The 72089-nt window shown below is 39.2% G+C and overlaps 1 protein-coding gene across 1 annotated transcript; it reads left to right on the top strand.

Annotated features, from left to right (window-relative positions):
• Window positions 1–25334: 25334 nt before the first annotated feature.
• TMEM47 (transmembrane protein 47) lies at window positions 25335–48380 on the top strand. Its single transcript, XM_033052206.2, has 3 exons — window positions 25335–25858; window positions 38734–38874; window positions 44583–48380. Exons 1-3 carry the CDS (start codon window positions 25633–25635, stop codon window positions 44759–44761), a joined length of 546 nt encoding a protein of 181 aa, XP_032908097.1. The 5' UTR covers window positions 25335–25632; the 3' UTR covers window positions 44762–48380.
• Window positions 48381–72089: the final 23709 nt, after the last annotated feature.

The raw sequence follows: 72089 nt of genomic DNA, 5'->3' as shown, positions 1-72089 counted from the left end.
TAACAAGCATATTGTTCTCTAACACACTTAGTATGCAAGTTTAGTGAGAAGATCATGTTAGTTATTGTTGGTTGTAGCTAATGTATTTTTATTCATCTTGTTGTGGAAAGGGAAAGTCAAGACTTTTTAATCCTGTAACCACAAAACTATTTATGCCATGATGTCGTCTCTTGTACTGTGTCCTAATCCATTTCCACAGAGGTTTGAAGTGCTGCAGAATAATTTTGTTGGCTTATCTCCCTACTGGTTGTTCCATACTAGTATATATCTGCTAGAGTTAATATTTTTGAGAAAAAAATCCAGCTTATTATACAAAACATAGCAAAATCTCATATTCCTTTTTTTGTTTAAAATATGTTCAAGTTGACAGACAGTCACTTACAGGTACAGACTGTGAATATGTCCAGGCCAGGATATGCTCTGATCCATAAATATGAAATACTACAATAGTAATGAAGATAATTTGCAATAGTTTGTTTCTGTTGTTCAGTCTGAGGTGCTTGTTCAGGTCTCTAAGCTCATTTGTTTTTAATCAGCACCTGTAAAAACCTACAGTTTTAAGGGAGTCATTATTCATAGAGAAAGCTTTTCTTTTTTCTAGAAGCCTGAAAACTGAAACAGCAGCCATGCAGCTTTCAGCATGTACAAACCTGAAATATATTGTGTGTTTCTTGGTGAAGTACTGGGTTTGGAGGGTGGTTTTTGGTTTTTGTTTTCACACGAGTGCATGATATGCACAAGAGGTACCACTCCTGGAGGATGTATTCCTAAAAGAACTCTGAAAGCCAAGGGGCAGTAAGCATTTAGGCTCTGTCTATCAAGTCTGTTATTCTGACCACTGTAAATTGTAGTCTTCTACTTTTGGCACTATTTTCAATAATTTTTTAGAATTAATTCAGTGGATTTAGCATTCAAAAAACAGCTTCAAGGTAGGTGAAATCTAAGCTCTAAAGAATTACATATTGGTTGTTAAATAGTTTATTATGACATCTCAAAAGCTGTGTTTGAATGAACTTAGTGGAGCTATTAATTACTTTTTTTACTTATTACTATTAATATCATTTCTATAAGCCTTGGAATTAAAAATGTAAATAAGATATTAAATTGTATGAGTATTTAAAAGGTTTAAGGGAAAAAAGCCTTATTAGGCTGTTTAGTGTTTAAGTGACCTCCAAAGGACAGATAACAGAGTAGACCAGCAAATTCAGACATTCACTGAAAAATAAATTAACTTGTTATTATCACATATTAACACATTATATATCCCTCACTCTGCCAAATTATGATTACTCGTCTGGCAGCTGTAAAAATATAATTAATTTCTCCATATTTTTATTAGAATGCAAATATATCTACACAGAAGCAGGGAGATTTGTTGGTGGGTAGATACCTTGATTTCTTTTAGACTGCAGAGTAAAAGCACAATGAGAAAGACAGGAGACAGCACAAAAGAAGCTATGGATTTGGAAAGAGTGGACTGCATTAAGAAAAAACAGCTGAATCTACAAAAGCAAGCTTTGGTAAGGTCCACATCCCATTAGATTTTGTTTCCATCCTAGTATATTTTCCATACTGAATATATTTTTTAAATCTGTAGTTTTATTCTTAAATTAAGAGCTATAAGCTTCCATATAAACTGAAGCCATTCCTCTTGCAATGGCTGCACTTCAGAAACTGAAACCCCATCCCAAAACTGGAGGGAAGCATTGCATAGCCAGATTAAAGCAGACTAAAAGACATGCCTATTGGAAATAAAATTCAGGGTAGTTCAGTAACAGCTGCAGGAATCCCTGGATGAAAGATCATTTATGAAATCCCAGCTAATGGTGTGACATTGTGTCACATCCAGTCAGGACACTGGCACTGGCTCCTGCTCCTCTCAGGAATGTGCCACCTGCTCCCTGGCTTGTGTGCTCTCAGCACACTCCCAGCTCCCTGCAAAGGCTCCATGCAGGTCCCTTGGCACAGTCCTGGTGTGGGGTGGGGGCTAGGTGGCCCTTTCAGCCCTCAACTTGAGGAATGCTCATGTTGAGAGGGCATTGTGCAAAAGCTTACAGCCCTGCAGGGACCAGAATTCCTTGTCAGATAGCCAGTTCCTTCCATTTCACAAGCACTGGAATCTGTCTACAGTAGTTGTTACAGTCCTGTGGATGAATGCCTTGCTTACTTTAATTGAAAATTCTAGCAAACCACTCATTTTAAAAACCTCTTGCCTTTCCTTTTAAGCAGAAGGATGACAGTCTAATTCACATTTTTAATCTAAATGGAAAAGATTAGGAGATTTCACATATTGCTCAGATTTTCGATTTGCAAATCAAGTCTTATTCTATATGTTTAAATAAACAATTGTATAATAAGTTATTAAATTGCAATTTTAAATAGCTCTGGAATGCTTATTAATTGCCACACTTGCAGAATTTGAATTATTTTCATCTGTCAGCATATTAAGAGACAGGGAAACATTCAGAGGAAAAATGGAAATATTTTTCTGGGAATTATGTGCTTGTGTGGAGGAAATGCAATCTGAAAACAGAGAAGACCAGGGCTGAAGTGAATTCCCTGACAAAGACCTAAAGAACTCAGAGGCAATATGGTTATCTTTCATAAGGCAAAATAGAGCCCCTTATTGAATCTGATGCATAGTATAAAACCTAGAAGATTCCTCTAGTGCCTGGATGATTGCTGCTCTCAGCAGCCATAAGAGACACAGGTCTTTGTCTCTTGATCTCGTTAAGGACATCCCAGGTTTTGCTCAGCCCTTGAGAGAGGAAATGTTTTCAACTGCTCTGCAGTGATTGTTTTATTGCCTGCAAGGAAAGTTGTTTACTTGGGATTATATTTTATGCAATCATATAAGGACATGACATGAGATACAAAAAATGTTGGAGATTTGGAGCTAAAATCTGATCATGCAAACAAATTGAGGCATGTGGACAATTATGTGGGGAATGTTTCACATTTGGAAGACTCAGGCTTAGCTATTAATTTCTTTCATCTTTTTTTTTTTTAATTCGTTTTTATGTCAAACAGGCTTTTAAAACTCTTTTCATGTACTTCTTTGGTCCATAAATAACAACAAGTCTACATCAACCATCTGTTGCACATTAACAATTTTAATTTTAATGCATCCAGTGATGCCCTGTTTAATGGTCTTTTTGACTTGGTTGCCAATATCAGCAGGATGAGCTTGATAATTGACAAGGGCATGTAATTGATTGTCACAGGTGGAAATGCACCACTTATTACTGTGTACACTGAGAAAAGAGACTGCAGAGATGGTGGGGTTTGATCTCTAAAAATGTGAATCATTTTGGCTTTGAGGGATGAAATTTGGACTTTGAGGCACTGTCAAGGGCTAGCTGAAGGAGGGAAAAAAGGGTCCATTGAAGAAAATGAAATCTGAGCTGTAATCTAGCTATAAATTTCTGGGAAAGTATCTTTTCTGCAGACCCAGTTTTCAGCAGCAGCTTTGACAAAGGACAGTGAGCAGCAATGGAAACTCAAGAGCAGAGCAGGTGCCTCCCAGAGAGTGTCAGTGCCAGTGCTGTCATCTAAAAGCAGTAACCAGGATCTTGTGTCTGATCCTTTGAAATGGCAGCACGGGAAGGAAAAATCTTGTCAGCACTAGAATTACTTTTAAACATGATGTTTGGCTTGTTCCACAGGAACAAAGGGGAAATATGCATCATTGCTCATATCCCAAGCTGAACAGAAATGGGAAATTCTGCTACTTTTTGAAGGAAAAGTGTAGGCTTTCAACTCCAGTGCAGCAAAAAAAAAAAAGAATAACTGTGCACAAATGGAAACTTGAAAGAGCAATAAAATAGTTTTCTTATAAATAAATTGGCAAAAATTTTTACATCCACCTATTAAAATAGCTCTTTAATCTAAAAGAATCAGACATGTGCTAAGCTCTTTCATGTTCCATACACTTCAAAATGTTCAAATGGCTGAAGGGGACCCTGATCTTCCAGATTTTCACCACAGATGGTTCACCTGTGGAAAATATTTCTCATTACTACTTGAAATTTCCCCTCACATAGCAAGGTGATATCTTCACACTGGAATTCAGGAGCTACAAATTACAAGGGGAGACAGGAAATGTCCAAAGATGCCAAGGCAGCACTTGTTCTGAAGCTGGGAATAAGATATATGACCTTCCTGTCATCTTCAGGAATGATAGATAAGTGAAGTGGGCTAATGGAGCGACACAAAAGTGCAGTGTGAGCTATTCATCCAGAAAAATGTTATCTGCATTTTAATGTTATGGGTGGGAGCCACCTTTGAAGCTGGTTTAAGAAAATAACTTTTGGAAGTTTTGTTACTTCACTGTAATGGATGACTATGCAATAAAATCAGATCTGTTGCAATATTGGGTAGTGACACTTCCATGAAGTTGGGCCAATTCAGCTTGCAGGTTTCTCTGAGATTTTTCTTTTCCTTGAGTTTTTGTGACACTCTCTGGGTAATTATATATCCATGATAGGTTTCTTAACTGGGAGCTTGCTTCCCAGTGTAGCAGGTTTTGCTTTGGGTAAACATGGCATTTTTACTCTGCTCCATCCCCCCATTAGATTAACAAAGGAGAGAAAGCTGCCCCAAAGAGAACCCTGCAGTACACCCTGACTGTCATCATTAGTCTGGAAGTTCATTTCTCAGCTAAATATCTCAGTTGAAATAATATATTTTCCTCTCTTGAATACCACAAGATTGCAACTACCTTGCCACATTATGGTCAAAAACTTGACTAGTTTGACCCTACCTTGCTGAAATTGTTGAAAGTGAACTTTATGTTGGCATTAAAATCTGCAGGAAGCTCACAGAGCAAACAACACAGCAGCCCTTCTGGATCATTAATAAACCATGTATGAGCTTCCCTCCATTTCCATCCCTGCCGGGGTAAATGTCACCACCCAGACTGGAATTCCTTTTGCTGGGACACAAACATGAATGGGGGTCTGTGGGGCATTCCCAGGTGCCTGAACCAAGAGACATTTGTTGTGTGCTAAGTGCAAGAGAGCCCCAGAGCCGTGCAGAACTCTCACCATTCACAGAGCTCAAGCACAATTCCTTCAGACCATTGCCCTGGTGCAACTCTTGGTGTTTCTGTCCTACCCACGTGAGCTCTGCTTTGGTTTGTAGCACTTCTTACAATTCGTTGGCATCCTGTACTTTCAATTAATTAAATTAATTAATTGGCAATCCAATTAATTTTTTTCCTTGGGGCATCATTTGTGGCTGAAGCCTATGAATTTGTTTTTCTGAGCTTATTACATCACTGATTTATCTATATATACTTATTAATCTTAATCTGAATAATAATTTTAGAAAAAGTATTTTCTTCCTACTGGAACTGGCCTCCAACAATTACTTTTATCTGAAAATGTTTTGAACGGTGGAAAAAGGAAAAATTCTTTCTTTTAAACTGTAAAATGCCATAAGTGGCCTCATTTTTATAAAAGCTGTCAAAGTTCTGTGAATCATGAAGAAATTAGTAAGACTGCAACCTGTTTGTAGTTATCTTGTATGGATCATTGCATACATTATTTTTAATGGCCAAATTTAACACTGCCAGCTCAAACAACACAACAATATATTTCTGAAAGCTAAGACAACTTGGACATATTTTCCAAATTTCTTTCCAACACATTGGAAGCAAAGCAAACTAGTGTGTTTACTGCAGAGGACAGCTTTCCTGTGAGAATTTATTTTTATTCCTCTTCTTACCCAGTTACAGGGAAAGATCCTATAATTATAGACTATCTTTTAGTGGTGATTTACTTGGCAAAGATTGATTAGCATAATCAGTCACTCTGAAGCAATTTTCATCACCAAATATTAGATGGCTTCTTCTCCTGCTTGATTAGCAGTCCTGCTGCAGGTTACATTGTAGATGTAATTCTATAAACATGGCTTGCAAAGTCTTGTTATGTGAAAAATCCTCACCGAAATATAAAAATTCTTAAATATTTATAGGTACTAATTGTGTGCATGCACATGTGTACACATGACTGTGTATCTGTATATAGCCATATGAAGAAAATCTGAAAACGTTGATTCTATTCTAAATACGGAGCTAAAGATTTGTATTCAGAGATTAATCTTCCACATGTGTGTATGAATGGTATTTTTGTTTGATCTTACCATCCTGTCTCAGCATAATCTGGGTAAAAGAAATTAAAAAATCCTTATATGTGCTTAGCAGAAAATAATTCAGATTTGTCCTCAAAAAACACAGCTAGCTTAATGCATTTTGGTTCAGGAAATGTGTTGTGCTGCTTTTGGTTGGAGTAAAGTTCTTCACCCCTTATTCTGTACCATTTATGTCATGCTCGCATCCTACACTATCCAACAATTTAAAGGCATATCCAATACAATCCCCACCCCTGATCATTTTGGGCTAGGCTGTAGGATTTAACATTACAATTAACTCCTCCCCTTGCTCTTAGCCTTCCTGCTATAGCAATTTTGTAACACTCCACTCAAAGCAAGAATTATTTTCACATAGGTTTCATGTAAAACCAGCCAAAACCAGCCCATATTGTTCAGACTGATTTGGTTTCTTATGATTTTTGGTTTTGCTTTTTATTTGGAATGTTTGCTTGTTGAGCTATTCTGTTGTTAGCTCCCAGCTTTAAAGGCTGCACAGTTTGTGTCTGTTTTCCAGGGCTTACTTGGTGAACTGCTACTCCAGCTGAAGAAATAATTCCTATCCTAAAGTCTTCCTCAGACTGAAAAGAAAGCAGAAACAACTTTGCTCAAGTACAGATTCAGCAGAGCTGCTAAAGTGTCTGCAACTCCAGGTATTGCAAGGCAATGTGCATGGCATAGATCAAATAATGCAGCTCACTCTCAGAGCCATGTAAATAATACATTTGCCTATAAAAATGTTACATGTGCATCAACAAGAAGCCACATTTTATGAGCAACTGAACAACATTGATTTTGTGTTTGGCTGCAGTTTCCTCTGGTGTGCAAACAGAAGGGCAGGTGAACTGCAGGTGCCTGCACAGGAGGCACAGAATACCTGTCCATGGTGGGCTTCATTGCCTTGAGCAACTTCTTAACCTGGGGCTGATCTAGAAAAAGGAAAGAGACTTTTACTGCCAGACCATGGCCTGGGGCAGCAGCCTTCCCTCACAAGGAGCCAAGGCTGAGAAAGGAGAGGCTGGATGTGGAGACAGTGCAGGGATGCAGGACTTGGGAGAGGGGTGAGTTCCACGGTAGCTGCAGCTCCCACCTGTGCTGGCATGAGGAGCTTCCCAGTCTCCTTTGGTTCCTGAGATCAAATTATTTCCTGATTTCCTCAGAACTGATTTTTCTGCTCAGTAAATTCAGTATTTCACTTTGTCTTGACTTTCTGTTCAGTTCTGTTGGAACTGGCTACTCAGTTCCAGCAGTGGATACAGGATTTCAGACCAAACATTTTTTATGAAACAGAAATGAAAGCTTTTTGAAGCTTCAGTGCACTTTCTCAATTTTCAGATTGGACAAGTCTTCCAAGTCCATAGTTATGCAGAAGTGAAAATATATGTATCTATATCTATCTCTCAATATATTCTTCTCTCCTATAGTTCACAAAGGCAGATGAATCCAGAAAGAGAATCTTTCATTTAAAAATTAAAACTGAGGAAGGGTTTTTTCCTTGAATTGCTAAATTTATAGCCCTGTTTTCACTGAAAACTTAGCACTATTTATATCTCTTGTTTTTCTGTGTACTCATGTTGTATCTAATGTAAGAATTAATGGAGTGGTAACTTACCACATACAACAAGTGAACATGAGAAAATTAGGTTTTCATACAAAATCACATAATTGATGTTATAAAATACTGAAAAAAAGTTCATATTTTTTTGCAAATACATCTAGATTTATATAAAAACCCAACACTAGAGGAAAATGTGTAACAATTATTCTGTCTGATCCAAGAACAAAAACTGCATGTTCTCATAGGAGTCCAAGTTTGAATTCTTTCTTACAAAGTAACAAAAAGAATAAGTAACCAGACTAGTACACACAGTTCATTTTTCTAAGCATGGTACCTTGCTTTAAAATTATAAATACAAAAGACTGAGGAAAGAAAAGCAGGTATGTAACATTTTGGAAATGTAACTCCGTTTTATTACTGTAACATAAAAAAACCAAAACCCAGTGACAGAATTATCACAAAGAAATGTTATTATTCTATGTTTACTTCTTTCACTCTTCCTGACAGGCTTTAAGGCACTAGTGTAGAACATAAGTTAACAAAAAGAGTCTCCAATACTTCATTTTTTCAAATTCTAAATGCACAGGATATTAGGAAATATCACTTTTATAATGTACTTTTTACAGTGTAGGAGAATCAGTGACAGAAATTGTCAGCTGTCATGGTTTAAGCCCCACTGGAAACTAAACTACACTCAGCTGCTTGCTCAACCACCATCTCTTGCCCTGAGCCCACTGGAATGGGAAGGACAATCAAGGCAGAACTTTTACCTTGAGATAAGAAGAGTTTAATAATCAGAAACAAAGTAAAATACAGAAGTAATGGTAAATGATAATAAGAATGATGAAAAAAGGGAAAGATAAGTGATGCACAATACAGCTCCTCACCACTTGCTGACCAATGCCAGACCCCTCTTGTGAACAGAGATCAGGTCCCACATTTTACACTGATCCTAATGTCACACAGTCTGGAATATCCCTCTGATAAGTTGGGTCACCTGTCCCAGCTGTGACTCCTCCCAAATTCCCATTCACCCCCAACTTCCTCACCAGTGTCACAGCATGGAAAGCTGCAAAGGTCTTGGCTCTGTGTAAGCCCTGCTCAGCAATAACAAAAACGTCTCCACACTATCAATGCTGTGTTCAGCACAAATGCAAGCCACTGCCCTATACCAGCCACTGGGAAAAAAAATTCACTCTACCCCAGCCAAAATCAGCACAGTAGCATATTAAGTTTCAACTGTAACCTCTAGGCAAACTTTTCTTTTTTTGCAAACTCTCACCACTGGAAATAGTGATGGCAGCAGGCAGCATGCAGCGTGGTGAGGGTTTTCATGTTAGGCTTTATTCCATTTCTGAATCAGCTAATCAGCTCTGTACCATTAGTACTGTACACATACCACAGGTTATGATCCCTCAATTTGCGTCAGGAATTTATCTGAAAGCAGTGAACTAACATAGAAGGACTGCTAAAGTTTTAAATTAGCCAAATAAGAGATGCTAAGATTATTTCAAGTAGTGTTTGCGGCAAATCACTATATTCCAGTTGAACAAAAATGAAGAAAACTCACTGATCTGTAATGATTCCTGTCTCCTGCAAGAGCTTTGATTATTGAGCTGGAGAAGATCTCTCAGATCATGCGCTACGACCTCCTGTGTGGAGCAAAATGTTCCTGTACAGAAAGACAACAAGAAATGCACCTAACTTATTTCTGAACACCATTAGTGAAAGTGACTCAGGCTCATCAGTAGAAAGCATTTTTCCATCAACTAATTGCTTGTCTGCTAAGAAATGTTTCCTTTTATCTAATTCTGACCTTTTATTTTTAAACAGTTAATTCCAATTTGATTTCTAAAAAGAAAGCAAGCAGTTATTCCTTTAGCTTTCTCCTCAGATGTAAGGAACTGGTAAATAGCTTCAAAGACTATTAAGTAATGCCCACTTAGTGCTACAGATCCATGATATAGGATAATCACCTCTGCCATGGCTGAGATTTAATAGAGCCAGGGAAAAAAAAAAAAAAAAAGCAGTCTGGGTAGGTATTTGCTTTAAAAAAAAGATCTCCCAAGTAGTCAAAATGAAAATATTAGACATAGGAACCAAGCCCAACCTTTTATAAATAATGCATTTTCTGCTGAAGTGAGGGAGACATACAGTTTTTCTTATATCTGAGTGGGTACTTTCAAAATACTACAGCAGACCAAACATGGGAAATCTCAATTATGTATTTGCACTGAAGAACATACTAAATTAGATTTATTAGCACAAAATCCTGTGATAAATAATCAAATTCATTTGAATTCTCCCTGTAACTATCAGCATTCAGAAAAGCAGGAATTAGACAATGCATAACCAACATCTAATTCAAGTCCTGAGCCATCTTTGAAATGTGTGTTTTAAGTTGCAAATTAAAGATTATATCAAATCAGGAAATAATAAGTATCTTTTATGACTGGTTTTCATTGTGAAACAACTTTTGCAGGAAACCTTTAAAATGATAGGCAGCAAATGAAGGTTTTCTGCTGTAGAGCACTACAAATTCCCATCTCAGTGAGTGATTACAAGCATTGCCTGATGTCAGCTGCCAGTGTGGTTGTTTATACTCTGCTCAGCTCTCCTTTTAGGTTCCAGGTTTATATCACACTATTTTCTCTAAACTCATTATAGTTAGGACTAAAATGTGCCTATAAGTCACATCATTTTCCTAGAGACCATCTGGTGTCCAAAGTCATGGGAATGTTGGCTGCTCTGCCTGACCTAACAGGCTGTTAATCTTAAGTGCATTGCTTGAGAAAATGAAGTCAAGAATGTCTCCTTTGGTTTCAAAGAACAAAAGTGTTTTTATAAAAAGGAAACACTTTAAATAGATGTCAGAAAACTTAGTGATAATATCTAATCCTGTGGAGCTGAGGTTGAGAGCTTAAGAAGCTTGTTTCTAATTTTCAGATGAAGGATAATTATTACACAGCAAAAAAGAAAAAAAAACCCCACATGGTAAATGCTTCAACATGAGAACTGAGACAACAGACAAGTGATTACAGAGAAACAGCCCTTTTGTTTTGGTCACAGTTGGATTTAGAAAAGATTTCCAAGGAGTGAAAGTCCTGCCTGCTGCTGTGAGGGCTTCAATCCTGCACCCCAGGTGCTCCTGGATGCTGGATCCCAGAGCTGCCTTCCCAGAACTGGGCTGTGTTTGCCTGAGAGCCCCGGGCTGGAGCTGGTTCATTAGGGGCACCTCTCTGAGGATATGTGCTGCTGGATTCCTGCTGTGCCAAAATGCTCTGTGCCTCCAACAAATTATTTTTTTGCTGTATTCTAAACCCCCAAATTCAAAACCCTTCACCATGTGAAATTACACACTTCTAATCAAACTGCACACTCAAATTTGGAATTGAAATTTGGAAGCCTTCTTCAAGGCCTCAAGTCAAAAGCAGTGCTCTTTTGAGGGTCAGTGCCAGAAAGCACAAAGAGTTTAAAACTGCCAGGCTTCAGGGTTCCAACACACAAAGAGCTGTCACCAGCAAGTGCAAAGTGGATTTCTGCTTCTTTCACACGTGTGAGCCTCACCAGGGGCTGCAGCCACAGCCACCAGCTCCGGATCCAGCATCTGCATCTCCTCCTCTCTGCATGCCTGGGTGGGGATGTCTTCACCCAGTGGTACTTTGGGGCCAGTTTTCCCCTTTTCCTTCAACACAAACCTGACCCATAATTTTAAAGCTGCCCAGAGGGTTGGTAGAGAATTGTTTCTTGCACTCTTTAAGGAGAATCCCAATGTGCAGATGATGCTCAGAGCAAATTCTTTCTATTCTCATTCTATGGGGAACTACAGCACTTGCCTGACAGATTCACATAATCAGGCTTTTACTTTCTCTGTATTTGCTTTTATACAGTGAAAAAAACCCATTCTTTTTCCAAAAGAAATTGTTTTATTTTAGTTTGTTGTTGCTGTTGTTGTTGTTACTTTGTCTTTTGGGTTTTTTGAGAGAAAGTATCATATCTTAAATTGGAGGATGTACATTCAAAGACATTATAACACTGGAAATAATACAGCAACCACTAATCCAGCAAGAAGTCTGGGGATTGTTCTCAAAGACAAATAAAACCCTGTTTTACTGGTGATGATGCCAGCTCTTGACAGACAGTGACAGCTGAGCATCAGTGATGGATGAAGCAATTTCATACATAAGCTGTAGTAAAATCACCAGGACCTGGTATTCTTTCCAGTGATTTTAATTGGGGTTTTGCCATTAAAATTACCAGACTCAGACCCCTAATGATGATGAGGCTGATTGTACACATCTACAACAAAGTATTTTAAAAAATAATATTCTTAGGCCTCTTCAGCTATATAAATATCTAACCCCCAAACAAATGTTTTTAAAGTGAGATACCCAGAGACCTTCCAAGCTTCTGCTAAGTGGTTCTTTTTAATTAACTAGAAGATGTGTGAAGCTGCAAAAATATTCAGAACATTAAAATCTTGGAAAGACATGCATTAATGAGCCTATCATTGGTAGTATGTATGACTCCACTGGTACATAAGAATATATGCATATTCCCTTACCTGCTCAAAATTACTGCCATTAAAAAAAAAAACAGTCCTAATGCACTAATGATGTGGCTCTCTTTACCTGTGATCAAAGTACTTTTTTGTTATATCTCTGGCATCCTGGATTCTAGCATGGGGAAAAACACTTAGAAAGGACTCTGATCTAAGAGCCAGAACTGTTTTAGAGACTGAAGCTTAGCAGAAATGATGATTAATTTTTGCCTCACCAAGTATCATAGCTAAGCACTGCAATCTATTTCTTCATTGTAACCATTTGATAGCAATCTATGCACAATGTTCAGGTCTAAAATTATTAGTTCAACTATTATAAAAGAACTTTGGCTGACAGACAAAGTCTGATAGAAGATAACAATACCAGGATCCCTGCTAATAGTTGTACTTCCTGTGCTAAACTTATCTGAGTGGGACTAGAGTACTAAGGTGGTCACAGAAGATATATTAACGATTCATTTCAGGGACTGAAGTTCCTCTCAGTTTGTTCCATGGGATGTGCTTTCCATCCCACACCTTTAAAATGTACAAGGATAGTAGCTACTCAATGATAATCCCACTTTCAAGAAAACTAAAGTTTACTTTCATTCCGAGTGAGCTTTTTTAGAGAGCCTAAGATATCTGATTGTGTTTTAGGAGTTCCATGAAAATGCACGAAGTTACAAAATTAATAGTCAATTGTGAAAATTTCTGCCGTTTATATACAGGCCCATATCTCTTGATTTGTTTATCTTGAACTATGTCAAGGTTAATGGAATTATTCTAATCTCATTTCCTATGAATGCAATTACCAAAAAATTGACATGTAGTTAAACAGGAACCCTTAGCAGGTCCTGCTGCTGGGTACACATTGCTCTATTAGAACCTCCTTGCTGAAGTGCAGACATTCCTTTTTACCAATTAAATCAAATGTTGCATTCTGAACCACAATGAAGTAAATTGAAAGGAATAGTAGGCATCAATGCTATTTAAATTATTTCTAATTATGCATATATCTGTGGCTTTAACCAAGACAGAAGAACAGGAATTTCTGACTCTTTTCTTCCTGCACTGAAAATGTGTGGTATACATACGTATTTATAGGCAGTTTATAAGCATATTACATACATGCTGTATTTTATATCCATGTGCCTACATAATTAAAAAGTAAAGCAAAACCATTAAATATGAAATTTTCCATTTATTTACACTGTTTTTCATAACAATAAGTATGTGAAAAGGTGATTAAAAATCCCACTGTGATTTAAAATAAATTATAAGGCAGTTCCCTCATCTAAATGAATATGTGTGTTGCTGGAAAAAAATAGATTGCCTTTTTAAAAGGATGAAGGTACCTTCTGCTGTGACTAATCTTATCCAACCATCTGAGAAAGGCATAGCAGGAAGGAATTTATTGAGTGTAATTATTCAGTATGCAGGTAGCAGTAAATAGCAAACAGAATAGAAGAAATACTTATTTACTGTGGGCTTTTGCAAATCTGTTTTCAGAGCAGAGTCAACATTCAGCTCTTAGAAAAGGCACATCATTATCTGCTGTAGAAAGACTCTGGACTAACAAATTAGCATTGGTTTTTGTCCCTGTACCACTCTTAAATGTAGCAGAATATGGATAATATAGAGGACTCATTTTATGAAATATAAGAACCTATAGTTTCTTAAACAAGTGGTTCATGCAATAAAACCAATTCTAATTAAAAGCTCCTGCTGCATTATCCTCCTCTCTGGCTGTATAGGATGTATATAATTTCAATTACAATATTTTCAATTCTATCAATTCATCATCTTCTAGATGGCTATTGTCAGAAGCTTTATGACCTAGAGATATAGAATGGCTAAAAATGTCATTTAGACTTCATAGTCCCTCTGAAAGGAAATCAAGTATTCATTACATCGATCTCTTCAGCATATAGAAGGGGAGCCTGAATGTGCCTTCCAGAAATTTGGCATATGCAGCTTATAGTAATTTTCGTCCCTTCCTATTGTTCTGCTCCTTTTTACTCTTCTTAGGCTGCTTCAAGCAGAGAGATGAGTCTTCTGGTAAGAGGCTAGTCCTTATTTCTTGGCCTCATTCTTGTAAGATAAAAAATTACTGGAAATAGTCTGTTCCCCTTGTTCCCCTGAGAAAGAAACTTCCTATTTTTAAAAAAGGTTCCTTCCTGTCCCTCACTCTATCAATGTCTATCAATCCTAAATCATCTTCCAGGGACTTGAAGACCCTTTAATTTTATAATTCTATTTTAATTCTACAAACATTTTTACCTTTTCTTTTAGTTCCTCATTTATGCAAATGGAATAAAAGAATTTTCAATTTTAAATAATTTAATTAAAAAATTAAAGTATATTTTATTTACTAGTACTAAAATGCTATTCTAAGCACTTTTATTATAGAAATCAAGGAAGCTTAAAGTAAAGGCAGTGCTGATCGCATCACCTTTCTCTTTTCACTTCTTTCAAACCCTTGAAAGATTTGTACATACATCACTTGGATATTTTACTTTATACTGTCTTGTAGATACTTCAAGGGATATGTGAAGAATTTATATAGCTGATAATCTTATAGACAATGCCCCATTGCCTAGTATTCTGAAAGCTTGACAAAAAAAATTAATTTGTTAATGGGCTAGTGAATAGTCACACTGGGGTTTTACATATTTTCTTCCTTGTGTGCTGGTATTTTTGGTAGTGATTAACAGCTGTTCAGATTGAAATTTTATCTTTTAAATCAAATTGAATCACCTTTACCTAAATGCAGATTCATTTTTGTCATTCTTCTTCATTGCTAGTACCATGTAAAGAAATAAGGAATAATCCCCCAGTAACAGCATTTAATTCATGACTGTTCCGTGGGTTTCTAGGTGACCCGGATGTGTTATTGCACAATATTTCATCTCCTTCATTCTGCCTCTTTTGCATGACATAACCATTATTTAAAATATAGGCTGGTGTCTTCCCATATCTTTTGCAGTTTTCAATGTCTTTCCTCCCATAAATATTCTTTGCCCTCCCACTTTATGGCTTTTCATTGCCATGATATGAGCTCAGTCCCATTGCTTTTCTCAGTTCTGTCGTGCTCATATTTACAGCCTTGCTGTTATCAGATATGGTATCTCCTCTGATGGTCCCATATACAATCCAGTGCAGCATTTTTATGTTGTTTTGGTTTTATTTTATACTTTCAATTGAATTACAGCTTTCACTAGTATTAGACTTTGACAACTTGGGATGCCTTTCATCTATTATCTATCCTAGCCCATATTCTTCTTAAAGCCCTACACTCACAGTGTGAACCGTGAACTGCATTAAAAAAAAAATCCATGTGTTTATTTTCTCATTCCATTCTCATTTGAGCATTACATCTTTGATATGATATGCCTATTAAATGAGCACTAATTTTTGCACCTTAATGAGTAATCCATATTTTCCATGTCAGTGATAGATAGAGACCATACAGACTATCACATACAGACTGTCCAAACCTTTGAATTCAGCAACATCTGTGTGTATCTGAGTTCCCACAACTGACTACTTTTACCATTGTGATAGGGATTACAAATCCCATTGTACTGCAGTGACATTTCTGCAGTTTCATGTTAGCACTTCAACCTTGCTGCCACTTCTTGCACAGTCTGAATACCTCCTTGAACATAATAATTCTTTTCATCATTTTCAAGGTACTCGTGGTGTTCTATTTTTTTTTTTTTATTTTTTACTATTTCTGCCCAGTATCCTTGACATTTAGACCCCACCCATCTTCAGCTAATACTCCAGCCTTCTTAACTTTTCATTGCCTCCCCAACATTTCATCAGCTTTCTTCATAGCTAGCAGTGCAAAGGGATTTGGAAGGCTGTTATATTTTCTTTTAATTTCTCTGTAGTCTCTTTCCAAAGAAAAAACATATAATTCTGAAGCATGGAAAAAAGGCAGAGTTCCCAGACACCTGAGTAGGAAAGGTCAGCCTGATCCAGGAGCTTTCATAAAATCTTATTAAACTCCTGCTACACATTAGGTTGTTTTTTAAAATTCCCAAATGTAAATATAACAGCTACCAAAACCAAGAACAAATCCATATGGCTCATTAGTACAAAAAATAAACCCATTCCTAGAGTTAAAGTCAGAGTCATCATTTCAAAGGCATGTGAGATAGGAAGACTCTTGAATATTGGACAGAAATTATTGTCTCCAAATTACGTATCTATTTCTAATTTTCACAACAGTCCTTTGTGTCTTCCCCAAACTGGAAAGTATTTTTCCTGACATAGAATTAATCAGTTTTAATTAAGTAGTCAATTTGTAAAAAACAACACATTTTGCTACTACATTTTGAAATTCACATTCTTTTTGCTTCTTTCTAGGAGTGGGAAGAAGAGAAAAATTCACTATGACAAACTCAAATTTGCATATTTTTGAAGCCAGGGACATGGAGTCACTCCAAGTCATTATGGAGGTGCTAGTTTATCATGTCCACATGCACTTGTTCATACACAGCACCATCTGATGCTTTTGTGCAAAACAGAAATATTGGCGTTGAGTTAAAGTTGACACAAAATTCAGCAAGTTTTTGAAAATAATTATGGCACAGACAGTTTGGATCTGATCCCAGCCTTCAAGAATGTCACACAATTTCCATAAAGCTGAAACTTATTTTTAAAAGGAAAAAAAAAAAACCAAAAAAACAACCCCATAAATTTAAAACCTTGTGTGGTCATACACAACAAAACAACGTAGCTTGCTTAAAATAGCAAAGAATGGAGATTTATGGGAAATACTTTGAAATTAATTTCTGTTTTCTTTGGTAATAGTCAGGCCCAAATCTGCAGCATTTAAAAGTTTCTGCTCTGCGCTAGCTTTCTTCTGGCAGCCTGTGAGACTGGTTCCAGCCCTGCTCTCCTGGCAGATGGAGCACAAGGAGGGAAACATCTGCCTCCGTCTGCCAGGGCACTGAAGGCACGTCTAACCTAAAGTATGTGAGTACTCCTTCCAGAGTGGGAATTGGTGCTATAAAGCACAGAAAGAGGCTAGGCAGTATTTTCTTGTCTAGAAAAACAAAGTGAATTGCTATAGATGAGAGGGTGACCCAACACTGATGTAAACTCATTGGCATTCCCACAGAGAATTCCCTGTCAGGCACGCTATTTCAGGGGGAGGCAGGGTAGTGGGATGTAGGCTCAAATGAAGATCTAACTCTTCCAACCAACTCTCATCTCACACCCTTACTTCACAGTGGTGAGAATCAATTTGCTTTCAGTATCGTGTTCTTGTTTCTAGTCAGTTTTTGGATCCCAAATGCCATTTTTAGAGAGCCAGACATGCGATGTTACAAGGCCATGGAGTCTTTTCTTCTCAGCCCCCAGTTCTGCACTGCCAACCTGCAGCTGCCTTCAGGCAGAGGCAAGCCCTCAGCTCTTGGCTCCCTGGCTTCCTCATGCTCCTTGAACATTCAGGCTGCATCCGTTTGTGAATCAATCCCTTCATTCTTCACACCAATGGGGCTCTTCAGACAGATGAATCCCACTCAAAGCAGAGAGGCAATTTCCAACCCACATTTTGGAGGTGAGGGGATGAGCAGTGTGAAAGGTCTATAATGGTTCATCTCCAAATGAGCAGCGTGCCACAGACATCTGTTCTGTGTGTGCCTGTGCAGCACTGCTCACAGCCAAGGCTCAAGGCTCCAGCAGTAGGGCAGCACCAGCCACGCTGCTGCCAGCAGCTGGCTGCCATCCCACTCTGGTCCCGTAAGGACAGAAAGCTGTGGGGATTATGTAATGTTTCTGTAAGTGATAAATGAAAAGGGAAAACCTCAGTGCAACCCTGAACTCCTAAAACTGAAAAGGAATTTGAATTTTTAAAAATTTATCGATTTATAAAAAACAGCACCAAAACACAAATGTTTCCCCCTGTGGCAAGAGAGAGCAGAAAGGGAAATGAACGGATACTGCAAAGGGTATGGGTTATTTATTACCAGTGCTTGTTCTAAACTAGTGTGCATTCCTAATGTATTCATCTACTCAACTCTGTAAGAGATTGGGGTATGCAAAGAATCTGGGACTGAGTTTAATTTTCATGCTAGTCAAAGTGATTTTTCTTCAATCTATCATATACTGTATTTGACATATGGCTTTTTCCTTAATCAGTAATTGACTGGTACATGCTTTGTGCTCCAGTGAAGGTAGATTTAATATACTGGACATCAGAATGAGCTATTTTTGTCTTTTGAATGACAAATTTAATTTTTGTAAGATGTAATGTACTATTGTTTCTGCTAATTTCACATTCTTCACCAGCTCTTCGGTCCATCATTTCATAACTAATGTTTTACTTCAAGTGAACATGGATCCTGAAAACATCAAAGATGCCTTGACATCTCTCAATAGATCATGACAGCCTCTTTCATTTTCCATATTTCTTAATGTGGAGGCATCCAAAGGAAGAAACACAGAACTGTGGTAAACAGACTTAGGAAAAGTGAGTCACTGTTTTTTCAGTGATTTTAAGAGTGGAATTTCACTGTCCAGATTAAGTGGACTAGGGGATTCAGCTATTTACCTGGCCAGCTAGTGGAGAGATGCACATGTTAAAGGAAAATATAAGTCACCTTCCATGAGAGAAGGTTTAATTTATTTTCTTTGTCTGAAACTGATTTTTGAGTCAAAATAATTTTTCTGGTTTCATTCTAAATGTAGGTTTCGTGTGTGTTTTTTTCCTTATGAAAACAAAGCATTTTGGTGAAAAAACCACTCAACAGATGATCTAGAAAAAAGCCCTAATAAATATCCATTATTTTCTCAATCTCCTAAAAATTGACACCTTATTTGCTTTGCATTCAATTCTGTTAAGAAATTAAGTTTTTGAGTCTTCTCAACGCAAAACTTTCTTGGCTGTATTTCTGATTGCAAGCTTCCCTTCACTTTTATTTTCACTACTTCTTGTATGATTGACAGAAGCCAGATGAAACTCTTTTGCTGGCAGTCTTAATATGAATAACAAAGCAACTGGAGTTGTGAAGCACCACTTTTGGCTAAAAACAAGTGGTGAGTGTGCAGCGTGGAGGAGGGAGCAGGAGGAAAGGGAACTGCTAGGTCTCAATTTTCTTTTTCTTAAATGCTAAACATGCTTGAAGCTAGTCTGACAGAAGAGGAGATTACAAGAAACGGGTGTAAAACAGTTTCTATAGATTCTCAAGGTATGCAAAAAAAAAAAAAAAAAAAAAGCCAGACAGTGTTTAAAAAAACCCAGCTAGGTGACTGCCCTTTCCCTCATTTAGAAGAAAGATCTGAACAATTTACTTGAAGGCAGCACAAATACTATGACAAATTCTGATATATTATCATAACACAACAGCCTTGCTAGATTAGTAATAGGATTGTCCTCAACAATCATCCTTCCCCTTCCTCATCAGCATTTCTACTAAGCACAATACAGAAGGAGAGGAAATGCAAGGAGACAAAAGGGCTGGAGTTTATGGAGAGGGAACTGCAGGACTGCTGGACTGCTGCTGGAGGACAGGTCTGGTGCCTTTGTCAAATGCCAAATGGAACACAAGAAGGTAAAAAAATGCCAGAGGGAACATAGAACTGGGATGGGTCCCACCTGGAATAGCAGCAAAACTTCCAGGCTTGGCTCTCCTTCCCACTAGCTAGAGAGCTAGAAACACAGGATGGATGCTGGGGAGGAATGGTTTTTGAGGTGACCTTCATGTTAACCAAAGTAATCAAAGAGCACAGCAATATATCCCTTTTTTCAAATGCTGTGTTTTGTCATTAATTTTAATTAGATTAGGTCTAACATTAAAGTTAGAAGCATTCTCTTAATACAGCAGAATAAAATGAACCAGCTTGCTCTCTTTAAATACTTTGTCATTTAAAGTGGAGTACTAGGGAAAAAAACCCAAAAACATAACACAAAACAAAACAAAAACGAATGTCACATTACAAATGCAATGAAAAAACAGCAACATCAATTCAGCCAATGAAAAATACATTTCTGTTGATGCTCGAGGGCATATGAAAAGTGTTAAAATATATGAGTGAGGAAATGCACTCAGTCAGATGTACAAATGACAACAATTTGGGGAAAGATTCAAAACATTGTGAAAGAAATTCCAACAGGCATCAACAAGCAGAACAAATACACTTTCCCAGATATGATGTTTGGGAGGTTGCACAGTAGCTCATTTGGCCATATGAGGTGGCAATGTATCAGGAGATAATGTTCCTACAATCTCAGCCTCTGCAGAATATAAAAAATAAGAAAAAAATCTAAAAAAGAAAAAAAATGAAAAGGATATTAAAATTTGTAGGAATGATGCACCTCTTCTTAGTTTTAGATGAATCAGTCACATTGAATTTTCTGTTTGTCACTAGCTTAACCATATATTTCCCCTTGGTATGAGTATACACCTGATGCAAAGAGTAGTTTCTACTCTCCTTTTTTATTTTCTTTGATATGTCATATTCTGTTTCATCACAGTTTTCAAAACACATTTTGTTTTCTTGCATGGACATAACACTATTTTCCATTCCTACTGAGAAACTTTTCACATGCTTTTTCAGTATGTGCCTCGTCTTTTTCATAGTGACTGTGCACTTTGTGTCACAGCCAGTACTGAACCACCCAAGGTTTTCTTCTGCTGAGTAGTGACAGTTTCACTGTGGCTAAGGGAAATGCAGCAGCTCTTAGGCAGTGCTGTACTTCCCAGTTTGGGTGCTATTTGGCTTTAGAGTCTAATTTAAAACCAGGCATGTTAGCAGCAGTGACCTCAGCCCATACATAATTCAGACCCTACCCCACTTCAGAGAAAAATAACTGAACTGCTGCCTCACTCCTCCTGATATTATCACAGGGTCCTGAATCCCTCAGTTTTCCTTATGCAGTGTCCATCACATTCAGGCCAATTCCTTCAGCCCTTTGACTTGGAAGGACCCTTGACAAGGTAGGCGGTTGTTGCAGCTGTGACAGGACAGCATGAAGAGCAACTCTGCACAAATTTGCAGGTGGCACTGAGCTGGAGGAGGAGCAGCCAATGCACTGGAGGGCAGGACTGGGATTCTGAAGGAGCTGCTCAAGCTGCAGTTATGGTCTGGCAGGAACCTCACAAAGATCAAACCTTGCACCGTGGAGGGGGTTAGCCCACACACCAGTACAGACTGGGGTGTGAAGCAGCTCCAAACAAAAATGACCTGCTGATCAAGACGGGCAGTGAGGTGAACAAGCACCACCAAGGTGCCTTTGGTGTGAAGGCCAACAGCATCCTAGGTTGCCTTTGTAAAAACGCAACCAGCAGGTCCAGAAGGGTGATTCACCACTTCTATTCAGGATTTGTAAGACCGTTTCTGGAGTGCTCTGTCCAGAATTTTGGCTTGCCAGTCCAGGAAAGGTACAGTCATGCTGAGTCCTGTAGATGGCAGAGCATTCTATATAAGAGAAGCTGAGAGAGGTGGGATTGTTGAGCCTGGAGAAGTAAAGGCTCTAGAAGATCTTACTATTTCCTGACCTGAAGACATAAAAATGGTGGTACCAGATATACGCACTAGTACAACAGTAGTAGTAGTAGTAGTAGCAGTAGTAGTAGTAGCTCACTTTTATAACATCTTCATGTATCTTGGAAAAATAGCAGTCACTGGAAATGCTTTAAATTAGAATTGTTCCATTTCAAGTTACATGCAGAATAATATATTGTACTTCCAAAGATACTGTTGCTCCAAAGTGTGGCATTTAGAAGTGTGGGAATGACAAGATTTAGACGGATTTAATTCAGCTATTTCTACATGTGCTCTGACGAACGTAAATGGTGGCTAATAGCATGAGCTATGTTTCCTGAGGATCCTTGCCTCTCCAAGGAAATGAAGCAGACAGACAGTAGGTCTTAGAACCTTTGCAATTTACTCATTGCATTTTATCTCTACTGACTTTTTATTGAATACAACAGTATTAATTCTCTTGAAGTACTTTAATGGTCTTTGTGACTTTAGCATATGGCTTCTCATAAACACTAATGAACATCTCTGTTAGATTTAGAGATGGAGTATTTTTCCCTGTTTCCGGAGAGAGATTTCATGTATAGATTTACTGAGATTCATTGGAGCTGCCCACTGATGGTAAGAGTGGGCAGTGCTTTGCACCTGGTATTTGGAAATACTCAACAAGCTTTTAATATCTTACATGTTAGAAACATCCTTGCAATTGATTTCATTTTCCAGTTTGAGCTTCAAACATGAAACCAGATAAGTCATTCAGACATTTCAAAAGATTACTTATTTGTACAGATGAAAGGCACACTGTGTGAAATTGCACTGAACCACAACTTACGCCATCAGCAAAGGTCAGGTCTTCCTGGGGACACAGAGGAGATCCTTATCACTTGAACTAATAGCTTCAGTGGCTGTTCCTTCTCTGGACTGACTGCCCAGGGAGGGAGGACAGACTTTTGCAGTTGATTTCACATCCATTCACCACAGGAAAGGAGACAGCCACAATACTTAAGTCAAAGAGAAATTTCTGAGGCAATGCTGCTTCTTACTTTGTTATGAACTCTGCTACTTCAGCTTTCTCGCTGTCTTTTCCCATTTTGCCTCTATCCACTTAATCTTCCTACATTTATACTGTCTCTGCCTTCTTTCTAGCCCTCCTTGCCCTGTGGAAGCCCAGGCTTTCCTAACCCTTGAACCCCCAGTGTTGGATGGTGCCTTAGGACAAGTAGTCCCACCATGTGGGCTGACATGTCCCTGTCCCTTTTCCCTCCCAGTGACTCCAGCAGCCTCTCTGAGGTACACTGGAACAGTGGGTGGCCAGAAGGTGGAGGCTGGAGCCTGCCCAAGCATCCACTTGGTGATACATTGTTCATTCAGAGAAGCTGTAAATGGATGCAACACACTCCCCGAGATGAATTCTTTGGAGACTGTAAGATACCAAAGCATCTCTTTCGAGTACAGCACACTGTACCGAGGTGTGCAGGCTGTGCTTGGGTTTGTTTCTGGGGAGGTTGTATGTCAGCCTTCTGCTTCTGAGTAAAATGTTGACGTCTTTGGGATTTTTTTTTTTTTTGTAGATGGTGAAAATATCTGTTTTTTAGACTACATATGACTGAACTTTAGCTGCAACTCTTAAATAAAAAAAATCAACCTGAGGCAGGTGTCTTGTAGAGGCAACTCCAGCCCAGACAGCAAAGGTTTAATAAAGGAAAAACTGAGCTTTTGCTGCCAGAAAGTACTGGCAACATTAACTACAGGTGCCAGTGTTATTTCTGTATATAATATCACAAATTTCACATATTCTGGCAAACTGTTTACTTTTTCTCTCCCTTTTATTTTAAATACTAGATCAGAACCATGATTCTGCACTTCATGTGGTTTTGAAGTCTTTAGCTTGGCACATCTACATTCTTTATCAATTATTAACTCCTTTCTCTTTTTTTCAAAAATGATTTTTGCTATGTTCTCCTAATGCTTAACACTTTATGTTTGGGAGGCAATAGAAACATGACTCAAACAAACAAACTGGTTAACATATTAGTGTCTGGTACATACCTACTGAAGTAAGACCACACATTAAAAAAAACCAAACCAAAAAACAACAAACTCCACAAAATTCCACCCCCAAATTACTAATTTCTTTCCACATTCTAGCAGCAACAGCTCAAGGAAACGCATTTCTTTTTCAGGATTAGTGACAGACTGGTGGTAGTTGGATTCCTTTGGCCAAGAGCCCATTAGAAATACACTTCTGCTAACATCATAGTCCTTACATGCACTGTGATACACCTGCCATGGCACCAGGGTACTGAGCTTTGGTGCTTGTGCTTCTAGGAGAGCAGACATCTAATTGAAAAGGAGAAATTGCTGCAATATGCTGTGAGTGTTCTCTAACATAACACCACTGGGAAACCAGGACTAGACCTCATATGCTAACTCCTACGAGCAGCTGTAAGAGCAAAGCTGTTTGTGCTCCGAGAAGTTTGTCATGTAAATAATATTTTTTCTTTCTGTTTCAGCCTTAAACTGTGAACAGAATGAAATTAAACTTGGATGGAAGTTGTGCAAACCCTAAGGTTTAATTCTGCACCTTTTGAAATTAATGTGAACATTCCTATAGTTAGAAGATTAAAAAAAAAAACCCTCTAAATACTGTTAATAGGGATATAATACTTGGCACTTATAGACAAGATTTTCCCTGTTTCTTCACTAGATAATGGCTTTCCTGGCTAAATTTTTGTCTTTTCACTCTAGTTCTCCCCCAAATGTAAAGAGCAACATTCACTTCAAAATTTGCACGTTGAATCTTCCTGCTCTTCTCCTTTTAATAATCCTTCATGGACATTACACTCCACCTTCGCGCCTGTGTGTTTTCGTATCTTAAGGAAGAGCTGCTTCAGACAGTGAATTATACTAGTACCTTGTTTAATAACTAACCTAAACATTTGCCCTTGACACTCTCAGCACCTCAGTGCTAATTAAACAAAATAAACAGAGACTAAATGAAAACCGGGCAAAGTACTTATCCTTCCTCAAAGATTTAATTTGGGATCAGCAAGGCCTCGGACTGGAGAGGGAAGTGCGAACTGCAGGTAAGTACACACACGAATAATGAAACGCTGAATTATTTTTTTAAACCCTCCACTAATAACTTGTGATTTAAAGGTCACTCCAGAAGAATCAAGGTCAGGCATGGCTAATCCTGCATCCTTTAGGGGCCTTTCCTTTCGCTCGGTTCCTGTCGGTAGTGATGGCGGGGGCAAGGCTGGGCCCCCCTCACAGCCCGGGCACACCCGGGGGATTGGGGAGCGATGGCAGGGGCAGGGCCGGGCCCCCTCACAGCCCGGGCACACCCGGGGATTGGGGAGCGATGGCGGGGCCGGGGGCAGGGCCGGTGCCTCTCCCGCTCCCGGCGCGGCCAAGCCCCCCAAGGGAGCCGGGGAGGCCGCTCGGGGACAGCGAGAACCGAGGCGAGGCGAGCGGCTCCGGGCGCCGCCTGCGGCCGCTGAAAGTTGCCCAAAGTCGGGCCCGGCGGGGCGGAGCGGGGCCGGCAGGGGCCGCGCCCCCGGCCCTTCCCCGCGGAGCGCGGCCCTGCCTCCCCCGGCAGGGGCGGGCACGGGGAGGAGCGCGGGGCCGCGCCGGGCCGGGCCGGGCCGGGCGGCGCCGGAGGGCCGGGGGAGCTGCTGCACCTGATACACCGGGGCGGGAGCGCGGCGGAGAGGGGCGGGAGGGAGCGGCGCTGCCGCCGCCTGCGAACGCCTCTCGCCGCCGTTAGACAGCGCTGGTCTCGCCGCTTCTCCCTCCGCCCGCCCCTTCTGCGCGGAGCTGGGCTCTCGCTCCTGTTCCCCTCGGGGCCGGCGGCAGTGCGTCCTCCTCCTCGTCTCCCCTGAGCCCCATGGCTTCGGCCGCCAGCGGCATGGAGGAGGTGCGCGTCTCGGTGCTGACCCCGCTGAAGCTGGTGGGGCTGGTGTGCATCTTTCTGGCGCTGTGCCTGGACCTGGGAGCCGTGCTGAGCCCCGCCTGGGTGACGGCGGACCACCAGTACTACCTGTCCCTCTGGGAGTCCTGCCGCAAGCCCGGCAACTTGGACAGCTGGCTCTGCGAGTCGACGCTGCACAGCGGTGAGATTGGGCTGCCCCGCTGCCCCCGGCCCCGCTCCGCCGCCGTGCCCTGGCTGCTCTCCCCTCCTCGTCCGCCTCCCGCTCCCTTGGCCGCACCCCGGGCTCTGAGAATTCCTTCCCTTCGCCGTGCCCTGGCTGACCCACCAACATACCTCGAGCTGCCTCTCCTTCACCCTTGTCTCCTTCGGGACTGTACCCCTCCCCTTCCCGGGTCAGTCCCCCCACCCCGGACCGGAGCAGTGCCCGGGGCCGTGCCCCGCTGCCCCCGCTGGTTCCCCGCCTCTCCCGCTGCCGCCCCTGGTCCCCGCCCGGCTCCCTGTGCCGGCCGCCGCTGCCGCCGGGAGAGTCCCCTGCACCTTTGTCCGTCCGCCCTCCGCACCCCTTCCCTTCCCTTCCCTTCCCTTCCCTTCCCTTCCCTTCCCTTCCCTTCCCTCTCCTTCACCCGTCCCCGGCCCCCCGAGCCCGCGTCTCGCCGGCGGTCGGGCTGGGGCGGAGGCGGCGGCGCTCCGAGCGAGCGGCGTGTGCGGGGATCGTGCTCAGGGTGCGGGAGGTGTGAGGCTTCAGTGGGCGAAAGGGGTGACTGGCTCCGTATGTGCCGTGGTATTGTCACAAAAGATTCCGAGTTTGAACTAGTTTTGATTTTTTTTTTTTTTTTCCGTGCGGCTGCTTCCCAGTACAGTGAGAAACTGTTTGGTATCCAGTATCTTATAATTCCCCTCCGCCCCCATCTGAGAAGTCTCTGGTTTTGGAAAGTTGGGGCTTCCTCGAAACCAAAACCGGTTGCTACTGTGTCCAGAGTGGGGACGGCTGGGCTCGGACTCTCCATCACTCCGGGTGTGCTTGCTTGTGTGTGTCTTTTCTCTAGCACGTACTGATCTCCCCATCGTCTTTCACGCTCCTTTGCCTTCATGCCACACTCCCCGTTGTGGTTTCTTGATGCTCGTTCGTTCTTCACCTTTTTAGGTCTTTGATCACAGATTGTTATTTTTTTAACGTCATTTCACTATTGCTTGGAGTAGTTAAAAAACGGGTTGTGAGTGATAAAAACAAGCTGCCTGTTGAATATTTTTCAGTGAATTCTTTTGTAGTGCGATAATTGTTTTGGTTTTCCATGGGTGGTTTTATTTACTTTATGCCTGATAGCAACTTCTGGAGCCCCAACAGAAACACTAAAAAATGCAGCCAGCCTCCCCCTACATCGTTTTCAGCCCCATTCTTGTCCCCACACACACACACATTTGCATTGGTAAATCATCTGTTTGGATTGCTGTGCTCTTTGGTTGGGTAAATGCAGGGGCAGGACGTGTGTTTTGGGAGGGAAAGCAAAGGACTGACTATATTCTCGGTGTGTTTTATTTTCCTCTGTTCTCTGAAGTTCTTGTATACATTCTGAGAAATAACTGATCTCAGTTTGAGTTGGAATTACACAGGTTCCTTTGCTGCTGTGTTTTTTTGTCTTTTTGTTTCTCTCATGTGCAGTACTATTTGAGGGTTTAAATGTTGGTTGGGATTTTGTTTTAAATAACATAAAAAAAATTGTAAAGAAATGCCGGTTTCAGTCAGTTACCAGGGTATCTGCACAAAGTTTGGAGTGCTTTCTTTCCCTTCCCTGGTATAAATGGAAATTTATGTAGGAATGTCAGCTTCTACGTGTCTCCTTAGCAATGTGAATCCTTTGCCCCTTCTCCCTGTCTCCTGAAATAGTATCCCCTTGATTACAGAAAGACTTTTCAGATGGCTTGAATGAGAACCTGCTTCAAATCCCCCAGCTGCACACACTTTTCTGGGCTCCCCCCTTGATGGGTCTCCCCGTCACGCATGCGTCTGTACACACACATGCACACAAAAGTGGGACGGGAAGAGAAGCAGGACAGCTTATGGCACAGCATAAAAGGACTCTAATCTCTCTTGTTCCTCTGCTGGTCACCTGTCTGTCTGTGGGGATGTGGAAGATGAATGGGTGAGGATGGATAGGAATGAGATGTAGTTCTCATTGGATGCTGTGTGTTGAAAATCTGATCTGTCCTCTGCTGGTGCTTTCTTCTATCATGTGCACAAATTCCTGCCTATCCAGTTTTATTCAGTTTCCTTGAATGAGCTTTACCCATTTTCCTCACATGCTTTCCAGTCTAGTAGAGCCAAGTTTCACAAGCTACTGTGGAAGAAGTGAACGATTGTTTTACTCGAGGTGACTGGGATAAACCATTCCCTTTCCTCATGTTCAGCACAGAGTACTGCATTCTGACCAGACCTGAAATATGAGAAACTGCACTGTTTCCCTGTTGCCTTCTGCTAGTGTGATACAATTGCCATTAAAGCCAGTAGGAAGGCTCCCACTAAGTTCACAGAGTTGGACTGGGCTCATATTTAAGACCATTTTGTGTGCTGGCATTAATATTTTAAGCGTACTTTCCTCCTACATTGTGAATCCAGCAAGCAGTTTTTTGGAGATAGTGGAGAGCTCCCACAGGGAAAGCTCTTTTAGCTTGATACCAGTGCAGGCAGCTTTGCAGCTAGCTGTGAGAAGCAGCAGCACACATAGGAAGAATGGTATCTTCACCCATGGTTTTAAGAGATTTACTTCATCATTCCTTGAAGGAGAGCACCTCAAGTGGCATCATCAAGGGCAAGCTCATACTAGAAGCTGTTAAAGCATATACGAGGTTTAATTAAAAACTTTTGTTGTAATTAGATGTAGGACCCCTGACTGCTGTCAGAAGGGCAGCTTGGTAGTGGAGAGCAGAAGGAAATGCCCAGAGCATGGTTGCATTGGCTGTTGTAGCAGGGAATAATCTAATTTTTCCTTGAGCTTTGCTAGTGCTTGGAGCATGTGTTCACATTCATTCTTTCACTGTTCCAATGGCTTTTTTCTAACTTGCAAGCTATTGTTTGCTCACGTACTGCTTTTAAACTTGTGTAAGAACTTCACAATAATTATGGTTCAAGTATGTATAACAGTGAGTCAAATTAATTTTTTGACATCTAAAAATTATAAAATACCTCATCTTAGTTTGCTTTTCTGTTTTTTTTTTTTTGAGTCTTTAGGATCTGTGTAAATCTCCCATTAGCAGCAACTTCAGGAGATGAAAACCTAACAAAGTTACCAGTGTGGAAAGCTTCATTATAAAATCTTGAAATTCAGAAATGCAGTTGTAAAGCTCTGAAGTTTCACCAACTGTCTGGGCATATAACTATTTTCTGTACTCAAAGCTTACCTTGGCTAATGCACAAGTTCTCTTTAGATCAACTGTATTTTAAACTTGTGTGTCTTTAAACAAATTAATTTTTTATAGACCTTATGTGAAATGCATTATGTCTAGTTTGTTCATTTACAGATTTATCAAGAGTTATATATGAATATTTATTCTTGTCATAGCATTAAAATTAAATGCATCCTGTGTAAAACTGCCTGGTGTATCTCTACCTGCACAGGTACTTGTCTTCTTCCTGCAGTTTAATAATAGGAAATTTGAATTTGTGCAGTAGACTGCAGCCATTATAGCTCTTTAAATCAAAGATACACAAATGTAATGTAGAAGAAATAAAGAGTCCATAGAATCTGACCTACAGGTGTACATTGTCTATTTTGACTTAAATACATGCATATGCTATTCATAGAAAATAATGGCTCCTTTGCAGGTTATTGTGAAGACAGCATATATAAAAATACATTTGAATGGTTTTGATTAACTGCATTCATTCTAATGAATGTGGGAGTATATGGCTTTGTTACTTTACAACTTGTGGATTTCTTTATGCAGCATTCAGTTTTCTCCAAGAATATTATGCTCTTTTAGAACTGTCCATGAATGTTTGAAAGACAAAACATTCTCCAGGAAATAGATGCAACAGAGTCTCTGAATGTGTATTATACTTTGTGATGAGCAAACAATGAAGGTAAGCTTAGCCTATAGCATGGTACAGTAAACAACTGGAGTCTAGTTTTATGCTTGTAATTTTGTTCTAATTTGTTCTTAAAATTAAAACAACATCAGAGGCTGTTCATTCAGCAGCACTTCAAGGGGCTTAACCTTAATTACACATTAGATGCAGATATCTGAATTGACATGCCAGAATAGTCTTGGATGGTATCTCCTTGTTCAGAATCTAAAGAGCTGTTCCAAGGAGAAATTGCCACCTCAAAAGCAGCTTCCTCGTTAGAAGATCTGGATCGTTGCACAGATTTGATGTTGACATGTATTTGTAAAAAGCTCAGCAAGGCTGGTAGTTTGCTGTGAAATAACAGAAGAATGAAGGTAATTTTACTAACATGAAAAAAATGGCTCATGCAATCTAAGGAGGAATTAATAACATTCCTTCTGGTTTTGAATATTGTAGTCCGTCATTTTGTGTATTAACTCTAATAATCATCCCCAGCACTTTATCTGAAGATGGATGTAAAATGAAAGCCCATACTACTTCAAACTCAGTGTCAGACTCTGGGCAGGCTGATCTAACTTTGAGTCTGACTTGAAGGTTGGCCCTACTTTCCATGGGGAGCTGAACTAAGTGATTTCCAGAGGTTCTTCTCAACCTTTTGATTCTGTGATGACTGATATTCTGTTTATGCCTGATGTCTATTCTGGCATCTTCAAACTGTGCAGAATGCCTTGAATTGGCTTAGCTACCCCTCACAGCAGCCCCTGAGAGAATATTTTAAGGTATGCTCCTTCTCTTACAAATGGACCAGTAATTTTAGACTTCCCAAGGCCATGGAAGCAGCAGATCCTGTTCAGCAGTCCAGACCTTTTAGTGTGGTGGAGGCTGCCATTGCAGCCAGCTTTCTCCAAACAGTGAGAGGCATGGTTAGAGCACATATGTGATGTTGTGTGAGTTCATCTGATCAGGGCAAGAACACCATACACCTTATCAGTGATAATACTCTTTAAAAAAAAGAAAAAAAAAAAGGCTTGTAGCTATAGTGGATTATTGCTACTGCTGTTCATTGCAATTCTAAAATCAGTAATGTACTCCATTGCTTTAAATTTTGTTTAATAAATATGATGTCCCTGGAGTTAGGGAGAATGCAAGAATTTTCAATATTTGATTAGATTTGTATATTTAGAATTGCATAGAGAGTGGCCTTGCCTCTGCTACCAATTTGTGGCCCGAGATGACCACATAAGATTCAGGGTAACAGGAGGAGTGGTAAAGTCCATCCAGCTGTATTACTTTATGTGTTTCACTTGTTCCACTTAAAACCATTGTTCTGATGGGAAGTACACCTCAAACTCTTTTAAATGCTAATTGTTTTTCTCAAGGAACGAGTTTTGAAAGTTGCAGAAGATTTCCAGTTTTCTGGAAGAACATTGATAGCTGTGGAAAATAGTTACATTTCAGTTCCAATGCAAACTATAGTACTTGAGATTACTAAAAAGTAGTAGCTTTTATAGAAGAGGTCAGAAATAGTGATCTTATTGTGAAAAGCTTGTATAACACATCTCCCACACTTCTTTCCTAATGGCAGAGTTCTAAGAGTTCCAGGTTTTTGTGAAGTTCTCAAAATTGTGGGTGTGTGCAGTTGTTTGAGGGTTTTTTATTATTTTTATTGAATGAATGAATATCCAATAATTAAAATGACATAGTAGCAAGCTAATCTCAGAAGAATGCTGTGTATCCAATAGAGGAAATGCCTGAGTACATGCTGTACTATTCTGTGAATGAATTATAGATTACATGATTTTCTGTAATGCTGTGCTTGTCTTGAAGTCCTGTGTTGGCAAAAGCGATGTGCAATGCATGTTGCTTATAAATAGTAAAATAAAGATACTTGTAATGGCACCACTTAATTCTTTATTTGCAGTTGTGCAGTGTTTAGAGGACTTTGTGATTTTAGAAATAAAAGCAGGCTACAGAGCAGACATACAACATACCTCACCCCAACCCACACCTCTGCAAAGTGTATATATTTCATATAAATAAGGAATGCAAGCTTTATTCTTCAGGAGAGGTGTGTGTCCGTGGGCAGATGAGCAAGCACCTGCTGCATTTCAAGTTGCTCATGCATCTGCAGCCCCCCAGGCATTTAGACCATTTTGTTGTCTTGCTGGCTCTTTCACACAGCAGTAGAGTTGCTTACCACATTTTCACATACATAACCAAGTTGTCCTCTGCACTCCCAGTGGTATCTTTGGGTGGAAGGTGGGGGGCACTGCTTTCCATGGTGATGTGAGCAGTCTGTCTAGTGCCTGCCTAGTTACTCCCCCGGACTATCAAGCACGTCCTTCCCAGGCTGAGAAGGGTAGTTGGGAGAGCACCTTCTGCCTGGAGCATCCTGCCAATGGGCTGTTACCTTTGCCTGTAATAGTAAACCTCTTTCATCTCAGTTATCTTGCTCTTGGAGAAGAGGAAAGCCATAGGAGGAGCCCAAGGGAGAGTGTTACAGCTCTGTAGGGGGCTGCTACGGCATTTTCCCCTCAGAGGTGGGAGAGCCCTGAGTCTGGGCTGCCATCCAGTTATGGTCAGCATTCTTGTGCATCGGGGGAAAGATGCATAAACAGCAACAGAGCATTGGAAGGGACCACTTACCTAACTGGCTCTCTGAAGCAAGACTCAGATTTGGATTCCCTTGTACCTATTTGTTCATGGACCTCATAAATCTTTTTGCAGCTTGGGTCTGGCAGATGGAGGAGGGCAGTTACAACCTACCCTAGCAGTCAAGAAATCCCACTGGGAAAAAGGAGCAGAGGTGTGAGGTTAGAGTCTGGAGCCAGAGCTGGGAAGCAAAGACCTTGCAGCCTCTAAGAAGCTCTCTAGCCCCTGGTATATGGCAGCTAAGGAGGCATCTGCCTTTTCTCCTTCACTGGTTGGCTGCCCTTGTGATCCATTAGCATTCTGCATCTCTGTAAGACACAGGGTCTGCACCAGAAAGCTGTTTGTTGGATGTCTCCCTGCTTGTTCTCTTTTTCTTTGACTGATTCTAAGTGACTCTCCACTTGGCATCAGGAGCACTAAATCATCCTACAAGCCTCTTGTACAGTAAATGCAAAATGACTGATGCCTTATGTGGAGCCTTTGAATTATCCTTAGGAGGCACTTAGGCACCCAGCATAAAATACCTAAATTTCTCTTTGGGTGTTGTTAGTGTCCTGGTGAATGTCTATGGGTAAAGTCTTCCTGTTAATCCCATGGGTGTTGTGCAGCACTTGGGTTGTCAAGGTCTTTGTCCTGTGTGCTGCTGTGTGTGGGTGAAGACAGATTTCTTAGGGAAAATGTCATGTCCACAAACAGCTTCTTTTTAGCATATCCGTGACTTAACATAGCTATTTCATTTGTTTAAATTTATGGCTTTTAGAAGAAAGCCTTGGTGTGAAGTGAGTTCTCTCTTAAGGAAATTATGCTTTCAGCCAGAGCTGGCTGGTTCCTGTAGCTCTGGTAATACTTTTTAAGTGTCTGAGTGACTTGAGTAGCCACAAGCACAAGTAATTTTCCTACTTCAGAAAAATCTTATTCTCAATCCGTAAAATAAAAAGAACATAGAAAAACCAGAATATGTCTGTGAAGCAGCCAGCACCTAGTAAACATATTATACTAATCAGTGAGCAGAAAAAAAATATTGTCATTTTTGTACAAGGCTCCTCTGTGAAAAGCTCTGGCTAGAGCAATTTATGGAGGTTTGCTATGGATCTTACCAGAAAGCACTTCTGCCTGCAGAGTGCAGAAGGTCCATTGTCCAAAGGACTGTACTTGCAGGTTGGCTGTACAGGAGCAGAGGAGTGTGGACCCAGTAATTTACAGGCACTGGGCTTCCCAGCTTTAGCCAATATCTCCTTCACCCAGGGCAGAATTCTGATGAGCAGCTCTTTGAAAACCATCATTCTGCCTCAGGTCGAGGCTCCAAAGGTGACCTCTGTGGAATAATTTGATGTGAGAACTTAATGGCCCCTGCTGTTCCTCAGCTTTTCCACAGAATTCAGTGGACCTTTGCCTTCCACAGAGGCCTCTGCTCACGATCCTGCTGAAGAAAGAAGAAATTCATTGATCATGCGACCAAAGAACTTTTGAGTTTGCTTTTATGGGTTTTTTTATATATGCACTACACTTCTTAAACTTTTGTTGGCTATTTGATACTGAAGTTTGAATATGAGGCAATTAGGAATATCTCTAACTATCTTATTTATTTAAGTTGATTTTTATGATACTCAGTGGGTTATATTTAATTCTTAGGTTTCTCAAGTTTCTCTGCTTCACACCTTCTTTCAAAATCATTATTCTAGATTTTAAATGCTATATTGCAATTTCTTATTTATTGTCTGAGAGCAGGTACTTGATAAGTGGAAGCTTTGCAATGAATCAGAAAAACTTAACTTGAGTGTTGTGTTTTTGTTTCTACAAAGATTTTGTTTAGTGCTAGAAGGTCAGACATTGCCTTCATCTTATTACAACTGCATGCATTTTGGTACTTCAGCCTTTATGAGCAGACTTGGTGAAGAGCCATTGTATGGAAGAAAGGAATATTTGATTGCTTTTTAAGAAATTATTTCAGTTCACATGCATTGTCTGAAAGAGCCCTATACACAAATGCTTCACATATTCCTTAGTATTTTTCTATGCCCACCACTTCTTCTACTTATTTTGCATGGTAGAATACTATGTTGAAAAAAAATTTAATTATGAGGTACCTTACTGAAAACATGACATCTCTACCAACCTCTTGCATTGATCTTTCTTGTGTTAGAAAAAGGACCTAGTTATTAAAATACACGTTTCAGGACTTTGATGTGTTTTCTTCTTTTATGGCTTTCCCTGATTTTCTTCTAGTAGTGAAGTATTATTTTGTCCAAGAAATTGAGGAACTAGCACTGCTCTTAATTAAAAATTACAGCTTAAAGCCTTGGGTCATTTCTTTTGGGGAAGGAAGGGAGGAGAGTTAGAAATGTCAATGTACAGTTGAACTGTGCCTCTGGGTCACTAAGAAGCAGGCAGGATTTCCAAATAGCAAGGTAACCAAGCTGTCCCTCAGAAATGCACTGACTGTTGGGTGATGAGCTAACTGAAAAGAAACAGTATCATCTTGGCTTGGGGGCTTTTTTTCTTTTTTAACTGATGATGGTAATTTTAATAAATCTTTAACCAAATACATATTGAAAATACGTGTTAAGTGCCTATGTTCATATTTATACATATATATATATATACCCAAATACTGAAGCCCACGTCCCCAAATTAATGGGCAGATTGTTATAGTTAAAAATATGCAAACACTGTAATCACTGTCAGAACTGCAGAATATATTTCTTATGGTTATAGACATTGGGATGCTTCTTGGGGATTTTCAGACCTAAAAATAAGATACATTCAATGAGCCTGTTCTTAAGAAATCTCTCAAGTTGCTTAACAATTGTCAAAAATGTCTTAATTCTAGTTTGAATGGGATAGGTGGCAACATTAGTGTAGTTCTTAATGTATTGCTAAAATGGTGGAACACTGAAAAAAATCTAGAGTTATCTAAACCAGCAAAGGAAATCTTATTTGGGCATGACATTAGGTCACAGTGCTTTTTAAAGTCTAAAAGTTTATTAATATTTCTGTGAGTTTTATTAGTTTTTTTTCCCAACTCTTAATATTTTTCTTAGATAATGGATATGTTGTTTAAAAAACTGTAGTGGTGTACGCTTCAAGTGTAACCAATTGTGTTTTGAATGCAGAAAAGTAATAATTACCATCTATAAGGCCCCATTTTACTTGTGTTTTTGCATATTTCTCTCTCTGTGAGAAGAAGCAGTTCCACTGAACTGCTGAGGCTCCTGAACTTACAGTTCTTACTAGTAACTTATTTGCAAGATTGGTGCATGCCTAGAAGAGGTACAAGCATATTTTGGATACTCTAAAGTAGGTTTATGATGTTTATGTTCTGTGTTCCAGTAGCACTGTGTAACAGAACAATCTCCTGATCCCATTTTAGTGCTGTGTGCTGTAAATCATTCTTGGGTAGTCTGAGAAACACTGCAGATCTTTATTGTAAAAAGGCTGTGCTTGCTGTATGTGTTTATATTGTAGCTATCTGATTTACAAGGTGCTCTGCCTTTGGAGGTAATGGTTCTTTGGATCTTTCTTTTATTTTGTGTAAAGTCCAGTGGCCTGGATTAAAAAAAAAAAAATTAAATTGCTGTTAAATAGAAGACCCATGCAGAATATTTTGCTTTCTTAATCCACCATAAGCTTTATTTTGTCACCAGATCAAATGGCTTTCAGAATTGAAAGTTAACATTTTTCCAAGATGACAAGGAGATTTAAGCATGTAGTTACTATGGTAGCCAGTATAGGAAAGTTTAGCTCTGTATTCTTTGTACACTAATGTCTGACCTTCATGATGTTCTTCAGCCAAAGTCTCTCCAGCTCAAGACAAAGGCTGGTAGCGTTGTATGCTCCTGTGAAAGGGACTAAAAAAATAGACAAGTCCAGATGTGGCCCAGAGCACAGCATTCAATACCTGGTCCCCAGCTGGTAGTGAGGAACAGTTTGGTTCTTGGTTTTGTCCTGCTGTCAGCATCACTGAGTAGGTTGTCTTACTCAAGAAATTAATTTTGTTTATTCAAGTCAGTTCTTTTTTAGTTGGGAGTGTAGGTGTCGCCCAACACTCATTTGTCCTTTTGCCTCCCACATCAGTACTATAGTAAGGTAGTTTGTTTATTTTTTAACCTTTCTAAAATCTGTGTATGTATATTTGTTCTGGAAGTTAAAGTATATTCTAACCCTACACTTATATCATCTTTACCTAATTTATTATCAGTTGTTTGGTGGTTTTTCCAGTGTGGTTTTGGAAAGCAATAGGAAGCTCAACCTTTTTTCCCATTTAGCTGCTACTCCAGTGTTGTACACATTCCTTTTGCATTAGAGTTTGGCACCTGATCAATGCAAAGATAATATTTAATATTTTATTATTTGTGGTGACTTTCAAAAACTTTTAGTTTCTGAGTTTTCCTTTCTGGCCTTTTGATTTATTTCATCTATTTTATGTGTCTTAACTTTGGTGTGATATGGATTTATGTGACTAGTCTTTGTATTTGTGTCATTTTCTAGCACAAGGATTCCTTACATATTGCTCCAAAGTGGTCCATTCTGTTTATTTATTTTTGTTTTTTTTAAATCTGTAATGCACTCTGATATTGGAAAAATCGTTTCTAAATCATCAGTACATTAACCTCTTGGTCTTTCTGAAGGCTCATGTTAATATTAAAAACCACTCACCAAAACATCTCTGTCCAGTACTAAAATCCTATTTCCATCCCAATAATGATAGTGTAGGAGTGGGACACACAGCAAACTGACATTAGAGATTGAATGCTGATGATAGAATGAAAGATTGCTCCCAGCCTTGGGGTTTAGTCCAGTAAGAAAACATAGAGTAAAATAGCTTGGAAGGTTGAGTACATAGTAATTAAATTATTAGTAAAGGACATGCCTGGATTTCTGCAACAAATGAAAATAAATGTGTGTACTTGCACAAACACACCTTTAAAATCACTTTCTTTTCAAGCAATGCTTTTAAAGCTCTTCTACTCACTTTCTTCTTTTAATCTCCTTCATCCTTTTTCATGTAATATGTGAAGGCTTTTTGGTGGTAATAGCTGCCAGCATTCCATTCCCAAACTCCACAGCTGCACTGTCTGTATCTACAGATTAGATTCTTCTTGAAACTGGATCCAGTGTTTATTTAAAACAGTGCTTTTTACTCACTCCCAAAAGAGTGTGTTCATTGTTGTTGTTGTTTTAGTAACCTTAAGATATCTAAATTAAATTTGGAAATAATAATCTTATTTACTTTGAACTAATGCATTTGGACATTTTATTCTGAGTATCACATGACTGCTGTTATTTTCAAAGTAGTGAGATGCAAAGGATCCATAGGTACTTTTCCCATGAGCTGAATTTATATCATCTTCCTTGAACTAGTAAATAGTAGCAGTATAGATAAGCAGTAAATAGTGATCTGATTCTTTTTCTTGATGCCTGCTCTGGAGAGAGGAAAGGTCTTAGATACTCTTTTGGGAAAAGAGAGAGCCCAAAGCCTGTGCTTTTCTAAAAGCTCACAGAAGCTCTTAAGTTAGATCTTGGATGTTGCATGCATGCATCATGGCCATCAGCTTACAAATGGATTCTGATTGAGGTGATTTAAGACTGCAAATATTTTTTTTGTAACTGTATCAATTATGTATGAGAATAACTGGAAAAGACCCTGGGCCAAGTGCATACAGAGGTTGCTTTTGGGAGAGGAAAAACTGACACTTGAGGATAGCTGACATTTAAAAATGGGCTTGAGATGTGACTGGGTCTGCAGCTCATAGTTGTTACTGCCTTTAGAAAGTCTTAATTTCCAGCTATCTTTTAGTGTTCAAGAAAAAAAAAAATATATTAAACATTTGAGCAACTCCTCAGTTTTGTTACTCATATTGTGTGGCCTTGGTACTCCCCAAGAGACAGGTGTGTATCAGGCTCCGCGCATTTCCCTTGCTGTGTCATCCCGATCAGCTCAAGCAGAGGTTTGACTTTCATTCTCCTTTGTGAGAAAGTTACAGCAGGGTCAGCTAACACAACCCCAGCTAATCCCCAGCCAGCCTCAATTTCTCATTCTAAATTGGATAAAAACCAGGGGACCAAATTACTCAGTTTTACTTGAGACAAAATCCCAATGAGGCCAACTAAGGCTTCAGTAAGCGTGGGAGGTTGTGGCACATTGCTTCTGAGTTACATCTGTTTCATGAAGGTGATTCACTAATTAGGGGAAAAGAGAATCATGGCACAGTGTTTATTTACCCAAGCCTTGATGCAGCCCCTGTGTTCCTCACATTCTGTTGTTTCTGTCAGGCCTATGGGCTTGTTTTACTGAAATGGTATTATTTTTTTTTCCCCTCTTTGTTTTTTCCCTCCCCTAGACTGGCAGATAGCTACTCTGGCTCTGCTGCTGGGTGGTGCTGCCATTATTCTCATAGCTTTCCTGGTTGGGCTGATCTCCATCTGCGTGGGATCTCGGAGGCGGTTCTACAGACCAGTTGCAGTCATGCTCTTTGCTGCAGGTAAGCACTGCCATCATTAAAAAGATTTCCTGAGAGCAGCTGAACTTTCATGGAGGGAGATATGCCTCGTTCTGCATACTAATTCAGAGGTGTTTGGTTACTTCTGTGTTAACTCCACTGAGGTTTCTCAGGCTGTAAGTTCTGCACATCATTAATCATTTTTGCAGTTGCACTATTATTAGTTCATAAACAATTATTTATTTGCATTATATTTATTGTTTTGTGAAGTAAATGCAGCAGGTGAAACTACAGAGGCTAAATCTCAAAATACCATTTTTAATCTGTGACTTTGTGCTGCTTGATGTCCCCATTTTTATTCTTCATGCAAAGCCATTTTTATTTTAATGTTCTCTCTTTTGCAATTTTAAAACAGGGAAATTAATACCCAAAGGTGAACCCTGGAAGCTCTACATGTGAAAATAAATAGGATTATCTTGCAAGGTGTTTATATATGCCCCTGTGCTATAAGGAATTAATTTTGTTGTGTCATCTCGCTTGGTTATTAATTTAACAACCTGTCACAGTGTAGTCCCTGTTTGGTTTTAAAAACGCAAAAATGGAACAGTTTATATAAACTATCACAAAATCTTAGGGGAGACCTCAGAATCTGAATTGTCTGTAAGACTGGTCCAGTGAGGTACAATTACAATATCAAATCATCTCCTTTTATATATTCTGGTGCTTTGGGGCTTCGTCAGCATGGATGTTTCAGATTCTCCTGAGACTCAGCAGCCGTGGTTTGCCTTCATCCTGTCACTCACATCTGCATTGGAGCCAGCAGCTTAAGCCCCTTCTGATAGCCCATAATGAAGAGGATGACAGCACCTCGGGATGTATTAAAAAAAGCCACTTAGGAGGATATGAGAGGATAAGAGCATGGAATTGGAGGGAGTTTGGGATGAAGCACAGCTCCGGGAAGGCTCCTGCTGCCCCCTGCTGATAACTTTGCCTTGATGGAACCAAGTCCTTAAAGATAGCCCTTTTATGTGCTCAAGACACATTCCTAGAAAACATTTCATTTGCTTTTAGGAAGTTAAAGCAACCTAGGATCAGATTCCTTGAGTGGAAGTTATCTGCTTTTGTTCTATATGTCGCATTGCTTGCTTGGTTAAATAAATAAAGGTACTGGTGCCATTATGTTAACATTTAGTGTTAATTCTGAGGTTTATAAGGTATGCTGAGCAGTTAACTTTGAAGGAAATGGGGTTATTTAATTTTTCTGGTGGTGTCTTGTTTGGCTTTTGGCTTCATTTCTCATAACGTTGTGGAGTAACTCGATAATTATTCAACCATACATGCCTGTCTTGCCTGTCTTGCTCATTTAGTAATTTAGTTTGTACTAAAAAAAGAAATGCCTTTCCACAAGAAAAGATTTCCTCATTCCTACTGTTTGTCTTCTTGTGCTCTCCTCTGCATAAAATTGCTTCCAGTCTTTACTACAAAAGGTTGATGGTGAGGAGGTTACTGCTTACTTGAATCTAAGAGGAAATTGAATTGCTTCTTTAGCTTGTGTTCACATCTTCCCTTTGCCTCTGTGTGTGTGCATGTGCATGTGCATTTTGGGCAGCCATAACCTGAAGCATATGAGAAGAGAGATGGTGAGGCCAAGACAACCTGCCCCATTCTTCTTCATTATCTGGAAAATCTGAGGAGAATCCTTTCAGGATTTGACACTTATATTGTTAAAAGACATTTCCTGCTGGTTTTATCTTTGATGTCAGCAATTTGTAGAGATGAATATGGATGATGTATCTTGAAAGAATTGTGGAAAGAATCCCCCACTGAAGAGGCGAAATTTGAGATTGTAGCAGTATGGGCCTTATGCAGCTTTCCATGGATTCAAGCCTTCCATCTGTGGATTTCACAAATCTTTCAGGATAAACACCACTCTGACCTGTGAATGTGTTGGCAAGACCAAATATTCTGTGTAACTGTGGTTGGGAGTCTATCAGCTGCCTCTGGAAAAAGGGCACTATGCATTGCCCAGAGACATTTAATGATGTGTGGGTGTTGGGTAGAAAAAGTCTCTATGTGGAAGAAAGGACAAAATGGAAAAGTTATTTCCAGGTGCTTTATAGAGTCTAAACAGTTGGCTCCAGGCTACTTTTTTTCCTTCAAGTTTTGATTTTTTTTTTCTCATCTTCAAGTTTCAGTTAGCAACTCTGTAGGTGAGGGGGAAGGTTGACTGACTAGAACTGGAAGACATGAGAAAGAAAGGGACCAAAAAAACCAAAATTCAACCTAGATGCTGAGACTAAGCCAGCAAGTAATGCAAAGATGTGAATGTGTTTCCATAGAGCTGACAGTATTTATTTTAATGTTGAGAGGTAGAGGAACGCCTCAAGTAATGGAAAAATGGAGCAGACAGGGAGGCAGTTGCAGGAAATCTTGCATGGAGCCACCTTGGCTCATGTGGCTCTTTGGTCTAGTGGAGGTCTCCAGCTCATAGTCCTGCTGGGGTATCTTAGAACTCATGAACCAATCTGGCCCTGAAAACTGCACCCTCAAAGTGCAGGCTCACAAACTTGTCATGTTACTGTTTAACTAAGTGCTAACCAAGTCCAATTTAGGGGCAGAAAGAGAAAGTGTGCTTGCTGAAAGTCGTAAAAGAAACAAAAGAAAAAATAAAGATGCTTTCCTTTTGCTGTTGTGTTTTAACAAAGTTTGGAAGAATAACCTGTTGATGTTAGCAAGCTTTTAACACGTTGCACAAGATGCTCTTACATGCAAACTAGGAAAATTGGTGGCTAAATGAAAATACTATAGGTAAGAGAGTTATATAAAATGGTGGCAGATAATAATTGGATAATACTTAAGGAGGTGTCTTTTAATGCTGGCAGAGAGAGCACAGTCCAGCTGGACTGCATCCTTAGTTCTGTGCTATTACATATTTTCATTTCATTTCGTATTTCATGATGTGGAAGATAGAATGAAAGTTTACTTGTCACATTTTACAATGGAAGTAGAAAAAATTGCAGTTTTATTGAAAGGCAGAATTTGCTTTTGTGAAGTTGATGGAATGGTCTGAAAAAGAAGGACTGACTTCAGTAGAATGTAGTGCAGGTTGCTGTAGGGCAGCAAGAAGAGTCATAATATCAAAGAAATGCTGTTGGGGAAAATACTCTGTACGTTATGTAGTACAATCTCCTTGTTCAGGCAGGATGGTCACTAACAGTGACAGCTTTGTCTGGTCCAGTTTTGAAGAAATTCAAGCATGAAGATGTCACAACCTGGGCCTATGCTGCCCTTCTTATGATACTTTTTTCTTTGTTGATGTCCATCCTGAATCTCTGAGGTTAATGTCCGCTCTCACTACCACCAGCTTACCTGGCATTACAAAGAGGATTATTTTTTTTTTTCTGTCATTGTTTCAGCCGAGTTTTCTGGTAATCTTTGATTTTATTGACTTATTAAGTGATTTACTCATCTGAAATGAGCAGGAGGTAGAGAACAGAAGTACAGAACTTACTAGCCAGCACCAGCATTTTCAATTACAGATCAGTTAGAAAGTCACATCGTAAGTGGAGTTTTTCTGCATCTAAACTTATAGTCAAACATTTGAACAAAGAAAAAAAAAGACTGAAATAGTATTTTCCTACTTTTAAAGCATTTGTTATGATTTCTGCATGTTTAATATGATGAGTATGTATAATTGCTTATATTTCATGTGCATGGAATTAAACTAGTATTCCTGCTCCCATTGTGAAAGCATCATAGTGCTTCATAAAAATGTGTCTATATTTGACGCGAACAGTCAAGTTTGAGATGATTAGTTTTTTCTGATCAGCATTTGAGCAGCAGATTTTTAACAATTTCCTTTGCAGCCTGTTTTTTCTACAGGAAAAGACTTGTACTTCTGAAGAAAGACAGTAAACGCTTCCTCTAAGCAGATCAGCATAGCATGGCGTTCCTTTAAATTCATTAGAAACAGATCAGTAGTTGCTGGCATTACTTTTAACATCTTTTTGGGGTCATGCTGGTCATTTCTCATAACTTCACTGACTGCTGTTTCTGGCTTACACAGCTCCCTTCCTGCTCTGCAGGGAAAAACAATGACAGAAGGCAAAATTAGTGCAAAGTGATGACAGTGCTATGTAGGGTGGCTGTTCCCACCAGCCACTTGCTGCCAGCACTTCTTTTGAGTTCTACAGTAGTGTATCTGGACCAATAGTAGGAAAAGCTGGAACCCTCACTGAGGAAATGTCAAAAAAAACCCTCTTGTGTGTGTTGCTGCTCTAGCAACATGTTCCTCTTCCAAGAGAATCACTTTTTTTTGGTTGTGTTTTGACAAGTCCAATCTGTAGATTGAAATTAAGCATACTTCATATGTTACACTGGGGAAGGTGGAGACTTCCTTGGTTTGCACTTGACACAGACACACATGGAGCAGTTTCTGCATTGACTCAGCAGAGATGCTGTATTCCCAGTGCAGGAAGCCACTAAAGAAAAACTCATATATTTCCATACATTTTCAGAAATCCTTTCTGACCTTGAATGGTCTTAAAGATGTGTCTGAAAGCTGAGCATATGTTGAGGTGCTTTTGGATGTGAAGATGCTCTCATTATACAGAACTGGAATGCATAATCTTTTCATAAGAGTAGATGCTTTTGCAGAGTTTCTTGAATGTTGCGCAGTATTTCGTGAGCTGACAGACAAAAAATTGTATTCAAATGGAATAAACTAAGTAACACTTCAGTAACTGTAGAATTAAAAAAAGTCCTGTGGACTTTGACATCCTCATCAGAAAATCCACTATGCAAACATTATTCAGATTGACAGTCTCGAGTAAGGGTCCAAAGACTATTTTGTCAGCTAAGGTGGGATGAGCTGAAATTTCCAGTGAGTTTGTAGAGTTTTATCACTGAGGTTCTGATGAAGATAGGACATGATCTCCCCATACCAGTCCTGCCCTCAGGACAGGTGAGCACTTGTCTCCTGGGTGTGTTGGACAAGGGTGTGTGTGGGAGTGAATTGGCCAATGCGTGTCTGTGGATCTCCGAGACAGTGCTGTAGGAAGCAATGATTTTGAAGCTTTTTAATGTCTTAGAATTTGATCTATTTTATTATCTTCTTTCATCACACAGAATTTCTGACCCACCCTCTAAATTCATAATAGTTTGCTGGTTTGAAGTTTAGTGGCTGATCAGATTTTATAGATTCCTTGGTATTCTGTGCGAGAATGTCATTAATTCTGATTACAGAACACAGTAATGCATATGAAATATGTGATTCACTGAATCTCTACTGAACACAAGTATATATCACCTGTGACAATGAATTATTTCTAGGCTAAGTAAATTATTTGATTCTCAGCTACATTTCCTAATATGTGTTCTCACTTCTCATTCTGACTTATTTATAATGGCAATAGAACAAGTTTTGCTGTTATGGAAGGAGCAATGACTGCAAACTGAAATATAAAGGAGAGACTGAAAAGGATTTGGGAAATACTACTTTCTGTTTTGTGGAAGTTTGAAGGGTCATGTTTATATCACAGCAATAATATTTGTTCATCAGCGAGGGAGTATGGAGGAGCTGCTCTGTTCTCTGTGAATGAAATGAAGGTGATTTAAAAAGAGCAGCACGTAGAAGCTAAAAATCACCAAAAGCATTTTAAATGTGAATTTCAGTTATTTGATAATTTCATTGTTTTAGGGAACTAAAATAAGACTTCTTCTGATGTTTATATTTTTTTTTTCTCTTTCAGTTGTTCTCCAGGTCTGCAGCTTAGTCCTTTACCCAATCAAGTTCATCGAAACGGTCAGCTTGAAAATATACCATGAATTCAACTGGGGCTATGGCCTGGCATGGGGTGCAACTATATTTTCATTTGGGGGTGCCATTCTTTATTGCCTAAACCCTAAGAACTATGAAGACTATTACTAGAATCATTTAATGAAAAGAAAAATAATTTAAAAAAAAAGGATTTCCCCATCTTTTCTAGCTCACAGTTTTTTTAGAACACTTGTGGAGCACCAAACAGTCTGCTCTGTTGATAAAATAGCCTTTGCCTTTTGGGTGTGAACACTGTAACCAGCTTTTACAACCATTTAGAAGAACTGCAAACACTAGGATTGCTGATGTTACATAGGCAGATGCTGCAAGCCGCTGATACATAAACTTCATTTTTCCTGACAACAAGCAAAAGGATCTACGTGACAGCGATCATTGTGAGAAAACTAGTTGGAATGCAATGCCAGCATCTGCTATTGCCTTCAGGGGAGCAGCTGGTATGGGCTCCATTTAGAAGTTTCCCTGTATCATAGAGGATTCAGATGTCTGATAAGCAGGCAATGGCATCTTGTACAATAGGCTGAGTTGGCCCCTTGTTACTTGCTCAAAGGCGCTCTTAAGGAATTAGTTGCAAGGGACTGTGTTGAGGGCAGTGAATGTAACTGGTTAATGACTTGTCTAATATCTGCATTCAACAGTCTGCTGGGAGAATAATTAAAAAAAAGAAAAACCCAAACAAGCCACCAACCCACACAGGATTTCATGAATTAGTAATCGACATCACCGTGCCAGCTGTAGCAGATTGTTGAAGGAAGTCCAAACCCAGAGACATGTGCTTCTGACTGTGTAGTTGGAAGTTGTCTCAGCTCTCAGTGTTTTGCTGGAGGGGTGAAGGTAAAGGGGAATAGAAAAAGACCTGTTCTGTCCCTGAGACATCTAAAATGTATGAATGAATTGCAGTTGTCCTGAGTACCAATTTAACTTGCAAACATTGTGATGGAAAAAATGCATATGGAACAAGTTCAGTTATATTTTTGAAAGGTATTTGTTATTATAAATGAATATATTAATGCAAATATATATGCAGAGAGAGAAAAATGATTCATCTTAAAATTGTAATATGAGCTGTGATGCAGTGGTTAAAATACTAACTTTGTACACATTCTTGAAAGTCTTGGATTGGTGCCCCAATTTTGATTGGTGTTACAAAATAAACACACAATGGTTTGTCTTCTGTATATGCCCTTGTACAGACTCTGTGTTACGGGAAATGCTTAAAAGTTCACATAAAGTTGAGGTAGAATTGGACAAAAATAACTTCTTGCTATTCCATGTGTAATATAATACTTGCTAAAAATTCTTTTCTAAGGGTGTTGCAAATTTAAAAACTGCCATTTTTTAAAAATCTGGTTAGGTTGTGAGTGTCCCTGTTCATAAGAATATAGCTGAGACCCAATCATGTCCATATTAAAACATTAGCACTTCAGGAGGTAATCTCTTGTTTTTAAAAGATGAGTTTCTAATGGACTTTTTGATGATTATGTACATCTGATTACTCCTTGCTTAGTATGTTTCCCACTTACAACATCCAGAGACTGTACTCATGAAATGAAACCCAAGATGAAATAGGGAGAACCTTCACATGAATTTAATCCGCATCACTTTTATTTTTGTTTACAATTTGCTTATTTGGATATTTTCAATTAATTATAAGCATATTTTTATACAATTTTAATCTTTAGAAATAACTATTTTTTTTAATGGAGAAAATTAAAATATATTCTATGTGGACCTCTGCACAAGCAGATATGCTGGGGTTGCACATCCACCTCTACACAAATGGTTTTGCTGGTTCCAGGGAAAAGGCTCCTGAATCGCTGGGTGTTGAGATGGCATCTCTTGTGTTACTGCTGGGCCACCATCTGCAGGGTGCTGAGGGTCTGCCCTGAGCAGGGGACCACAGGGCTGCCTGCAGGAGGTCATTGTGCAAGTATTGCTGGCTTGTGGAGATGGTTTATAAAACTCTGGGACTCTCTGGAGTTCAGTCTTTACTACTGCGGCAGAATATTCTGAACCGGCAGCCTTTGCAGAACCAGCGGTGATTAATTAGATTAGATGGAGCAAAATGACAGCTTGGCATGGAAGGGACTGCATGGCAATGCCTGGAGAACAAAAAGGGTGGGAGGAAAACTTGTATCCAGTTATTTCACAGGCACCAAGAGAGCATTTGTAACTCTGCTTTATTTCCTGGGACTGACTTAAGGCGGATATTCAGTATATACTTAACTCAGTATCTTTCTGAACAGCTGTGTAGTTCTGCTTTTATTTAGCAGCATGGAGAACATTGTAGTTTGGCATGGGAATTAGATTAGTGCAGAGAAGCCCACTGTGAGAAGATGTCTGTACGTTTCTAAGATAGTGTTTTGGGGCTGGCATTGTGTGGCACTTTGTGCTGACAAGAAGGTACAATGCTGAACCCATATCGTAGCCTTTAATTTATCAAATTGTTTTTCTTTACATAGAGTTTGAGCAAAAGCAACTGCCAGGCCTAAGGCAAATGCAAATGAATGGTGTGTGCTCTGCAAGTCACTGGCTGTTAATGTGAAAGCTGTTCAGGCAAAACAATTTACAAATGTGAATGCCTAAAGACAAAGTTCTTGATTCACAGTTGGGTCAGAGATCTGATTTTCAGTCCCAACATCTGCTTTGCCTCTTGAAGGTGATGCAGCCCATTAGGAGCCACCTCAGACTCCTCAGGACCTTTGTGTTTGGGCATCTAGTATGTGGATTTAGGTACCTACCTTTAGCTTAGGTTGCTACTGCAGTGTCTTTTTTTTCCTATTAACCATTGCAAATTTTGGCAAGCATTCTGTTTCTCAGAATGGAACTAAGGGTAAATCCAACTTTGTGCTGATTCTTGGGGTTTTTTTTAGCCACAAAAAAGATGCGAGTCTGTGTCCTGAGTGTACGTACGACAAATTAATAATTTTGTATGTTGTGCTTGTGTCATGTCACCATTATTTCAGTTGTTTGACTTTATCTCACTGGCAGAATGATTCTCTCCCACAAAAAAAAATCCATATTTTCCCCAAATATATATGAATAAATATATATATATAGCAAACTTGCAAGCAGGGCTAGTTATTTGTATTTTTTAAGCTTAAAGTATACCGTCCGGTGCTGACAAATACCCAGCACCTCTTCTGGACTTCTTGCACAACTTCGTTTAGCTTTTGTAAATTTTAAAAACAAATATAGAGAGACCTATGTGTTTGAAATATAAATGATATATATGGATTAGCATGTAACTGTATATTATTAAACATGCAATGAACTGACTGGTAAGTGAAGTCTAATCTTATGGCTAGCAATGTAATTTATTCAGACTGTATTTTTGTACAGCGCAGTGCACACTAACCTATTGCCTCTGTGTCCTCTATAATGCCTAAAACTGTGCCTAGAAATTTCATTTATGTCTTTCAAAGGAAAGAAAAAAAGATGACTAAATGCTTCATGTTGTTGATAGTATTGGTTTTTCTGATGTTGTTCTTTATTTATTTTTGAGAAGTGTATGGTATGTTTATTAAATGAATCCATCAAAATATGGTTCGTTTTAAATGGTCATTGTTAGCCGGGAAAGACTGATTTTTTTTATCTAAACTTTTAAGTTTGCAGTTTTATTACCATTTCTGCATTTCACGATTTTTGTAGCTTACATAAAGTTTTATGTGAAAAAGTAACTGAAATAAAAAAAATTGTTACACTAAGAAAATGTGCCTGTTTTGCTCTGGGTAGAAGATGAATGCAGCTCAGGTAGCATGGTTTCCTGAGAAGGAACAGGCTCCTTAGGCTAATGAATTCCTGGTATTCAGTTAATTCCATGCTGAAGGAGTCTTATCAAAATACACAGGGAGAGAGGGAGAGATGGGGGCGGGTGTCATTGTTAGGTTCCTGTGTCTCACCTGGCCACCAAGCAGTAGCACAGGTGAGTTTCTGGGTGTCACAGAGCCCACATTGCCTTTATAAAGATGCAAGTATTGTAACATCAGAAAACCAAATGCTTCTAATGTAAATAACAAGGCCGTGTGTTGAAATGGAAATCTCTACTGAGCACCTTGTTTCAGTGGGGGAACTTATTCATTATATACAGCTTTCTTTTTTGACTTTCCAATAACTAATACTTTTGTCTGTTGTAATTCTGAAAGCTATATTACTCTGTGAAAAAAATAGATGCTTTGAACCTGAGATGTGGCATTGTAAAAAAGCATGTTTAAAGCTCTAAAGATACGATATTGTGATTTTTCTGCTATTGAGTAATGTATCCACTGCATAACTGGATATCCCCCAAGTGGGTGGGCAGCAGCCTGAGGCTGCCAGCAGAAACCAAGAGGAGAATGGGAGGCAAAAGCCTTGCTTGGCTTCAGCAGAGAAGTGCTGAGTGAGTACAGGCACAAGGATGGGGTGCACAGAGTGGAAATCAACTCACGGGAAAGGACCTGGAGCAGGGAGCAAGCAGGATGGGGGTGAACAAGGATGGGAGGTGTCTGAAGCTTTGTTTTCTTTTAAAATGCATTGAAAGAGGACGTTCATAGGGAACTATGAATCCACTGGGATTTAGGGACCAAGTCAGGAGTAATGGAAGGCATATTTCTTGAAATCTGCATTAAAATTCTTGTAGTTGTAGCTTTAGGGGGTAAATTACCAAAGGGGTTCATCTTGTTTTAATGCCCAAATTTTAGGTCATTTGTGTTCCTACGTGTTGGCACAAGGTCTTGCAGCCCCCTCTCTCTCCAATGAGAGGGGAGGTAATAATTCAGCACTTCCCTGTCAAAGCTGCTGAATAGTGATAACTTAAAACACCTGGAGTGAGAGTATTGGGTACCTGATTGTGGTTACTTAGTGGTACCATGTCTGTTAGGTCACACTAAAGGGTCTGTAAAACAGGGCAGCAGGGAGAGAAGTTGTCTTTTTACCTCCTGCACTCTTGAAGGGATCCAATCCTCTACTAACAGGCATGGATAAGGTTTTGGAGTTCAGGGTACATTGAACAGAGGGAGCACAAGAGAGTGTTAAACAGGGAATCCACTGTCTCAGGTCAAGGTGAGAGACACCTGAGAGGAGTGAGTGACCTTCCTGCCTGTAGAGCTGAGCCTCAAGGGTGACAGACACACAAAAGATCTTAGTTTCAATCCCCTGAGAAGAGCTGGAGGCTTTTGTGAGCTCAAGCCCTTAGTGCATTCCCACTGAATGTGAGCTTCCTGTGGTGCCTTTGCCCTTTTAGGTGCCTTTGGTCACTATGGTCCTTCTGAGCATCTCTCTGCACTGTGCAGCACTGATAAAACCCTGTCCTGAAGGGACATGTGGTCCACTGTGCTGTGACACTGCTGCTGGGCAGGACACGGGGGACCTGGGATGCTCCTCAGTCCTGCCACAGATCAAGATCCCACAGATTAGATGCAGACAGCATCTTGGTGACTATGAAACCTGCTGTAACTGAGATAAATTGTAACAGCACCAAGGCACAAAAGAATTTCTGCAGCGGCAGACAAGCCCTGGTATATAACAATGACGAATGGATTCATAAATGCCCTCCTCAATATGAGGAGTACTTTCTGACTCAGAGCTGCTGTGGGCTTAAAATACCTTTGTCTTCAGCTTGGAGTCACAGGAGGCAGAATCAGAGCCATTTTCTTAAAGCTTTTTCATTGAGAGCAAGTCAAGTTTTTTTCTCAGGATATTTAATAATATTGGAATTATTTGAAATACTTAAATGTATTCAGATTGTGAAACTTCATCTCTTCTAAAATAATTTCTTGGCTGGTACATCTGTTTTTGGTTTTGATTTCTTTTTTCCCTTTCTACTACTTATCTATTTTTCACATCAATCAGAAAAAGAAAGCTGAAACATTTGAGCCACTTGGAAGTTAAGAGAATAGGAGGGCAAGCTGAACATTATACTTATCTTGGAATAACAGGAGTGTGGGGGAACTAATTTCAGCTGTATCAGCAGATAGCTCTGTAATAAAAATGTCTGAAAAAAGGTGAAATTAATAGCAGCTGAGAAAAAAAAGCCTTTCCTAAACACACACTCTTTATTTCTGTCTGTTCCCATTTCTTCCCTTGATGCTACAAGAAAAGAAGAATTTATTTCAGGATTTGTCCTGGTTATCTTTTGAAGTAAGTATCCTTGCTGCAAAGCTGTATAACAAAGTAGTTGTTAAACTAATATCAAGAATTTCTAATGGAAATGTTTGGAATACCTAATTTCCGAGGCCTAATTGGAAACAACTTATATTATTACATCAATAAAATTTGCTTGAGGGAAAGCCAAAAGGGATTCATGTAATGAAATAGAAAGTTCTAGCTGTAGAAAATTATTTTCACTGTGGATCATCTGAAAAGCTTTGCAGATGTTGGATTAAAAGAAACACTGCTGAATTTTTCTGAATCTTTTAACACATGGGCATTTTAATATAAAATACCATGCAGCTTGCAAAAGGAGCAGGCAAAGATATTCTGAGAAGCATGAGTGTGAACAGATTGTGCTCCATTTGTTTGAAAACAGCCCTTACCTGACAGAAGTGCAGTGCCATTATACTCCCTTCCAAACATCTTGTAATTCTAGCACAGCTTATTTTTATGGCTGTTTTTAAAGCCGTAGGAGTGTGACAACATTGTGGTTTAGCCCTCAGGTTTAAAATGCCATTTCTCTTGAGAATCCAAACTTCTCTCAGCTCCTGCCTTCATCCTGGCAAAGTGGATTTGATGCTCTTTGCAGCTTCTGATTCTCGACTCTCATGGACTAAAGCTAAACCCCCAAGAGTTTGGCGCTTTGTGTCTGTACAAAAGCACTTTGCAGCAGAATTGGGAAGGGGATTGGGGAGGGAGCCATTCCAATTTTCTCCCAAATTCTCACTCTCCCTGCAGTAATTTGCAGCCCTGTGCATGTCTGTGTGACACTCCAGGTGAGAGGGGGCTGTGATCCAGCACTGCTGCTCCTGGAGAGCTTTGGCCAGCAGCTCTCACAGATTTCTCCCTGCTTCAGTCAGTGAAGATTTGTGCACATTAAATGTGAATTGGTAAAGATGTAACCAGCTCTTCTGGTGGTGGCTGACCCAGTCCAAACCCCATTAAAAATGATGTAAGAAAAGACCTACCTACACTCACACACTTCAGCTGATGAAGCTTTATACACATGAAAAATCTTCTGAGGAAACAAAATATTTTACAATGTGGCAGGGTAGGATATGTAACTCTCATGTCTTAGATTTATTTTGCATACAGAGAAACGGAATATCATTGAACACATCTACATGCTTTCAAATGTATAAACTTATAAAAATCAGAATATGTATCAGTGAAGAGTATAGAAATGCCATTCTAGAATGTTGTTCACACTGTTAGGTTTTAGCAGAGCTTAACAGAACAAAAAGTAGGTGATCATCTTAATAAGAAATTAGCAACAGGAAGAACAAAAATGAGAACTTCACAAACAACTAGCAAGCATAAAAGTTTCATTGTTCATGGGCTACACACCTTTCCCACAAAGTGGCAATTGAAAAACAATGTTTTCTCAGGTTTGGATTTTAATGAGGAATTTTACTTGCTCTTTGGGTAAAGATTAAAACTAATGCTGCTTTGCAAATCTTATTTTTCTGAGAAATCTGAATAGATACAGCTTAATTATTTGCTTACAGTTAAGCTTTTCACACCTCTGGTTCAGTTTTGTGGGTCTCATGCAGCTGAAGCTCCTGAGAATAGTTACACTAGTTCTTTCAAACATCCCATTTTTAGTGCTGAAGCAAAAGTTTACAAAAAAGTCAGATCAGCAGCCTCTGCCTCCCAACACAGTCACATATCTGGGGAATTCAAACCAGGGTTCTCTAGAAGCTGCTAATTGCCTGTCAATCATCTGGTACAGCAGCAGATCACACGTTTTTCTATCGACCTGGCAGATTAATAGTATAACCCAAACAAAGGAACAAAGGCTAAACTGTTCAGTTGGGAAGGGTACTGTGCGGTCTTTTCAGGCCAAGATTAACAGAGAAACAGAGAAATGGTGTTCTTTGTAAAACTAAAGCTGCAGTGACCTTAACTCTGGCAAACAGACTGAATGAGTTCAGCACTATTTGCCAGCAAAACCTGAAACAGCAGTGCTTAAAAAAAAAAAAAAAGAGAACAAAAAAAAAGGAAAACAAAAAGAGAAACCCCAAACCTTATGTTGAAAAATCTTTCCAAGCAAAATGAAGTAAAATTAAAATTAAATTGGTTTCACTTTTAGGAGTCAGCAGCATAGCTAAAATGATTCACAGAGCAGTGCTCATTGTTGACCATTATGAATGTATTTATAGTATCTGTGAGAGTCTGTTTTCAGGACAAAAAACAGCACTGTTTAAAAAAAGAGTGTTTAAATTTTCCTCTGGTATCTTTGGGACTTGTATTCTTGGATTGAGGTCAATCAGAATAAGGGTACTATTATTACTGAAATTAATATTTTTTTAGTTACTGGTATATTCATCATAGCTAGGCATTCCATCTGAGACTAAGACTCTGTTGTGCTAGAATTGAACCAACACCAAAGGAGAGTCTCTGAAAATTTCCAGTCCCTCTATACTGTGGAGTTTCCAGTCAAATTTATAATTAAGATGGCAGTGAGATTTGTTCTCTGAGTAGGGCAGTGCTGGTCCAAGGGATAAGTGTGACTTGTGTGAGGAATGGCTGCTCCAAAAAGTGTTTTAGTCACCTTTATTGACATTTACTTGGTATTAATTAGCTACCATCTGGAGGTAAAATTCCTTTCAAGCTAAAAGAGAGAATATAGAAAATGGTCCTCTGGTCTTTCCTGATTTCTTGAGGCAGATTTTGTTTTCAAGGCTATAATGCCATATTTTCCTTTGGCTTCTTGTTCTTCCTGCCATGCCATGTCCACAACCTCTGTTGTTCTAATGCAATATTTTTCCAGGACTTCACGGTAAATTTGAATTATTTCGGTGATCCACTGCCCCATGGAGTGGTTGGGAAGTGTGTTCTCAGCTCTGACCATCTCAGCAGCGGACTAGGAAGGGTGGGCAGCAGCAAGGGGCAGGGGAGAGCTGTGTGGGAAGGGTGTCCTGTCCCTGCACCACTGCAGAGACCTTGCACCACCTCCTCATTCCATCACTGCTGCTGTTCCAAGTCCCAGATAATATCTGTTTCCCAGGGCAGATGAAACAGAAGCTCTGGAAAATGTTAGAAAAGCAAAAATCAGAGGGTCTGAAACAAGAATCAGATATTCTGATGCACCCAACAGGCCACTAGATGATCTCCCCAAAGGTTCACTTTGTATGGAAATCTGTCATTTTTCTTACTGATATGCTATTGCATCTGTGGCCTCAACAAACTGGACAGTGGATGAACATGTGGAAGCTAGCTTATATTTCAAAATAGTAGTTAATAATTCTTGTGACTTTTGGTCTGAAAATGCAAGTCAAATAGCCATCCTGAATGTTTGGCTTTGAAATTTTAAGATAATTTAAATTATCTGTGTGACTCATAGTGCCAACATTTTTGTTCCCTGATTCAATGCACAAGATTAATAAAAAAAGATTTCTCAATTTCAACCCTAAGGGTGGATTCAATTTTTGTTTTCTGTGAATATTCTCTAATACTAATTTGGATTTTTTTGCTGGTAGAGATATTCTCTTCAGTAAGCTCATTCATTTGCCTATAAAATGTTGATGAGTTACAAGGTGTCCACTCTTCTTTAGTGAAAGATGCAATTAGTACTATTTCATCTTGTAGTCATAAAAAATAGGGAACTTTCAGACTGGAATCAGAGCCAGGAGACTTTCAATTGCAGTCAAAAAAACCAAAGTAAGAGCATATATTAAATGCAGGTAGAAGAATATCTCAGACCATAGAAAATCGATTGAGAAGTAATGAACATTGATGAACATATAAAACTTGCAGAAAGTCTAATTTATTCATTGTGAGCTTCAATAAAGGGCATCTCATTTGTCTGCTACAGAGCTGGAACAGGATGGATTACACGACATAGTGAATATTTTGCTTTGTGTTTTATTGATCTGAGTGGGAAATACAGATTGCACTGTAGAGTATGAACTAGATACAAAACCACTGAAGTCAATGAAAAGATTTATTTTGGTTTTGGGAAGTTTAGAGCAGCTAACATCTGTGATGTGTAAGTTGCCCAGTCCATGTAAATTGGTTACACAATCCTGGAACAAAGTGAAGAATTTTCTCTCTCTGGCCCACATGAACTGTGGCAATTTTCTACCCTTTTCTTCTATGAACCTAATCCCATAGAACAAAACTACAGTCTTTACTTTCATGCATGTATCCTCCTACCTTGACTTCCACGGCTGCCTGTAGAATATAGGCTTAAAAAAATAAATCTGCGGCAGAAATAGATGCTAAATTAAAATTCTATCCACCATCTTAGAATGACACTTCCCAGGTATTGGTGTAACCCTAAAATTAACCTTAAATGTTAATCTACATTGTACCAAATGGGTTGTGCCTGGACTAGCAGTGCTCAGGATATAGCTGAAGAAAAAAACACAGTATTTGGGAGAGCAATCACTGGATGCTGGAAAACAGATAAAGGTCATTAGAAGAAAAATCCTTTTTCCCTGTGACTGAGCCTGGTTAGAACATCTCCAACAGGCAGGAATTTATTTTCTTAGCCATCTCCCCTGGTGTTTGAAGAGTCTAAAGGTAAGCCTAATACTGAGGGAAATAAAGACTTCCCAAGCCAAAGTGCAGACTAAGGGGGATGGATGCTGTCTGCAGAGACATTGATTTTAAATATATGTGTTCTATTACTTTTTTGTTCCACTGATATTTTGAGGTAGATGTTTTTTCCAGAGTTAATGCACATTAGGTAATATTTGGAAGAGCTACAAACTTTACTTCCAGTTGCAGTTCTCCTTTGCAACACATACACAAAGACCATGAGATAGCTTTTTTCCTCTTTCAGCTGTTTTTGGTTTTTGTGGTTTTTTTTGGTTTTTTTTGTTCCCCATTTTTATTTCAAGGTATGGAAAATTCTTTGTACCCTAGAGCAGCAGGAAAAATTTGTCTTGATAATTGAAGGGGCACACTACTTGAAGAATGTGGAGTTCAGCTCCTATATGGTACAATGTGCCCTGAAATAAAAGTAAGATAAGATAGATATGATATTCTGTGTGCAAGTGACAAATTCATCACAGAACAATAAAAATCACAAAGATGTTCTTTGTCCTCTGATTTTGACAACTGCAGTCTGTCTTAAGATACTCAAGATGAAATGTTCTAGCTAAAGGTATTCCATATGCATATTTTAAAAAAGCCCATTAAACAGGCATTAGAAGTCTCTCACCATGCTATTTAGTCCTTGCTGAGAATTGATAAGTCCTGCTGAGCTTTGCTTCAGTTTTGATATAAGTCATAAGTATAAGTGATGTGTACAGTAATTTCATGATTATAAGCCGTAACATTTTGACTAAAATTTTGGTCCGAACCCAGAAGTGCAGCTTATAATCAGGTGCAGCCAATATATGGATGAAGTTCAGAAATTTGCCAACCCAGAAGTGCGAGCCTGCAGCAGCCCCGAGCCGAGCCAGAGCCCGCACGGCCCCGAGCCGAGCCAGTAAACCCCGCGATCCTGGGATTCTGCTACTAATTGGCAACTTTGTGAAAGTTGCACACAGATCCTCGCTGCAAACGAAAGTGCAGCTTACAATCCAGTGCAGCTTGTATATGGACAAAGAACGAAAAGTTGCCGACACCCAGACGCGCGGCTTATAATCAGGTGTGGCTTGTAATCATGAAATTACTGTAATTTGTTTTAGAAACTGATGAGCTCTCAAATATGTGCTGGTTTTGGAAGGAGTGTAAATTGATGTGCTGATGAACATGTGGCTACTTGTACCTCCTCTTCTGTGTAAGTCAGTAGCAGAAATGCTCTTCTGGCAACAATAGAAAGTGCTGAATGGGTTTGTGATATTTGCCTAATGACAAGAGGAGAGAGAAGGAACGTTTGGACTACTGCAGGGGAAAGGATGCTTTTGGCAAGATGAGTGATTGCATTTCAGAGCTGGTTTTCAGCAGGACTGTGGGTGGCACAGGCAGAGCTTTTCACAGGACACTGGGCAATATCCTCCATTCAGGCTCTGACGCTGCTCCCCTTGCCAGGGTTGCTGAGAAATTAGAGAAATGGTCAGATTTATACAATCTGTCAGAGAATCACATTTTATCTCTTTCTTTTCTCCACACAAAAGCCCTTTGTCTCTGCTGGTTTGTACCTTTCTTCCAGTGCACTGCCATCAGTCATGAGTGGGGAAGCTGAGCTCTGGGTGTTGGATGCTGGGCAGACAAGAGGAGAGTCGATGAAAGCTCCTCACCTCAAGACTTAATTCGAGTTTCAAACATGAGCACTTGCAAATGATATAAAATCAATCACCTTAATTCTCAGTGTAAGCTACAGTCTTACCCTAAATTTCCTTTCTCTTTGATTTCTCTTTCCCTTTTTTGCTTTTCAATACTTCTTGAGTATTTCCATGTGCCATAGGCTGTATCTTTTTTATCTCTATTTTTAAAATTTCCCATTACTATGGTAGACAATGAATTTCGTGCACTTTAAGTCTTGAAACAAGTCAAATCCTGCTTCTGCTTAGCATGTTCTGTAAGTGCCAGATGAGAAGGCAGCTATTATGGCTTAACCCCTTTTTAGTTTTGGATCCAATAGTAACAGTCAAGAGAAGTGGGAAAGATTATATTTGACCCCATATCTACAGTAAGCTCCAATACCAAGATAATAGCAGCTTCTCACACTATCCATTCCTGGTGTAGCCTGCACATTAAATTTCTGGGAAAGGTAAAGAAAATTGTTTCCTCCATAGGTTTTTCTGGGGCTAGAGTGATTTATCCACTTTTCTTTCAAAATGCAGGAAGTCTGTGAGGATGGTCCTGAACCACCCTCAGAAGATCACTCATGAACAATGTGAACAATGGAGTAAAAACAAGGAAAGTAGAGAAAGCAAAGGAAATTGCTATTATTATTATTATTGTTATTATTATTGTTATTATTATTATTACCTTTTAAAAAAATTATTACCTCTTATTACCCTTTATAACAGTGATGAAGACTTCCAGAGTTAATTACGTACTTTAGTACAGAACCTCTCCACACCCTTAAGAGAAATTTTTCATATCCTAAATGTGAAGAATCTTTATATCTGCATCTTTTCTCAACACAGAACAGTATCTTTCAGACAACAGGGACACCCTAGGGATACTTGATTTCACCCCATACATTCACATCCTGAGAACGAGATTGGATTGGATTAAATGGATTAAATGGACTAGGTAAAATATTAATTTCCATGAGTTTGTTACTTAATTACTATCCCAAACTGCAGCAAGATCATCAAGCATGACAAGGCATGAGAAGGAAAAAGTTGTCTTCTATATTTTACATTCAACAGCAGCCACACTGTGTTTATCTACAGTAAAACTGCTTGTGCATCTGCTTTCTTCCCAAGGCTTCAATGCATACTAATTATTTTCTCATGTATATTAACTAGGATTTTATAGCTTTGGTGCTTTGTGCACTGTTTCAAATCTTTATCCCATAGCATTTCTCCTATCTTGCTTGCTTAGACTTGGGAATATTTTTTTTCATAAAATTCTGGTGCAAATTCCCTTTTTGTGCACAGGCACACTCTTATAAATTTACTACCACAGCCCAGTACAAACACCATAATGTTTAGGGGAGCCCTATATTTCCTGGGTGAAGTGAAATACCAAAGTACAGGATACTGAGGTGAATTGCCTTGGTTTAGGATGTCTCCTTTGTCTCCAACCACAGGCTGGACAGGTCCCTCCATGAGTGCCAAAGGACTCATTACAAGCCCCCACACTGGTGATTAACCTTAATGCCACATACATTGAGTACATGGTACAGATACTACAGGTATTTGAGTGATAATGCTGTATTCAGCTTTGTCCTCATTGTCCTGGTTCCACTTCCCACCATTCTTCTCTGCCTTGCTCTAACTGAATTCCTAATAGTACATCATCTTTTTTGAAACCAATCAGCAGTCTTTCATGTATCACCCTGATATTTATTAAGATGTTGGCCTGCCTTTTTTATATCAATAAGTTTAAATGAGACATGTATATTTTTTCCTGTTGTTCACAGGCAGAGAAACCAAGCATACCAATTCATTATTAAAGTCAGCAGTTTCCTCTTCTCTCTCCTCATTTAGCCAGCACTGGAAATATCCTTTTTTATATCACTGCTTGGCCTAAATAATATGTAATTCACAATTGGTATTAATACTGCATCTGGCCATTACACCTTGCTTTGCTTCAGTAGTTCTTCCATGGTCCAAGGGTTGCCTTTATTAGCAGATCAGCCTGAGGACTGAGCCTGCTGGAGAACTGCAAATAGGATTCCCAATCCCCTCCTAACTGTTCTGACATATTATCCAATCTTTGCAAGCTCATAAAACTTTAAATGAGAACTATCTACAAATTTAACTTCACAATACAGTCACACTTTGCTGATTTTGAACTTTCTCCCCACACACATACAATTTGAACAGATCCAGTTTTTAATTTATTGTGGGAATCAGAGGGTGAGGATAATATATTCATGGTAATGCACCAAAAACATTTATCATTGCTAGCCAACAACTGAAAACTTACTTTAAAGAGCTTTTCACATTACCTGCTGTAGTGAAAGGAATGAGGCTACACATTCATTTGGCTGGGCCAGTCACCCCTTTGAAAGGCAGAGTCAAAATCCATGGATTCTCTTTTAAAACAGGTGCACTCAGTCTGTGGCACCCTTGGCTGGTTGGCTGATTCAACATACAAAGCTTAAAATGAGACTGGACTCTGGAAATTCTATAAAAGTATAGGATGGGGACTCTCATATGTGCAATGTCCTGTGGCATTTCTTCCACTTTGCTTTTGCATTACTTTCATTCTTACCTTCATTTTCTAGTCCTACACCCTGGCCATGGTAATCACACAATGTCACCCACAATACTCTGCCACTAAATTGCCTTCTTTTTGGGTAATTTAAGAGACCTGTGCATTTTCAGAAGTTGCTCTACCTTTGCAAAATTATGTCCACCTCCTGAACAAGAAAGAACACTTCTAAGTTTAGGGTTACACTAAAGATTCAGGGGAATATATGTGGAATTGCAAGATTTCCCCAAAAACTTTTTGTATGTGTCTCTGGATCTGTGAGCATCTCTGGATCTTTTCACATTTGTCTTCCTCATTCTTGTGATGGGGTGATGATTTGGTACCTTTTTAATTAATTTAGTTCAGGAGGCAGCAGTAAGAGGATGCACACCACATGATCAGATAAGCATAGTAAAGGGGGCACAATGATAATTCCAGCAGACAGAGCCCATTTCTAAGGGTAACACAAACCAGAATTTTAGAAAACAAGTCTGTAGACAGTTTAGGTAGAAACACCGAGGTGCTGATCCACTGAGACATACCTCATTTACCTCTTTTGTTTGCTGAATCCAGAGCTAGAATCACAGAATCATGGTCATCATGGGGTTTGGAGGGGCTTCTGGAAACCTACTGGTCCAGTCCTTACTCATAAAAGAGCTAGTGAAGGCTGCCCTGCTGAAATTTGAACATCTTCAAGGATGGAGTTCTGGATCTCTGTTCCAGTGTCTGACCACCCATTTTCCTTGTGTTTAATTTCCTGTATTCCAACGTGTGCATGGTGTCTTGCATCTTTCCACTGTTCATCTTTGAGAACAGTCTGTCCTCACAGCCTGCCATTAATTAGCTCTAGAGTGCAGCAGGTCCTTTGACCTGTCTTCCATCTGGGCTTAGCAAACTCACATCTCTCAGCCTGTCCCCTCTGGACTCCTCCAGCTGGCCTGTGCTGGACTTGCTCTGGGATTTCCATGTTATTCTTGTACTGGGTAACCCAAAATTGCACAGAGCCCCAGCTGTGCTCTCAAAGTGTTGAGGTGAAGGACCAACCTCCTGGACATTCCTGGATCTCCTGGTTGCACTTCCACTAGCCCAGGGTGCTGTTGGTCTTCAAGGGCCCATTTCTGGCTCATGTTGAATCTGTCCAAAGGCTTTTTTTAGCAAAGCTAGTCCCTGATCAGTCATTCCTATCCTGTATCTTGTGTATTGGGCTGTCCCATCCCAGGTTCAGGGATTTGCTTTTGATTTTGTTGAACTTAGTGAGTTTCTCTACCTTACTGAGGTCCTTCTGAATTGAAGCCTGCTCCCCACTGTATTTTACTGCTCTCCCCAGTTTGGTGTCATCTGCAAATTTGCTGAAAGTACCTTCTGTCCTATAATCCAGGTAATTTATAAAACTACTGGACAATACTGGTTCCAGTTCTGGCTCCTGAAGAATTAGTTTGTCTGATTAGTTTGTCTGATTACTGGCCACTAGATGGACTTTGAAGTCTGGAGATAAAACTTCGAGCTGGGCTATCCAGCCAATTTTCAAGCCTATTTACTGTCTGTTTGTCTAGTCTATATCTCTCTAATTTTGCTCTAGGGCTGCTGTAGGAAAATACATCACAGACCTTAATAAATCCAAGATAAACAATACCCACAGTTGTTCCATCATCCGTGTTACCAGTCATCCCAGCTGGCAGAAGATTGGTAGGAGTCAATCAGGTTAGTAAAGTATGATCAATTCCTGATAAGTCTGTCTGGTTGTTCCCTGACACCTTCCTAATATTCCAGGAAGGAAACAAAAATTTATGTTTTATGCCTTAGTTTTAGTGAAATCTAAGAACCAAAGTGACCAAGTCTGACTAAACACTGACAGAGCAAATCTGCTGAGCTCTTTCAGAGTAGAACCATATTTTGCTCTGTGGTGAAAGGAGTTGTATAACTACAGATGCAATTGATGGATTTGGCAACAACTCCAATATGAATAATTTTAGGCTGCTTATACACACAGAGAGCCAAAGGCGTACTATCAGCTGATCTGAACTGATTGCATTAGCTGAGATCTGATACCTTGTATTCAAAGCTTATAATATTCATACAGCTATTGAATTTTCTGAAGTGTAAGGATTGCAGATCATTTAATTTGTAATTGTAGTCCATTCTTAATCTTAACTGCTTTCTTAGGTTGTTATATTTAAATTCATATTCAAGAACTTCATGTTCCTTATATGAATGTTTCTTTTAATTAAACAGGATAAGTGTTTGCTACTGTGAGTTAAATTCTGAACCAAACAGAAATTGGATTGTGTTATCTCTGGGTGAATGTCTTTTGAGATATTTCCTGTTTGTGCTGCCTCATTAAAGCTGTCTAGTACATATTTAGCTGCTACAAAAAAAAAAAAAAAAAAAAAAAAAAAGAACTTATAAGTATTCCACTTAAAGCCATTTGGTAGGATTTTCTCACCTTGTTTATAATTATCTGTACTTTTAAAATGCCAGTGTTATAAGGTTAACAAATCCCCCTTTCTGCAGCAATTATATTTGAAGGAGACTGAGGGGAAGAGAAACTCTTCCTTTCCAAGTCACTAAGGTGGCACAGGCTGCTGCTGCACCTTATCAAAAGTACTGAGAGCACCTTACAAATTCCTTCAGCTTTTGCACAGCATGACTTATGCTACAGATTGTATTCATGTGTAATCTATTTTTAAGGGTAATTCACAAGAATTTGGTGGGATTTATTTCTGTATGTATGATTGTTACCTAGGAAATAGCAGCGAAAGGTCTCACTGTTCTTTAATGGGAACAGCATATGCAGTTAGGGAGCAATTGTTTAGTTTTACTATTGGAAAATGACTCTTTTTTTAGATTATTGTTCCTTTGTTTTTCCAATATATTTCTAGAATTTTTCTTAAGTAAAAGTTACTCTGCTGCTAATTCTCTAAGCACCTCCAGGTAAAAAAAACCTTAGAAAAAGGAGATGCAGACATGAGGCATCTTTATATTTCAAAGGTGTGCTAATGTAAAGTGGAGTCATTCTGCTCTAGGCCAGCTGTTTATACCACACTCAAGTCACAGATGGTAAAAAATCTTACTGTTCAGATGGCCATGCAGCAGCCTCAATAAAACAGATTCATCTACTGTCTAATTTCCAGTGAACAAGTATTAAATTAATCAAATCTTGCCATGAGTACAAATCCTGACTTTTGCCTCCCTTTCTTTAGATGCAAGAAGAGGAGTTTCAGAGGGAGAGTAATCCAGAACTGTGGGCCATTAACCTTTCTGTCAGAAGTGCAGGTGGTGTTTCTTGGAGTTCCTTGTTTCTTGGTGTTTCTGTTAAGCCATGTTCACTGGTGTGATTGCCTGCTCCTGTAGGAGGGTGGATGTTCCTCCTGTCCAAGGAATTAACAACATCGTTCCTAGAATGTAGGTCTGTTAATATGGGGACATTCTTTCTGTAGGTACCCATTACTAAACATTTGGGATTACAGTTTTTCATAAGTGACTCCAGGTATGAAAGCTTATAATTCCACCTGAAGAGATCTGAAGAAACACCATTCTTTAGAAAGTGACATATGGCTTTTCATGAAAAACCTCTGACTGACCTCAAGCTGAATATCAAATATAGCTCAAAGAGTATTAGGACCAGTCACTGTGAAAACTCTTTGTTGTGATGTAAAGGATTCTATGCAAGTGGTGATAAATAGAAGGGCTGCTGTTGATGTCATATCCAGGAATAACACTCTGGCTTGACAAACCATTAGCACAGCTCTGGTGTGGACAGCTCCTCTAATGAGCTGAAAATGAAAAAACCTGGCCATTATTCATTAAGAGTTTCTCAATACATCAAGTAAAGTTTTACACAGATGTCTCACTAACTACGAACTTTCTTTGTATTTATGACTGGTGGCAGAGGTCTTGTGGTCATTCTGCAGACAGAGACATCACAGCTATTGAAGGCACACTTCATGTACTGCTAGAAGGATGGGGGTTGTCTGGACAACCAGAGTAAAACCACAAACAAAATTGGGTAGCTGCTAATGAAGCAACTTGATGAAGTACTCTATGTAAATTTATTTAAATGCCAAATCTCCAGCTCTTTTTTATTTTGTTTTGTTTCATTTTAAGGTGAACAGAGTGACACAGATGTAGAGCAACCTTTGCTAGTTACTATAAATACCCGCTGTGAACATCTTTATGTGTGGCTTCTATTTATACTCTATTACATATTCCGTGTGCTTTTCTCCACTGTAGTCCTTACAATGCCTCCAGCATGCTCTGTGTCACCTCTGTTGAAGGAAGTGTGTTGATTGTGCTCTTCCAGTGAGTTCTCAGAGCAGTACAGATCCTGCTTCCCTGACACAGGGCAGACTTGCTCCTGGCTTCCCTAAAAGCACCAATGCATCCCTTCCAACTCACAGTGTTCTGTGAATTCTGATAAAGCTTTCATTGTCTCAAACAAGATCCCCTGGCAGATTTGTTTTTTAAGGGCACATTGTCTTTTTGACAGTTTTTTGTTCTGTTGTTTTGTTTGTTTTGTTTTGTTTTGTTTTTTCTTTTGCTTTTGCCATGCGGTTGCTGGGATAAAATGTCATTCTTAAGACACTTATAGGAATCTATAGAAGCCAGATCCAGTCTTATGCAGTCTTTCAAAATGTTGAACAAACACCACTGCCTGAGGGAAATGCACTTGCTTTTTCCTCCTTTAATTCCCAAAGGGGGAGATGATGCTAAAGGACTGCAAGCAGTGACTGTGAACACTGAGAAAGTGAACTCAGCTTTGTCCAGCTTCCTTTTTCCTTAACTCTTCCTTTAAAATAGAAGTTTTTTCTGCCTCCCTCTTCTAAAAAATAATTATTTTCTTGCATGCCCTTGAATATTTTTTTATTACAGTTATTGTGTAAAATGTATACACTTAATGGGACTTCAGAGAGGATGAGGAAGTGTATTATGGAATTATGGTGTAGGTTTTTTGTGTCTTGTCTGATAAGGTGAGTTATTTGTCGTTAATGAATGTTTGTTCATTAATTGTGTTGGAATTATGATTTATTATAAATTAATGCATCACAGTGAATGATCTTTATCTTTACTATTTAAGAGTTTTTTGGTTTATGGGTGATTTATGATGGATTCTCTGCATTTTCTATGTAGTACAGTTCACGATACTGGCAGGGTTACAAATTTCTCAGTCTGCTACAATGCAGTGTGGTGCCCTTAGAAGCTAAGTTGCATTTCAGCATATAAAAATCAACTGATACCTAATATTGGCTTTGCCTGCAAATTGGAGAAGTCTGCAGGTACAGAGTGGTATTATAAAATAGAATTCTGGTTGTGTGGACCCCCATTTGTCTAAGTAATTCTTTTTCTCTTCCTCTGCTGTGGCCATTAAGAAAATCAATCCTAATTCAGGGTAGATCCTAAAGCATATTGTGCAAAGCTTTTTTAAACTGGCTCTTAAAACAGAAGGTGATATGCAGCATATCAACACAATGGTGTCCTCCAAGACAGTGGCACTTGTTATGATCACCTAATAGGCATTTTTTTTCCTCCCATTGATGTATGTTGGTTCTTCTGCACTTAAAACACAACTATACTGAAGAAAAGATCCCCTCAAAACACATTTTCTTTAGGAATCCCTTTTTCAACATTGATTGCCTTTTTTCCGGAAATTCTGACAAAATTCACTGTGTTAGATTATCGGTCTTGTCTTTCTTTTGCAAGGCTTAATGGGCAATTATTTAACGAGCTTGCCTAATTATGGACACTTGCCTCACCCCCCCAGGTATTGCTTTAAAATTAAACACAGTGATTTCCCCATTTTGTTCTAATTTTTCTTTAGCCTGTGCAAAGTAACCATGAAGTTTTCAATTCATTGGTTTAACCTTTGACTTTTGCATAGTGTGTCATAATTTCTATTTGCATGGTTCAACTCTTCTGATACTTCTGATACTTTCAGTTTTTTCTTGTCCTGCATGACAGTTTTGGGGGTTGATGCTGTTTCACTTTAAACAAATTCCATAAAATCCAACTAGGAATTTTACTGAGGTCTTACTTCTGTTTTTGTTTTGTTTCGTTTCATGGAGGTTTTTTCGTTTGTTTTGTGGGTTTTTTGTGGTTGTTTTTGGTTTTGTTTTGGTTTGGTTTAGTTTGGCTTGGTTGCTTGATTGATTGGTTTTGGGGTTTGTTTTTGGGGTTTTTTTTGGTTTGGTTTTTTTTTGGTGGGGGGGGAATTGGTTGGGATTTTTTGGGTTTTTTTTCAGCACACCCTGAAGGTTTCTGACAAGGTCCAGGACCACCTTGGGCGGCAAAGAGATGCAATCCCTGCCTGCTTTGAGTGTGTCCTACTCCTGTATTTGTCTCTCATGAGAGCTTAGCTCTGCTCTCCCTTCTGCCCACAGCTGAATCCTCCATTTTTGGTAGCACACAATTCTCTATAATTCAGATACTAACACTTGTTAACAGCCTTCACTCCCACCCCCAGCGTCCCCTGAACAGTTGGTTGGAAAAAGAGGTCCAAATAACAGTAAATTCATCCCCCAGTAATATCTCTCCACAGTCTTAAGACACATCATTAATATGGGAAGCTAAGGATACAGTGTTGAGTGCATCCAAACAATGGTTTTGATCCCTGCCTGACATTACTGGATTGTTTTAGCAAATTGGTTAGTATAAAATTAATATAGAAAAGTCTGCATACATGCACAAAATCAGATTTCAGTAAACCAGAAAAGAGACAACTCTGAGCATGGAAGGGTTTCCTTGGGTCAGAAACAAAACCAGCAAGCTTGAAATATGGTGGCAACAACATCGTTACCAATTCCTTGTGTAAATCAGTTCACCTCTCTCAGTATTTTTTATTCTTCCTGTCTTTGTCTTGACTTTTTAGGTCATAAATTTATCATGCAAAAGATGTGGTTTTTTTTGAATGTGTCCACATAACCTATCACAAGGAAATGGCACTCTTGCAGGGTGAGGGAGGATGTGGGCACTTCCCAACTCTGCATTTTCCTCTTTGCCATTTTGTTCCCACAAACAGGAGCTTATTCTGTATGACTGCAGCTGGGCCCAGGTGGGAGTATAAAATATCTGACTCTTGCTATCACCTGGCTCTTTTCAACAACTTTGGGAACACTTCAGCAAACATTCCTAAACACATTCCACTTTTTTTGCACCCCCATGTGAATTCATCTGAGCACCCTCTGAGGGAAGAGCAGAAGCAGGCTCTCATGCTCAGCCACACCTTGCTTGACCACCTGATCCATGGAAAGAAATTGCCACAGAGCAAAATGTGTGAGCTCAGGCAAGTTCCTCCCTTGCCATTCTGTAGTAGGAAAGTTTCTTGGGTTTGTCATTTTACTGTCCTGTAACTGTGTTCCATGATTAAAAAAATGCAAAGCCAATGTTTTGTGATTTTTGCTTTTCTCTTGAAGAAAGTGAAGCAGCTTTGTCCATTTTAATGGATTTTTAAATCTCATATAAATTCTAGGTATGGAAGGCCAAGTGGTATATCTGACTATCTAGGGAATAATTTGTCATACAAGAAACCATGTGTTATCCATGGTTAAAACCCCCCATAATTCACAATGATATTAAATTCTTATAATTTAGCTTAGAAAAGGAATGACTTGTATTGGAGCATCTGTACTCTTCTTTGCTATTCTGTCTAAGCCTCAGCAAAATGGGGAAAAGCAATAAAAAATTCAAATTAACTTTTGTTCTGAGATTATCCATTATTTTTCTACAACACAAAGCAATTAATATTAAATGAGATATCCCTACTCTCTCTTACTCTTACCCAGAAATACAAATATGACATGAGGAAACAAGGAAAGATACTGCTATTAACCCTTTTGTATTCTTTACTGCAATAGAATGTATTTCATTTTAAATGGGATAGTGAAAGCCATCTAGAAGTATCTTCAAGGAACGTTGTCAGAAGATGTTACTTTTCAGATGTTTTTTATAGCTTTGGAAGTAAGCAGTAACTTGTTTCTTACTTGTTTATCTGTTGTGAAAACCGCCCTGTGTTGTCAGCACTGATGCAGCACAAATCCAAAACACAGACCCATGCTGACTACTGTAAAGAAAATTAACTACATCAAAACTAAAACCAGAACAATTATCTTAATCAGGAATTTTTTTTCTGTCTCTCTATTAAAAAACCAAAAAAACAAAAAAACCCCACCAAAACCGAAAAAAACCACAACAAAAAGCCAGTACCCATTGTAATTGCTGCACTGTTCCTTCTCAGGGAAGAGATGAGTTGAGTCACTGTTAAATAATGCTCTTAGGCCTAAAACCATCCAACTTTTATCTGCTGCAGATACTTCACTTTTATTCACCTGCCCTGCTTATGGCATTGTGGGTACAAAACAAGAGCAAGACTGGCAATCCAGTCTAGGGAGAATTCTGTTACAGTTTGAATTCTGTCACTGCACTGAATTATTCAAATTATAACATGCAGAGTTCCATTGTTTAGTAAGAAGAGACATTTCAGTTTTACCCTTCCCCAATCACTGCATTTTTCAAACAATTACTGTTGGCTGGTGTGGGTACAGAGCTTGGATTTATTATAAATCTTGAAAAATCACTTGTGGATTTTGGAAGTTTGGCTAACGTGATTTAGATGTTGACATGGATTTGACACATGACATATTACACACACTATTCCAAAAGTGACACATTATTCCAAAGCTAGGAGTGTGTTTTGGGGTTTGGGATCTGGCTTGGCACAAGATTTGCTCTCACCTGCTAGGCACACAGGCTTCTTGTAGCCAGGCCAACATAACAGCAGCAGTAATGTTGGCTGGATCTGGGGTGACCAAATATTGTGAAGAAAGGCAAAAGAAGCAGCAGGTGGTGAGATGCTGTCCCCTGGGACATGCTGCTCCTGTTTCCCAGGATGTCTCCCTAATTCCCTGTTTCTTGTCTGCCTGTGCTTGTCTGGAGGAAAAATGTCAGATTTGTCGCCCTTTATCTCCTCCCTGTTTTGGCACATCACCTGCTCCCCGTGGGATGTGGTTATTTTCACTTTATGCAAATGGAGAATAATGGATCTGTTTGGCTGCTGCAGCAGAGTGCTGCTGCTCACCCTAAAATGTGCAGTGTCAGTGCCACGAAGTGGTGCCAATTCCCACCATAATTTCTTAGCCTTATCTATCATTTGCATGTCTTTGCATGTCTGCAAGGGTCACTGACTGCTGCCAGTTTTTGAGTAGCAGATGTCCTTGTGCTCAGCTTTCTGTTGAACAAAACACCTGCCAGTGGCAACTCAGACATCTTTGCTTCTGTAATTTAAAATCACTAAATATGGCATGGAGTCTACCTCAGTGCAGACAAGTTGATGTTTCCTTAATGAGACTACTTAAAAGGTGATTAACACATGCACTTTGTTAGGAAAAGCAGCAGAAAACCAGACTGTATTTTGATTTTTCCCCTCTCTGCATCAGTTACACAATGGGTTTTTGGCAACTAATGAATGGTGGTAGAGATGCATCAGGGGTCCATAATTCATATAATAGTTGCTCTTTAATTTACTAGCTGTTCAGGGGGGCTTCCCTGATGACATTTTCTCTGTGGTGTTCTGTTTTTGAGAGGCTCAGAAAGTGATGTTGGTATGAAAGATGATGATGATGAGGAGGAATACTTCCTCCCCTGTCCCCTTTCAGTGGAGTTTGTTTTAGTATGCTTCAAATTTGCTACACCTCCATTTCTAACACAGTGTTTTGGGAAATGAGCATGCAATAGGACATCATCAGGCCTTTCATTTGGAAAGTTGTTACATCAACAAAGGTGTTCACTTTCAAATTTTTCAAAATTTCGAAATTTCAGGCTTTGGCACAAATCAGCTACCTTTTTTAAACAAGAAATATATGTGAATGCCATGTTTGGGAAAGAAAATTAGCCTTGATGATTATTAATTAATTAATCTTCTCCAAAATTATGTTTTCTTCATAACATTTAGCATGATTTTTTTCATGTTTATTAAAAATATCCCTTTGTTAGAAAAATAAACTATAATTCACCATTGTATTGACAAAGGTGTAAGTACTTAATTGCCAACTTGTTGATTCCAGTGCTAGTTGTGCTTTTGAAACAAATGTCATATTTTAAGAAATTAATTGAGCTTTTAATGAACAAAAGTTCTCCTGAGCTTCATTTAAATATGAAGTAATGCTTCTCAAGGGGCCCATTCTCAGGCAATACCTACTAAAGTTGAATTTGTTATGCTGTATGAAGATTTTTAGTTCTGCAATATTTTCATAAAGAAATCTCAGGAAATAAAAAATGGGAATTGCTCCAATTAACTGACTAAAATCCATTGACTGGCTTCAGGGTGCCCATTTTTCCATATTGCAAACAAGATCTTATTCTTTTAACTTGCCCTATAATTTGGCATAGGCAGAAATCTCTAATTGTTCCATCATTTTTACTGTTTGCTTTAGGTATTTCTTGCCTCTTTTTTTAGGTTTCTGCATTTGCAATTCTTATTCTTGTAATGATTTAGGAATCTCTGTCCCAATGACTTTTAAGTAAAATGTTTGAAAACAGTGCAGCTGAAAAGCACTTTTTGTGGTTCTATACAACAAGGCTCATTTAGCACATTCATATATTGCTGAAAGTTTCCCTGGCTTCTGTGGATATTTTTCTTTTCTTTTATCCTTTTTACCCAACTGTGAAGTTCCAGTGTCTCTTAAAAAAGTATCATCATAGCAGTCATCTACAAACAGTTTCTGCAGACTCTTTTTGGCCAGCTGTAGCTCTGAAATCAGAGACTGTCTGAGGTGGTAGAAGCAGGAGTTATAGTAATCTAAGTGCTGGATGAATGAAGAAATAAGATTGTGCCTTAAGTTATCAAATTCCCACAACTATTTCTCACCAAATAAAAACTTCAATATAATTACTGTGAGCTCTGGAGAAAATGTTTATAAATATTTTTGTTTAACTTTAAAGCAAATGACTACCTTAATGCCTCTCTGCTAAATGTAAGAGAAGAGTGATTAAGAATGGACCTTATTAAAAATATTTAACTAAAATCTGTTCCATTATTGGTAACAGGAACAATGCTGAGAAGCTAAAGATGAAGTCTGTAAACCTGTTTCACTAGAAGAAAGAAAAAATATCTAAGCATTTTTAAATTAGAAGTTTCATATTCCATGGTATTGGAATGTATATTTTCTTGAATACTGATATATATTTTCTTGAATACTGGGCTCATCTGAGAAACCAGCTTCCAAATATTAGGGAGGCCTCTGAGTCAGGATCTGTGAAGCTTTACTGATGTCCAAGATGAAAAAGAGTAGCTCCAGAAGCAAACTTCACAGTGTGAGCTAGAGTGTGCTCTTGGGTTTTCATTTAACCAGCAGTGGTGAACAGATCCTGCTCCCCTCCCTCCCCTCTGGCTGTGTGTAATTCCACAGCTACCAAAACCCATCACATACACTGGTGGAAAGGTACTTGACCATTGACTCCCTGACCACAGATTAAAAAGGAATTTCTGTAAACGCAGAAGTGAGCCTTTCTTTCTGTTCTGCTGCAATACAGTCATTCAGCAGAAGTGAATCCTGGGCAGAAATCTCATCCTAGTGATATTCCTTCTTTTTAGGTATCTTTCCCTGCTGTGAACTCCCTCCTGGTCTCAGTGCAGGGATGCTGGTATTCTACTTGAGACGTTATGGGACAAACTTGTTTTCTCCTTGTGTCAGTGGTATACTGTGAGATTTATGCATTCCCCCTGGGCAAAGGATTAACTCATACAACAGACTCGATTACACAATTCAACATTAATTTAGAAGCGAGGCTCCACTCCACTGCTGAGGGCAAAACACCAGAAGTAGGTTCTGGTAGATCCTGTCATTTATTCCAGCTGAGAATTTCACCAGAAGACTGCTGAAGTGAGCTGGCTGCCTGGGTTGATTTATGAAGATCGTGGTGCTTCTCTGTTAGATCTGACACTTGCCCATTTCTGATGGGAAGGACATCTACTCTTGTGCTGCATTATTGCATGCCAACAATTTCTCAAACTCTTTTGCACCTCAAGTAAACCCTACACCAATATTAAGGAATGCCAAGAATGCCCTTCATGGTAAGTGCACATCCACCCTGACACCAGAGGGGCTGGAAATTATATTCCTTCCATAATGCTGTTGAGAACAGGCACTGAGGCTGTGAACTAACTATGGTAATTCATAAGCATCTGTGAAATGAAAAATCACAGAGCAGAAAGAGAATATCTCAAGCACTCAGCATTTGCTGTAGTGCTTTTTATTATCCTCAAAGGCAAGCTGAAAATCATTTCAACGCTATCATAATTTTCACACACAAAACATTAATAAAAATTGGCTCCTTGTTTTGTGTCTTATTAAAAGCAGCTACTACTTCCCCTTTTCCTTTCCAGTAATTGTATTAATAAAGTTAATGTTTGACTCAGGCAGTAACCAGAAGGATTTAAAATGGCTTCAAGACCACATTTATGAAATTCTTAGTTGCCTGAGAGATCAGAAACAGCCACTGAAACTGCTGACCTGAAGGCTGTATTTGTAGTTTG

Source organism: Catharus ustulatus, chromosome 2 (assembly GCF_009819885.2).
Source record: "Catharus ustulatus isolate bCatUst1 chromosome 2, bCatUst1.pri.v2, whole genome shotgun sequence".
Lineage (NCBI taxonomy): Eukaryota > Metazoa > Chordata > Aves > Passeriformes > Turdidae > Catharus > Catharus ustulatus.
This window is presented reverse-complemented; position numbering and strand designations above follow the sequence as displayed.

Excerpts from the sequence above, each read along its gene's own strand:
- TMEM47 (XM_033052206.2), top strand. The coding sequence starts at position 25,633 with ATGGCTTCGGCCGCCAGCGGCATGGAGGAGGTGCGCGTCTCGGTGCTG. Across the intron at positions 25,859-38,733 it reads CGAGTCGACGCTGCACAGCG|ACTGGCAGATAGCTACTCTG; the intron begins GTGAGATTGGGC and ends TCCCTCCCCTAG. Across the intron at positions 38,875-44,582 it reads AGTCATGCTCTTTGCTGCAG|TTGTTCTCCAGGTCTGCAGC; the intron begins GTAAGCACTGCC and ends TTTCTCTTTCAG.